The 70,100-nt window shown below is 31.7% G+C and overlaps 3 protein-coding genes across 20 annotated transcripts; 2 read left to right on the forward strand and 1 right to left on the reverse strand.

Moving 5' to 3' along the window:
- Nucleotides 1–14,874: 14,874 nt before the first annotated feature.
- On the reverse strand, nucleotides 14,875–18,444 carry LOC107624497 (F-box protein CPR1-like). Of its 6 annotated transcripts, XM_088505524.1 has the most exons (5): nucleotides 17,246–18,444; nucleotides 16,855–16,988; nucleotides 15,778–15,894; nucleotides 15,137–15,704; nucleotides 14,875–15,046 (listed from the first exon to the last, which is right to left on the reverse strand). In XM_088505524.1, exons 1-2 carry the CDS (start codon nucleotides 18,417–18,419, stop codon nucleotides 16,972–16,974), a joined length of 1,191 nt encoding a protein of 396 aa, XP_088361650.1. In that variant the 5' UTR covers nucleotides 18,420–18,444; the 3' UTR covers nucleotides 14,875–15,046; nucleotides 15,137–15,704; nucleotides 15,778–15,894; nucleotides 16,855–16,971. The 6 variants fall into 6 exon arrangements, with proteins under 6 accessions (XP_088361650.1, XP_016182477.1, XP_088361648.1 ...); XM_016326991.3 differs by having other exon boundaries at nucleotides 15,137–15,894; nucleotides 16,868–16,988; XM_088505522.1 differs by having other exon boundaries at nucleotides 15,137–15,894.
- A 22,911-nt stretch (nucleotides 18,445–41,355) lies between these two features.
- LOC107624511 (protein FAR1-RELATED SEQUENCE 11-like) lies at nucleotides 41,356–42,165 on the forward strand. The gene has a single exon (XM_016327031.3). The coding sequence runs from the start codon at nucleotides 41,356–41,358 to the stop codon at nucleotides 42,163–42,165; it is 810 nt and encodes a 269-aa protein (XP_016182517.2).
- An 11,849-nt stretch (nucleotides 42,166–54,014) lies between these two features.
- On the forward strand, nucleotides 54,015–60,694 carry LOC107624537 (protein LATE ELONGATED HYPOCOTYL). Of its 13 annotated transcripts, none has more exons than XM_016327063.3 (9): nucleotides 54,026–54,333; nucleotides 54,469–54,603; nucleotides 54,746–54,771; nucleotides 55,013–55,216; nucleotides 55,413–55,524; nucleotides 55,735–55,796; nucleotides 58,101–58,322; nucleotides 58,432–59,889; nucleotides 59,979–60,694. In XM_016327063.3, the coding sequence occupies exons 4-9, from the start codon at nucleotides 55,175–55,177 to the stop codon at nucleotides 60,369–60,371; spliced, it is 2,289 nt and encodes a 762-aa protein (XP_016182549.1). In that variant the 5' UTR covers nucleotides 54,026–54,333; nucleotides 54,469–54,603; nucleotides 54,746–54,771; nucleotides 55,013–55,174; the 3' UTR covers nucleotides 60,372–60,694. The 13 variants fall into 13 exon arrangements, with proteins under 13 accessions (XP_016182548.1, XP_020970965.1, XP_016182525.1 ...); XM_088504902.1 differs by having other exon boundaries at nucleotides 58,510–59,889; XM_016327066.3 differs by having other exon boundaries at nucleotides 55,016–55,216.
- Nucleotides 60,695–70,100: the final 9,406 nt, after the last annotated feature.

Genomic DNA, 70,100 nt, shown 5'->3' on the forward strand with positions numbered 1-70,100 from the left:
TCCAAAATAGCAGTAATAATATTTAAAATATTACTTATCTCATCCAAATCATATAAAATCTTTATTATTTCATAACTATCAATCTTATATTTTAAATATAGAAAATAATCCAATAATTATAAAATTGGATAATAACCATAACTTATCTCAAATTCAATAAATCAAAACTTGTCTTAATTACCTTTAATAAAATAATTTCTAAAATTAAGGCTATAAATAACTATATGATTTGAGACTTGATCATAATAAGACTTTTCAAAAGTTCTGGGTCTTACATCCCGAGACGCGGCAGGCATCTTCCTCGCCAACCTCGATGCACGCCAAGACTAAAGTCCACGCAGAACCATGGGAGGAAATGACAAAGAAGCAGAGTGGGACCTTGTAGACAAGGTCAGGAGCATAGCACACCTATGGGAGCTAGCCCTAAAACAGATAATAAGCCTAAGGTACAATGACAGCACGGTACGACGAGACTTTAGACCAGGAGACCTCGTCTTACGACAAAATGACATCGGTCCACCCACTCCCGGAGAAGGGAAGCTCACGCCCAACTGGGAGGGTCCCTACCAAATCAAGACGACAATCGAAAAAGGAGCCTACAGGCTCGAAAGACTAGATGGGACCAAACTCCCAATATCCTGAAATTCCACCAACTTACGACGCTACTATATGTAGAAACATCCTTCCAAAACAACAGGATCGAGGTCGTTTAAGATTATCTCTTTACCCTTTATATTTTGCCTTTTTTACTTGCATTTATTGCTTAAGTTGTTTAATCGTATATTTTCTTACTGGGCACTCTTTTCTACCCACATCGGGAGATTTTAACGAGGCCCAAACTACAAATGAAATTCATTTTCTCAAAAGCATTGCCCCGTCCGACGACACGAACCAAATGTGGCTACCCCCGAGGATCGATCACCCCGAGGCCAACAAAACGGATATCCAAATAATAAAACGGATATCCAAATAAGTAAACGGCTACCCGGGAATCGATCACCTCGAAGTCAATAAAACGGATATCCGAATAACAAAACGGATATCCAAATAAGTAAACGGCTACACGGGAATCGATTACCCCGAGGCCAACAAAACGGATATCCAAATAAGTAAACGGCTATCCAGGAATCGATCACATCGAAGCCAATAAAACGGATATCCAAATAACAAAACGGATATCCAAATAAGAAAACAGCTATACGGGAATCGATTATCCCGAGGCCAACAAAACGAATATCCAAATAACTAAACGGTTACCCAAATAATAAAATGGATATCCAAATAAGTGAACGGCTACCCGGGAATCGATCACCTCGAAGCCAATAAAATGGATATCCAAATAACAAAACGGATATCCAAATAAGTAAACGACTACACGGAAATCGATCACCCCAAGGCCAACAAAACGGATATCCAAATAACAAAACGGATATCCAAATAGGTAAACGGCTATCCAGAAATCGATCACCTCGAAGCCAATAAAGCGGATATCCAAATAACAAAATGAATATCCAAATAAGTAAACGGCTACACGGGAATCGATTACCCCGAGGCCAACAAAACGGATATCCAAATAAGTGAACGGCTACCCGAAAATCGATCACCCCGAAGCCAATAAAAAGGATATCCAAATAACAAAACAAATATCCAAATAACAAAAATAGTGACTCGTGAATCGATCACCCGCAAAACCAACAAAACAGAAATTCAAATAAGCTAAATAAACAAAAGTCTTGAAATTGGCCCACCAAGAGGCCTAAAATAAGTTCACAATAACGGCCCAAAAAATACCACACAAAACAAGCATGAGCTGACGGTCTTCCAACTCGCGAAAAGCCAGACTGACCAACATCCTACCAATTGATGCAGGATGATGTCACGCCCTTTCCAGTTCCTCACAATCTCCCAAACTACAGAAAATCGGACTCCCCAACGACTTAGCATTGAGACCAAGAAAGCATACTCTCATGCTCCGGGGGCAACTGTTCCAGACCCGATCTCCGGGCCCTTCTTCGGAACGGTCATCAAACCCGGCATGTGATGAGACGCCCAAACAACGTGCTCCTTGCCTGACCATGAAACGGCCAGGAACTCCCCAAATCCTCGACCTCGACCGGAAAAACCAAATAACGATCTCCTTTTCAAACCACAAACGGCGAGGAAAAGGTTCCTCCAGCGATGAGACCGAGCACCCTCACTCTCTCGCTCCAGGGGAAACTGTTACGGATCCGGCCCACGGATCCTACGCTCGGAATGGTCCCCGAACCCGGTTACCCAGGTCCAACCCGCTTCGCCCTTCTAGAAGGCCCGGAACCGGTCCACTAGAGTTCCTAACAAATTTTCGAATTCAAACGTCTCTCTTATCTTAGCCAAACAAGATAAGATAAGATAGCTACCATCACATATAAATAGAGGACCCAGGTCCCTCCAGGTATTTATTCATTCCTCACACCTTCTACCTCTTAGATCCATTCTGACTTGAGCGTCGGAGTGTCTTTGCAAGTACCACCCCCATTGCTCCAGTCAAATAATCTGGCATCTGCCTCGACCTGCAAATTCCCGATCCATCTCTCAACCCGTACCGGAGGCATCACGTTGGAATGTAGAATTAGGGAAAATTTTCCTCTCTCGAAATAATCTAAGATTACATAAAGTATTGTACCATTATCACTTGATTTCATTTTTAGAAAAAAATAAAAAATAATTTTTTGTCTTTTACTGCAAAAATGATTGAATTTTTTTTTAAATGGTTTCTAATGCTATTATCATTTTGTTCACATCCTTAACGTTTTTAAATTTTCAATAATGTATTTCTATCCAAACTCAATTTTTTTTCAATATATAATACCCCTCTCCTCATCATCTTCCTTAATCACTTGAAGACCTGAACCACTCTCTTCATTCTTCTCTCTTTTTTTTGTTTTTTTTTTGTTTTTGGTCGATGAATTGGACAACCCCTAATCCTAGGTACACAATACACACCCACATACTCCTTACATACTTACCATTTTTTTTTTCTCGGTTGCAGCTGGTAAGACTCGAACCCCAGACCTTTGAGATGAGGAAGGGGCGGAATGCCGTGTGAGTTATGACTCATTGGCATTTTTTTTTTGTTTTAAATATCGAAACAGGACTAAAAATTCTAAAGGAGAAAACAAAAACGGTTAACTTCATATATGATATTTTTTCCTTTGGGTTAGAATGTATGAAATCTTTTCTTTTTAGGTGAACAGAAAGTATGATATCTAATATGGTCCCATATATTATATATGCAAAGATAATTCAGGTCCAAAAATAATTGGGCTATCTGCTCTTATATCCGCTTCTCTTTTTGTCCAAGCTCTTTTGTCTTGCAGGCCCTTTTTTTGCTACTAAAACTTGTTAAAACATCATAACATGGCATTACCGTTCAAAAATAAAAAATCGTTACAATTTAACCAGTATTGGTCGAATTAAGTAAGTATCGGTTTTCGAATCTTACCTACTACATGTAACAACAATTCATTAGCCAATAACAGACTCTTAAATAGAGTTCAGATCCGTTAATAACAAAAAAATATCATAATTTCATTAAAATAAGTAATTGATTAATTATAAAAAAAATTGAAGTTTATGAGTCTTCACTCTTCAGAGTTTTAATTACTTTTATTAAAGTGAACATTGAAGCTTATTTTAATTACAGAAAAGGTTAGGGGTGAACACGGATCGGTTTGGTTTGGGTTCATCATAAAATTAGAATCAAACCGATCAAAATATAATTAGTTCGGTTTGATTTGGAATTATATTTTTTTGTATATGTATTCGAACCAAACCAAACCGATTAAGAACGGATTGGTTCGGTTCAGGTAATTGGATATCTGATGACTTTGAAATTGATAAAAAAATCAAATTTTTATCTTAAAAATTCATCAAGTACAATAAATATGTAACATCAATAAAAATAATCCAAACATGTTAAACACCAAATACATTAAAAATAAAACTCATTAAAATCCAAACATATTAATAGTGAATAATCTTTGTCTAATAAAAAAGCCATATATATTTTTTATTTTTTTATTTAATTAATATATGATCAGGTTCGCGGCGGGTTGGTTCGGGTTTCGTACCCCTAGAACCGATACCCGAACCAATCACTAACAAAGATCATCGATTTGGTTCGGATTGAACCTAATTACCTATTAGTTCCAGAACCAATTTAATTAATTCGGTTCGGATTCAGATGGATAATCGGATACCCGCTATCTGTGCTCACCCTAAAAAGATAAAGGTGAAATTCTAACATGAAAACTCTAATAAAAAGTAAAAATACTAACTTCAACAGACTATTCATCTATTATTATTAACCATGTGGTGAAATAAACAATAAATTTTAAAGTGCACTCTTTTAGAGAAAATACACTTCTTGGTATGTACAATTATTTTGGAAAATAATGGGGTTTTTGATAAAACAAAAGTGACAAATTTATTTAACTAATTACGTTTGTGAGACACATTGATAGCATACATATATATGTTTAATTTACAATTAATATTATTTTGTAATGCTTTTAAGAGATATTTCTGAATATACTAATATTTAAGAGATAATAAAAAATTAGTCTAAATGGTTCAAAATACTTTATTTAATATTTATTAATTATTATTAAAATAATTATGTAATTTTAAATATAATAAATATATAATTATAGATATTGTTATTTTAGCATTACCATTGTGAATATTAACCTTGTGTCTAAAATCTTTTGTTCTATGATATATTTACATGAAGTTTAACATACATCAAGTTGGTGTTTGGTTTAATTAGTTTAACATTTAATTTTTTAATCAAAATTTCAAGTTTATTTGAGCTATTATTCTTATGATAGATTAATAGATTAGTTAAATTGATTAAATTTTATTAAGAGACACTGAATGTAAATGGTTTGACAAAAGTACTAGCGTGTATCAAACTAAAAGAGTGGGGTTTTGATTACGATATCACCTTAGGAAAAGTATACAGCTCTAAAAAAGAAAAAGTTCTTGTTTTTACTTTTTGAAGGCAAATTGCCAATCTTATTGTGCCAAACACACAAGGATAGAAAGTGGAACGTTGAAGGTAAAAGCATTTTTTTAGAATTTTAAAAACAAAAAAAATCTATCCCTCGTTATATATCTATTATTTATTATATATTATTAAAATTAAAACTTTATACTTAATAATAAAATTGATGTGAAATATTTTTAAGAATATTTTTTTAATTTTTTATTTATTAAATTCAATCAATTATAATAAATTAATTATATCAATTAATTGTTAAATATTTTGTATCTAACCAATTTTATTTTTGTTATTAAACTTAAAAAAAAAAAGAATAAATTATTAATCAATTCAGAATTTAAATTTAAATTTTAGTAAAAAATTAAAAAAATATATTTTTAATTTTATCTCACTCACTAGAATTAATTTTAAAATAAAAAATTACCTTGCACATTATACTATAGCATAATGTGGTTATTTATTTTTTTAACAATTATTAGCAAAATCGTCAAAATCATCCATGAAAGATACCCCAATTCCCATTTTCGTCTCCGAAAGATAAATTTAGTCCCTCCGTCTATTCTGCCACTAACAACGTTAATTTTGCTAACGTGGCACGTTAGTTTTTTTTTTTTTTTTTTGTCAAGATTCAAACCATTAGAAAATTGGAGCTCTAACCCAACGACCCGACCCGGAGATTACAGACTCTCCTTCTCCTCTACGCGTCTCAACCTCCATGCCAGTTCCAACAGTTGCTGGCTCCTCGTCGATGTCGTTTTTCCCGCTGTCACCTACATCGACACCTTCACATCAGCTCCCATCAGTATCTATTTCCATACCCCCAACCAACCCACCCAAACCCAAACCCCAAACTGACCCTCTCTCTCTCTCTCTCTCTCTCTCTCTCTCTCTCTCTCTCTCTAAGTGTTCAGGTTGGGTCAGCATCTAAAATTAGAGCAATCTCTAGCCTAGCAGCAAAGATAGAAGCAATTAGAAACGCCATGATACTTTCAAACAATTTGGGGTTATAGAAAGTGCTTATTGAGTCAGATAGCTTACCTCTAGTGCAGAATTTGAAATCGAAGAGCAGGGTTGGGGACATTGATCCAATATTGTTGGACATTCTACAGTTGGCAGGGGAGTATAATAGGTTCGGGTTCACTTGGACACCAAGGGAGGAAAATAGATTGGCGCACGAAATTGCAGCCACGGAACTCGGTAGAGCACTGAAGCAATCCTGGATGATTAACCCGCCCCCTGAACTCAGGGTAGTGATCCGACGTGATGTCGAGAGTCGCCGAGGAGCAAGGATCGAGTGGCGTCAACAGAACCAGCAGCAGGGGCAGCAACAGATGACGTCAGGAGCCACGGACAGAGGAGCATACGTCCGAGGAAGCTCAGATTAGGGCGGAGACTGAACGGGCATATCGTTCAGAAGACGATGACGACGGAGGAAGTTCAAATTTTTCCTCCTTGGCGCAACAACGACTACGTTCCGCAAGTAGTGCTCTGTGATGCGGCTAACCGAATTAGATTGGGGGTGAAAAACGAGTACTATACCATTGATGCGGCGGTGGCAGCAACTGTGGAGTAGGGGCTCTAAGACGCTTGATAGGTGGCGGAAGTTGACATTCAGGCAAGGTGTGGTATCTCTGCAACATCCGGCGATGACGGCGGTGGTTACTGGAGACAGTGCCCGGCGTGAAGCTTGAAGAACCACCATTGCGGGGGTTGTGTTGCAGCGGGACGGGAATGGAGGCTCGAAGCTACTCAGATGGGTTGAGGGGGGATTTTCGGGGCGGGTACGGGTGGGTCGGGGTTCTGGGTAGTTAGGGTTCTGTTTCTGTATTTTTGGGCTTAACAGCCCATGACCAAAAAGACAAAAAAAAAAAAAAAAACTAACGTCCCACGTCAGCAAAATTAACGTTGTTAGTGACAGAATAGACGGAAGGACTAATGTGATTAATTTTAAATCTTTCGAAGACGATTTTGATTAAATTTATCTTTTGGTGACGAAAATAGAGATTGGGGTATCTTTTAGGGACGATTTTGACTATTAACTCAAATAAAATGGTGTAAAAAATTGAAAGAAAATGTATTTATCAATCTAGAGGATAATAATACATTTTTTAATGGAATAAATTATTGAATAACAAAAATTGTTATGGTTTTGATCTCTTCACACAAACTAATACTCAACGATAGTGTTCTAGTTAGGGCTGAAACTAGAAGTGAGCCGAGACGAGCCAAACTGAGCCGAGCTAGATCAAGCTCAAGCTCGACACAAAAATTAAGCTTGACTCACGGTTTGACTCATTAACAATCGAGTCTATTTCTTAAACTCAAATTCGGCTTATTGAAAGCATACGAGCTGGCTCAAATAATAGGAACATAATCTATAATTTTATATCAATAAATTATAGGTTTAATTACTCTGTTGGTCCCTATAGTTTCGCAAAATTTTTAATTAGGTCCTTATACTTTTTTCCTTTTAATTGAGTCCTTGCACCAAAATTTTTTTTAAGACAAATACTATTTTTATGGTATTTTCTAACTTGGCAGACTTTAAAAACCAATACTATTTTTTTACGGTATTTTTCAACTTGACAAGTTGAAAATTAATCTACCGTGGATTGAAACTCTATTTAAGAGTCTGCTATTAACTAATAGATTATTACATACACAAGATAAAATTTAAATCCTAATACTTACTTAAACGAACGAGTAAAAAGACGGATCAACCAACCAAAAATTACTTGAGACAGATATTAATTATTTTAAATATTTTTTAACATTAAAAATTGTTAAACTTTGGTTATAATTATAACTTTATAAAATATTTATAGTGATAATTATTATATATTTTTTGTTTAATTTTTTAATAAAAAAATTATATATTTTTCTGTATTATCCCGTAAAAGAAAAGGAACGATTTACCTGTGATTTGAATTGTGTGTCTTTCTGAATAAAATTGTTCTGTTTTATTATTTAATGTAAATTTAATACTTCTGATTTTAGCAACGTTCTAAAAACCGGTTCGAATCAATCAATCGAATCATGAACCGACAATAATATGATTTGACTTAATAGAAAAATCGGTCTATTAAAGAATCGGATAGAAATCGAAAAACCGGTCGAAAACCGGTGAGTTAGACCGACCCAAAAATCGACCGATTTTCAAACGAGCATAGAGAAACAAAAGACGAAGAGGAGAAAAGTAAAAAAAGAAGGACAAATCGGGAACGACGACGGCGGAAAGACGGCAGATCTGGAAGGCCGACCCAACGGTGGCAAAACCAGGACGCCGGCGCAGCAATGGCAAATCCAGGACGCTGGTGCGACATAGAACGTTAGCGCGACAACAGAACGACAGCACAGGGAAAGTGCGGTGGATTTCGAACTACGTGAAGCGAGGAAGCGCAATGGATTTGTAACGATGACGGCGGATCCTGATAAGAACAACGAGATGTAATATATATACTAATATGTGTTTACTGCGTTACTTTTCTCTTTCTTTGAGAATGTCGTTTCAGTCTTGGGTACGGATTCAGTACGCCGAAGACGTTTGTGCACCAAAACGCCAAAATTTTGTTTGTCTTATTGGTGCGCATTTTTATTGAGGAGTCATTAGATCTTTTATGTTTTTTTAGTCCAATAGTCAAGATCATCTTAAATGTAATTTAATATAATTAGTTAGTTAGTATTTTTTGCAGCTTTTGTGTCAATGGAGTTACTTTAAAAATATTATTTTTTTCATAGTTATTGTTGTTATATCAGAAATATATGTGGATTTATATCAAAAGATTAGAAATATGTAAATTTAAATTAATTAGAATTAAGTATTTCCTGCTATGTTAAATGCCACCTTCAACTTCCTCTTCACCCTCAACTCCTCCCTCTTTTCTCTAACTCCGCCACAACCTCGCGCACCCTAGCATCAACCATCTGGTCGGAGATGAGCTTGAGGACCCCAGCATCAACTAGATCTGCGCTACGGCCGTCATCGTAGTGCCCCCATCGTCAACTACTAGGCGACCTTTTCATTTTCCAAGATCTGCACCGTCTAAATCCGTGCGGCACCTTCCCTGCCTTACTCTCACGTAACTATATATAAAGCATTCATTAAATATTTTCATGTGAAAATAATACAACCACTTCGAATGACAGACTATTTACTGGCACTGACTCATCTAACAATGGCGGCACAACCGTGGAAGAGTGCCAGGGCATGATTCAAAGAGAACCTCAAAAGTTAAAGACCTCAATTTCTTTTCATTTAGGATCTTAAATCTTATTTTCAGATTGGGAAAAACAAAAATAGAGATGAAAAGCATAAAGTTCAGCTATTAGGACTTTATCATCTAATGAGTAAACTGTAAAATTAAAACTAAAGGTGTAAGTTAATAAATTATAATATGACCCCTCTTTTTTAATATAATTACCAAATAAATTTTAATAAAAAACAAAATTTTTATTTATAGGTGTCTAGACTCTAGACACACCAATAAACCAAACAAATTTTTAACATTTCAGTGTCCAAAAAAAGGCCGACGTACTGAATGCCTGCCCTTCAGTCTTTCACATGCTTTTTTTTTTTAATCTTCCAACCTTTAGATAAGAAGTTAAGAACTGTGTCAGCTCTTGACCAAAAAAAAAAAAAAAAGAACTGTGTCAGCTACAGTGCTACTAGACAAATTCATAAAATACTAAAGGAAAGGGGAATATAAGGGTTTCCTATATGGACATATGGGCTATCTTATTTGAGCCTAATCCCTTTTTTTTTTTTTTTATCTTTTCGGTAAGAAATTATAATTTAGCCCATCTTACCGTCTTTTATTTTCTGTCATAAGGCCTTTTTTTAATGTTTTTTATTGTACCATTAATTATGCTTATTTTTAATATATTAAGTATTAACATAATATATTCAATCTAAATTAAATATATACCAAAAATTAAAAAAATATATACACTTTTATACATAAAAAATAAAAATTAAAACGTAATTAAATTGTTCGATATTTTTATATTTATTCTTTATCATTTTATAACATAAAATAGAGCTTAATTTTGATACATTAATAATTAAAATGTTTTATATAGTCACTCAATCATATTTATCCTTTTAGATGATCATTCATATAGTTAATATAAGCACGTATAAATTTTTATCAGTTATTTTTGATGATTTAATGTTATTTATTTTACACTATCAGTTTATTAATATTAAATTTTATATAATATTATAAATTTTATACGTATATAAATTTTGGCCTTTGATATTTGTTTTTTAATATTTGGGTATTTGACTCCTATTATTGTATTTAATATGATTATGAGATTTTAATTAGAATTATACTTTTAATTTTTATATATTTATTTATAATTTGATATGTTATTTTATTATAATTCAGTTATTTCGATTCAACCACAGTTGAATTGATTGAACTTTTAAATCGATAATTTGATTTTCAAAACTTTAAATTTTAATCACATTTTTTTATACATGGTTCATTCAGCGGTATCTATCTGTACATGTCAAGTTATAACAAAAATATGGAATAAAATATTTAAACCCGTAAATTTAGGAAATAAATTAAACTATTTGTATTTTATATATGAGTGTCCATTACATTCAAATAGTAGAAAAAATAAATTTTATCATATTACCACTTTAACTACTCATACATTCATATCACCACTTTAACTACTCATACATACATATATAAGTAATGACATTATAATATATATATAAAGTATAATAAAGATTTTTAGTCAATCATTTTTCTATTAACCATTATGTTCTTTTATTTTTCTTAGTAATTTTTAATTTTTAATTTTTAAAGTTTCATTGATTTAAAAGTTCTTTTTAAAAATGCTTAAATTTTTTAACATAATTCTTAATTCTTATTTATATTTATTTTAAAAAGTTCATTATTGAAAAATTTTACTCTCTTCTTTAAGGGTTTTTTTATTTAAGTAAATTAAATATATTCAATAATTACTAAAATAAATAATTTTAAAAATTATTACAAAAATACGTCAGTTTTTCATATCTCGTTTACACTGTAAACGAGATTATTTTACATATATCCATATTTATATTTTTTTAATTTTTATATATCTTATTTATAGTATAAATAAAATATATGTATTTATAAATATAAAATTATATTTTTTTAAAATAATAAAAAATATTAATAATTTAAATTGAACCAAACTCTTAAAAATAGAACATTTTAAATAATAAAAAAGATGGACGGTTTTATGTAATAGAGAAGATGGACGTTTTAAAAATGGAACACTATTAATACGATTAAAATACTATTATTAAAATACCATTATTAATAAATACGGTGTGCTAACTCATACAAATTAAAAGATGGAAAGCATGAAGTTGATGCACCATAAATAAAACAATTGACAATATCCCCATCAACCTCTTCTAACAATTGGCGAACGGTTATCTCCTATTTATCTCCTTAACACACCATTAAAACGGTTATCTCCCGATTCTTTCTTTAATTTATTCTTTCCATCTTTCAATTTTTAGGAATGGGTACAATTATCGTATTTATTCTCGTCATGGAACTTGACTCATATGTTTATACTATAAATACATATATTTAATAATATATGTACAATTTTTATTTATACTATAAATACATATATTTCGTTTACATTATAAATGACATATAAAAGGCCGACGTATTTTCATAATAATTTTTAAAATAATTTATTTCATTAATTATTGAATATATTTAATTTATTTAAATAAAAAATCCCTTCTTTAATTGTGTCAATACTTATAAATTTTGTAATATAATCCTATAATATACATAGCACACGAGAGGACCCTTAAACAAGCACCACACTCGTGCATCACATAAAAGCAGGACCCCTTCCACATGCTCAATTCTTCAGAACCCCAACTTCACCAAGTAATGCAACTTAACCTGCACAATTATTTACAAATCATGAAAGCACTAGCGATTTTACAAATCAACGGTCGTGATAGTAAGCTTATCCATGTACTGTTTCATAGATGAAGGATTTTGGATTTTGCCAAACTGCAATGCAAAATATTTGGATTTTGCCTGCATAAGTAATTATGAAATGCATAAAAATACAAAAATAAGATAAATATAAATGGAGAGTAATCAATAGAATCATGTAGCCAGTCACGGGCCCTCAGGAGGTGCAATTCTAAGTCCTTGGCTAAGAATACTCACAAAATTTATCATTCTGAACCAGAAAAAAACGGTTATAGGTGCCTTAACTCCAACTTTATACATCTTATTGTTCATAATGTAGTATGCATTTAATTAAGGTTATATATTAAGTACTCTTTAAGTACTCCTAAGATACTTTAGTGTATATAAATAGTTATATAGAATATATTTATTTGGGTTAAGGTGTCTAATATTCTTGTGAAATAATAATCAAAACCTACCGTACCATAGTAGCATTCTATTACCAAGTTTCTCCCTTAACGGAACATACTTATCAGATTCTCCTTACCTTTCAAGTGAAAAAACTTCTTCGAGTTCAAGACTCCATTCCTTTATAGAAGGATTACAAATATGGAAGTTATATAGTAAAAAAATGAAAGAGCTCACACTTGAAATTAAAAACACAGATACATACCGTATGTGTGGGAGTATTAGTAGTATGAAAATACTTTCAATCAATAGATAATCTTCACATGTGCTAATGCATTGATATTTTATCCATTAAGGTCTAGATATCAAAAATCATAATTGAACTTTAAGAAACCAAGCAAATAAAAATGATATATCATTTTTTACTATATTCAGATGTAACTTCATCAACATCCTCTGAATAGATAGAATGATGAGTCAGAATTCTTAGTTTCTAGGAGATTTTGTATATCTGTCAACACTTCAAACACTGAAAAGAAGAACCAAAACAACATAAAATCAAAAATTTATTACTTTGACACAGCATGATTGCTTCTGCCACTAAAAGAAAATAGTTAATAAAATGGAAAGAGTACATAAACAGTACGCAAAGATAATAAAACTGTGAAAGAATAATGAAAAAAAAAAAAGATGAAAAAATTTTATTGATTGTTAATTGATTGAAAATTATAAACTATGAATGTAAAACTAAGTATATATAGAGTATTGGCCTATGAAAGATATAAATTCCTAATTTAATTGTGATACAATTTAAACAAGCATTTCAACTTAGAACTCATACTTCATTGAAAAATAGACCAACCAATCATGAACCTTACTTGAGAAGTGTTATACACAATATACTCATTGTACATGAGCTCAGAAGTCTTGATATTTGATGGCATAGGAGTCACGTCGCCCCTCCACTTAACATGTTCTGATTCGTTAGGCTCGTTCTTGCCAAGGCCTTTAGTAGAGTGCTTTCCTTCGTGAGGCTTATCCATGTACTGTTTGATAGATGAAGGAGCCGTTCAATATAAAATGAATATTTTTGCAAATCAATTTGGCAAAAATTTAGTGTTTAATGTGCATGAACTCATTAAAAAGCCAATACACACAAACTTGAATCAAACCAAACTGACCTTAGCTTTCTAAAGTTCATAAACATTTTCAAGGGCAACTTCACTCAAAAACATTAGACCAACAGGATCTTTCTTATCAGTGTAACAATACTGAGTACTCTGGCTGTCAGCAAAGTAAAAATACCTTTGCCGAATTACAATGCAAAATATTCGGATATTGAAATTCCAAGTTAATAAATTGATTTGAAAATAATATTGTGTAAATTTTAAGCTGTGCAAACGGTTAATATTTTTAAAGATTTCATTATATTTTAAGGAGTAGGAGTTCATTAATTTTCTATATAGTTGATTTTGTAAGAATCTTATTTTAGCAATAATAATCTCAACTTGAATTTATACAAAATATTTAATATTTGTCAGAGTGACGGGTCCATTATGTGTTCATAGTTGTTAAATTTTAAAATAAGATATGAGATAAATTTTATACACACTTTTAAGAGGGCTATTGGTTCCCCTTCATTGGAGAGGGGCAACAAATCCTTGACCTATAGTCCTATACTTCATGATATACTTCAAATCATATAGTGGTGCATTTTAACATATTTTAAATTTAACTAAAGCAATTTTTTATCTGCAGAAACACTTTTAAAATTGAACATAGTACATTTATGAAAAAGGATATTTTTGTAATGTCTGAAGAAACAAAAGAAAAAAAAAACTAGAAAGAGAAAAAGCAAAAACAACTAAGGAGAAGAGGGCATCTCCCCTAAAACAATCTCATCTAAAGAAGACCAAGGTTGTAGCCATTCTGGATACGGATTTCTTATTGCATGCTTGACCATGTGGTTAGCAACAACATATTTATTGTCTAGTCCCTATTCAGAACCTCATAATATAAATCTTCACAAAGAGATAGGTATTGAGACAGTCAGTTTCATAGATGATTTCTTTATCCAACCACACTCCAAGCTAAAATTAAATCACAGAGAATCCTAAACAATTCACATCGCACAAGCCGAAACAAGCCGCATGTTGGTTCTCCAAATTGCTAGCATCACAATTGAGCTTGATTACCACCGAAGGAGGAGGCGTCCAGGAAAAAAGCAGGGTGGTTGGATTAAAGGTCATTTGAGTATAGAGAATTAATTCAAAATCTCGTGCAACATGTTTAATCATCACAAAGACTTTTACATTGATCAAAGGGTCATCACCATTGAGCACATCATTGTTTCAGTCATGCCAAATCCACCATAGGGCAGTTGAGAAAGTGAATTCATTGAGTATTATGTTTTTTCGAACCCAGTATTTGAAATCAATATTCCTTTCTGGCGTTGTTCTTTGGAAGGTACTTAAATACAGACGTAAAGAAATGTTTTATTGATGATTCAGATGAGTAATTACAAGGAATTTGGAACCATATGAGTTTGTAGTATTACTTGAAGAAAAATTAAACTAATGAAACAGTGGTATGAATTAAGAAAAGAAAGTGAAGTAGAAACGCAGCGATGCACGTAGTGCATGAGGACCTGAACGAAGAGGAAAATTAATTAGAATAGATACAAGGGATTTCATGTAACTAGAAAAGGGAAAAACAAAATGATAAAATGGCACCATACCAGGCTCAAACTACCCTGCATAATCCTTCCATTTAGTATTTATGATGCGCCCTCTCATGCTTCTACGCACGTTCGAAGAGTGGAATTACTTGCATTAGAGTGCTCACTCCTATCCAATTTTGTTATTCTCTTTCTTACAGTATCCTTTCCATTTAGATCAATCTTATCCTCAAGGTTGAGAGCAGGGTATAGTCGAGTGTTGGCAACTGGTTCCCATGATGTTTCTGCAGTGTCTCTAATTTCCCACTGCACATGGACCTAGTGTTCTGGTTTTCCATATAGAGCCATGTACAGGGACATTTTGATGCTTCTGTGATGAGAAGTGTTATACCAATACTGGGCCCAAGGTAGCATATCGAACCATAACCTGGGATTCTCGAAACAGAAGCAACGAAGATACATCTCCAATGTCTTATTCACTACTTTACTTTGCCCGTCCGTTTGTGGGTGGTATGCCGAGCTCAATGATAAAGTAGTGCCTTGCAACTTAAATAATCTCCACCAAAAGTGACTCATAAAGATGGGGTCCCTATCCAAGACAATGGAGCTAGGAAAGCCGTGGAGCTAGCTGTTTATACTGATTAACTCCTTGCACCATGTAACACCAAACCAAAAACAAACTAACAATGAGATTAACTTACCTCTTCCAAAGGAGATTTAATACCAGCAGGTGGTTTAGAATGTTCTTCACTCTGTACTGCTGCTTGGCCTAATGCAGCTAAGAGAGTTTGCTCAGCCACACCAATCCGCAACTTTCCCTGGAAAACAAACCCACCCACGGTGTAATTGATATTCAATATGGAGAAGTAAGCCTTCTGTAATTTTCAATAAAGCAAAAGTTTCAACATGTAGAAAACGGCAGTCAGTTGCAGCAAACATTCAGCTCTCAACCAAATAAATAATAATAATAATGAAAAGAATTTTAATTGGTAGAAATCAAAACATCCAAAAAGACGTTTTAGACGTATATGAGTGGCTCCCTAATAGTTATACATCTAAATATCCAAATCAAACAAGAAAAGAATTCTTTTAACAAATTTTCAACCACTCAAAAGTTAACACAATTGGGTAATGTTACCAACATTATTGCAGGTTATGGCATATCTTAGTGTCCACACACCAGCTTAAAAATATATCTAAAAGCTAATCCTAAAACTAGGAAATACTTGAATAAAATCAAGTTGAAAGACCTACATAAAGATGTAAAATTTACACCACTATAGCAATTGTATCAACATGCTACAGGTTTCATTACCAGATACAACAAAAAAACAAGTAGAAAACTTATGGTTTACTTAACCTACCATGAAAGAAAGACTTGCGAGCACATGCTACATGAACAATGAAGAATTCAAGTGGCAAACACAAATATCCCAATTGTAATCCCAACAAACAAAATAATGAAATACTTACTACTAAAGACCAAATTGAACTCACAAATTAACAATTAGTTTACATGTTAAATCTCATACTGATGTGTGATATTCTGTGTAGACATGATAACGCAACCAATGAAATATTGAATATAGATAAAGCAGATAATATAAGAGATTTTAGTATTATATTTAATACAAAAAAGACATTTGATTTAACTAGAGGAAACTCTATTTGCATTTTTAAATGTTCCAGTTTTTCACATTCATAGTTGGAAGGGAAATCATACTCTAAAGCAAAAGAAAAATAAAATAAAATTCTCTAAAAGCTTCTTCCAGCTCAACTTGTCAATCCTACACTTTATTTAGAGTAGAATTAAGTGTCTCTGTTGGTCAGTCATTCTCTCTAAATTCTCTTTCCTTGTTTGACATCTTTCTGATTCTGATGGCCTACAGAAAAAATCACCATTGCATGACACCTGAGAAAATAAATAAAAAAAAGAAATAACTTAAAAGTTAAAACCCCTTACCACAAGACTAGGCTTTAGGAAGCAAAACAGTGATCAATGATTCCCTAAGCATTGATAAATTCAAATTTCACCAACCATAGACAAAAGTTACATTTGATTGGAATTTGATGCAAAACACATATTACTCATCACTTATTCATTAATCACAATGCAACGAAAACTAACAAGAATAACTTGGTGCAAAGCATAGAAGAATAGTTACATACTGTTTTCCTTCCTCTTCTTTTTCATCTTCTTCTTCTTATCCTTATCCTTAATGTCACTAGGAAATGGCAAGAGACTCTCTGTATACACAGTATCCGTTATTCGGAATGAATAAAAAAGATCTTCAAAATGTGTGAGCAGGTCTCTTCTGACATTATATATGAAGTAACCTACTTCTACTTCTACTTCATCATAACCTCTTACAATAATATCACCATCACTGGATAAGCAGAATAGCTGATAGACTTTGCAAGGAATCTCATGGAGAGTCCAAGATGAGTGCACTTTATATTCTTTCATCACCCATATGTGAGTGTTATGGCTAAAATCATTGCGATAATACAAGGCTAGGCAGCCTCCTAGTAGGGCGAGATTTGAATAGGAGAATGCACTCATTACAGGTTGTTCCGGCCCAGATATCCTTGAAAAAGTCCTCTCCTTCAGATCAAAGATAAGAATAGCATCCCTAAAAGTTTTAGGAGAGTGAGGCAGCCAATGAATAGCACCATTCAAGAACAACCCACAAGAATTGATGTCAAAAACACCCGAGGGTTTGGAGAATGCAGCATCGAGATTAATCCATGAATTGGTTCTCAAGGACAAGTAATCCAAGTGATAATGGTAATCCTTATCCTGCCAAGCTACAACAACTACGTAGTCATCCTGTGAAGCATCATAACCAAATCCATACAGATAGAACTTGCAGGGAAGGCTAATATCCTTGTACACACAACGAGAAGCAATACGAGAGTAGGATATTCTTTTGCTGTATCCAGTCAGTGGGTTCCATACCACAAGAAAATGTGGGTCTCGATGTAAAAGAACAAAGCCTCTGCAGGATCCCAGGAACTCAAAATCAGTAGGTGGCTTTTTCTTCTTGAAAGGGGGAGGCACCACTTTTACGGGTGATGTATCAATGTCGTCACTAAATAGTGCTTCTAAGTAAACGAAGTAAGCCACAGTGCGGTTTATGTGGTCTATGAAGATGGTTGCGTTGGTGGCTGCGGGAGAGTTGTGAAAATGCAATTCCGCAAATTGTGGATCGGAAATTAGAGAGTACCAGAGCTTCGAAACGCACCTGAGACGAGCGAGATGCTTGGCCGGCACTCTCAGTAAGATTCTGTGAATCAGGTCAAGAGGGAGGATGTCGTCAATGCTCTTCTGCTTCTTCTCCATGCTGGATGCCTCTTTCTCATTGTTCTTCTATTTAGGCTTGGTTTGGGAAATAAAAAAGATAATTTCAGCTTTTAAAAAATGGGATATTTTTGAAAGTGCTTAAAATAAAATTTTTAAAAATTAACTTATATTTTTTAAAATTTAGAAATTTAATAAAATCTCATGTTAACTAATTTTTAAATTTAATATTTATATTTATGTTTATTATATTATTTTTAAATTTTAAAAATTATTTTACCAAACATAATTATTATTACTTGTATTTATTAAAAGTTATTTTAATTTAATTTATTAAACATAAATACTATCATTTTTTAAAATTTATCTTTTAAAAGTTAATTTTTATAAACTTTTTTAAAAATTAAAAGTTTTATCAAACTAAATTTTATGATTAAAACCCAAGGGATTATCTATACCGCATTACCGCTAGGCGCTAGGAATTTCTTTTTTTTTTTTCTGAATGGTCTATTTTTTTTTTTAATAGTCTTTTTTTTTTTACAAATTTGTTTTTATTTTTTATTTTTTTGCAAAGAACATAAATTTAAATTAAGGGTGTACGCATATCAGATCGAATATGATTAAAAATTTGATCTGATTTGCATAATTGAACATTCTCTTTTTAATCATATTTCTATGTAAAAAATTCAATAAAAAAGTTTCTTTTACACTTTTAAATTTATTTATTCTTAAAATATTTTTAATCAAACTTTTTTTAAATAACAAAAATAAAATAATACAATATATGAATAATAACTACTAACTAAAACATACAAACAAGTAAATATAATACCAAATATTCCAACAAACACTTCCAATAATAAGTGAAAACAACAAGCACTAAAATACTAAGAGTCCAGCTACACATCCAAGTATTTTTGGCAACCAAGTCCAAACAAGTTGGCCAAAACTCAATAAAAACTACTTTCATCACACCAGTATGTACATACGCGCGTTTCAATAATGCAAATCCTTCTTTATCTTTGTTTTGGTATTTGCGTTCTTCCTTCTTCTTGACTTTCCTCGTTCTTCGTCTTCGCATTCCTTCTTCGTCTTCGTCTTTCTTCTTCTTCGCATTCCTTCTTCTTCTTCGCGTATTTTTTCTCAATCGTCATTCTTTTATTGCTACTGTTGTTGCTGTGTTTTTTTTCTTCCTTTTAATTGAGGTTCATTTGGATTCAGAAATGAATTCAATGTGTTTTTGTTGATGATTGAGTCTTTTTACTGCTTGTTCAAAATTGAACTAATTTCGGTTCATTTGTAAATTAATTGAGGTTCACTTGATGTTGCTCATAAGTATTGACCAAAATCTTTATTCCTTAAGTAATTTCGGTTCATTTCTTAGTTTAATTGAGATTCATATGGATCCATAAATAAATTGTATGTATTTTTGTTGATGATTGAGTCTTTTTGACTGCTTGTTCAAAACTAAACTAATTTCGGTTCATTTGTGTATTAATTGAGGTTCACCTGATGCTGCTGATAAGTATTGACCAAATTTTTCATTTCTTAGTTTATGTGAGGTTCATTTGGATCTAGAAATGAATTCAATGTATTTTTATTGATGATGGATTCTTTTTGACTGCTTGTTCAAAACTAAACTAATTGAATAGAATGGAGTGAAATCTAATGCAATTGAATAAAGTGATAATGAATAATTTCATTCTTTTTTGCTAAATAATTTGGTCAATACTTATTAGCAGCATCAAGTGAACCTCAATTAGCACACAAATGAACTGAAATTAGTTCAGATTTGAACAAACAGTTAAAAAGACACAATCATTAACAAAAACATATCGAATTCATTTTTGGATCCAAATGAACCTCAATTAAACTAAGAAATGAACCGATATTACTTAAAGAATAAAAAATTTGATCAATACTTATAGACAGCGTCAAATGAACCTCAATTAACACACAAATGAACCGAAATAAACTAAGAAGTGAACCGAAATTATTTAATGATGGCATCAAAGAAAATCAGAACTAATAATAAAGATATTAGCAAAATGTTAGTATTGTTGGTGATAACGATAACGAAAAAGAAAAAAAAAAAAAGAAGACGCAACATTGGGGGAGGAAAAAAGAAGAAGAAGAAGAACCTGCGTGCGCGAATTTAGAAGAGGAGGAGGAGGAAGAGGAGAAGGAGAATGAGGCGCATGATTTGAAAAGTTGTTATAATAACTTGGTTAGACTTGATTAAGTCTTTTACTTGAATGTAAAGTTTTATTGAAATACGAAATGTTTCATTTAAAATGAAACAATAACACTATAACATACTAAAAATCTAAACAATTTGCAAATGCTTAAAACAAACACATTTTATATATATTATTTTTAATTATTATTGTGCGGATCCGCGGATCAGATACGCAGATGCAGAATAGATATTAAAAAAGATCGAACGGTGATTATTAAGATGGTGCTAAATCTAAGACTCAGATTTAAACCCCTTCCAATCCCACAGACAGGGGCAAAGCAATGAAGATCGAAGGACGAGGGAGTGGTCCGCAAATCTGACCTTCAGATTTATGATTACCCCCACGTGTCGCACACGCACCCAGAAGAAGGGTTGAGGACTAGAGCCACGCTCCTCTCTGTCTTCTCTCCTTGTTCATTCTTCTAAACATTATTTTCTTCCCTTTCTGCAACCCAACTTCAGAATTCATATACTTTACTAATCCAAAATATCAATCACAATGCCCAAAAAAAAAAAAGAATTAAAGAAATCGGTCATCCTAAACTTTACATTATTAATTATTTTAGTTAAGCTAATTATGTAAGTATTTTTTTAATTTTTGTTAATATAAATATAAAATTAATAATATTTGTGAGTTAATGTTATTTATAGTAAATAAATGATAATATTAACATTATGTAGATGATTGTTAATTGTACATGCATATATATGTTTATAATGGTAGCTAGTTTACGTTAATAATAATAATAATAATAATAATAATAATAATAATAATAATAATAATAATAATAATAATCTGTTGCGAATAATAATTAGTATTATATTTGTTATGATATAATTAGATTTATTTTATAGATTTATTAATTGTATTTGTTAGTAGAATGCATAACTAAAATTTAGCTTGTTGGTTAAAATTTTTTATAACACTCGATTTTGGGTTTGTTAGTAGTTTTTATTTAGTGGTAATGTCATAATGAATTAATTAAGTAATGTTAAAGAAATTAATGGAGCTTAGTTCGTGGATAATTTGATTAATTATTTTAAATTATATGCGAATACAAATTAAATATTTTGGATTAATGTATAAACTATACTTGTAATAGAATAGCTATCAATTTGAACTAATTACCAGGGTCGTCAAAATAGGTTAAATTTATCAGGTCAGTCCATTTACCCATTTAAATGGGTAGATTTTGCCTCCAAAATTAATCCTGTTTAAATTTTGGGCTAAACGTGCTGAGTCCGATTCACCCGAAAAAAATGACGGGTTAAACGGGCTAACCCGCAGGTAAAATGGGTGGCTCGTTTAAATTTTTTTTACATTTTTAAAAAAAAAAAAAGTAGCACTTTCAGTATATATTTTTCTCGACCCGATCTGAAAATCCAACCCATCAACTAAAAAAATATTATTTTTTAAAGGTTTTTGACCTAAAAGTAATATTTTTTGTCGAAATATTTTTTAAAAAATAAAATAAAAGAATAAACGGGCTGGCCCGTTTAACCCACAGGCTAACCATAAAATGGTTCGGGTTGAAAATTTATGACCCGCGAATAAAGCGGGCTTAAATGGTCCAGCCCATTTAACCTGCAGGTTTAACGGATCAGTTCTAAATAGGTCTGGTTAGCCCGTTTAACAGCCCTACTAATTATTGTCATAATTTAAATAATTAATTTATTAGAGATAATTATTAATTAGGTTCTGTGTTAAAATATAATTAATTATGGTCGTTTTGTTTATGCATCTGTATATGGTAAAGACTCATTCGTTAATTATATTTGTAAGTGAGTGTTGTTGTAAATAAGATGAATATATTTGTCTGGATATTGTTGATAAACAACTTAGTTATAATGACAATTAAGTAAAAATTGATTTAGTGGATAATTTTATTACTTATAAATGCAAGTTTAGTAGGGAGGTTAAATTATTTTTTGTTAACTTTCGAATAAATTTAATGTTAATTAAACGTGTTTTAGCTTATGTATGATTAATTAAGTAAGATAACTTGAATTATTATTTGTCTATATTTTGTAGGGTACAGAAACTTTGAGGTATGTCCACATGAATCCACATGATGCATATAATCTGATTATCGAGCCTCTTGTGCGGGCAACTGAGTTTTATCATGTATCCCAAGTTGGAGTGATCTAATGTCAGAAGGCTTTGGTAACAATTCTAGTAGAGAGATGGCACCCAGATATACACACATTCCATCTTTCGATAGGCGAGTGTGCTGTTATGTTGGAAGATATAGCTCTGATCCCAGATATTCCGATAAATGGTCTTCCCGTGATAGGAACAACCATGACTAGTCAGGAGGCCATGGAAAGTGAATGCTTACACCAATTTGGAGTTGCACCTAGGACTAGTAATTGCAGAAAAAGTTACATCAAGATGACTTGGATTAAAAATGTGAAAGACGGAATAATTTTGAATGATCGAGTTGCCATGGAGAAGTATGTGAAATGCCGTATACTATTGTTGTTTGGGTCAATCTTGTTTGCTGATAAGTCTAGGTCAGCGGTTCACTGGAAATTTCTGCCATTACTTCGTGACTTCTCTCGGATTCACAAAATCAGCTGGGGATCGACATCCCTAGCATACTTGTACAGAGTATTGTGTAGAGCAACTCGCTTTGACTATAAAGAGATTGACGGTCTACTAACATTGTTGTATATCTGGGCTTGGATTTATATGCTATTTCTTGCCCCGATTCCTAGTGCCCTACGGCACTTCCCGCTAGCTAACCAGTAATATGAATTGTTATATGCCTTCGAGTAATATTTTACTTTGCATTTCAATATTTAGATAGAATGTTTAGTAATGAAAAAATGTGTAAATAGATGGTGTAACTGGGAGTGTGTTAATCAACCGTATAGATATCATATTGTTGCATCTTTTAGGAGATTGTTAGATAAGATTTGGGAAGGCCAAGTGTGTTATCATCCATTGATATAGAAACTTCTCGATGTAGAAGTATGTTGATGTCTTCGTATTATGCAGTGTTTAATTTTCTCTTTTTTGTCTTTATCTATTTTTTTTTTTTGGGAAGCTTACAATATTGATCAGATAGAGGCAAATGTCATCCCAGAAGATATCCGTAGTCATTCAGAAATTTGGAGTACAACGGTACCATTGTTATTATTTGATACTCTTGAGTGGTGTAACACTCTATCACCCTAAGCCTTATCTCTAGCCGTAAAGCAAATTCCGATAAAACATCATGACAATTCTAATGATCATAAAATAATGTTTAGTTCAAAGAATATTATAACTAGAAACTCGATAAAGGAATAAATCTCAAAGACGCAGAAAACAGAGATACAAAAGTATAAAGCATTCACATACGATAATTATTATTTTGACCCAAATAATTTTATATAATTATTATTTTATCCCTGATAATACTAGTTTCATAATTTTACTGTTCTATTAATTAAATCGTATTTTTAACTCTCTTTTTATTTGAAAATGACCATAACACCCGTTTTATTTTTACCTACTTGTTCTATAAGATTAAAACTATTTTTCAAACTTCTTTTTAACTCTTTTTCACCATAATTTTCGTGCTTTTAGTGGCTAAAATTTTTAGAAGTGCAGTTTTTATATTTTTTTCTCTACTTTTAGTGACTTTTAAGGTTTGAAATTTATCCTCAAGTGCTTCTATACTTTGGCTGTTACCACACAAAATCCAGAGAAAAATATATTACATATTACCAAGGTTCTAAAAATTAAACCGGTCAATGAACCGCTCTAATCACTGGTTCACTAATTTATTAGTCTAACCAATTCAACCGTGGTCTAACCGAAAAAATTGTTTTATAATAAAATAATAAATAAATTATAAATAAACATTCTAAAACATCATTATAAATAAAACACTCTAAAGAATCATTGTCCAAGATTTTCCAATTTTGATTGCAAATAACTAAATGCTGTTAGAAAGCTTCTCTCGCCGGGATGCTTCTCTTTCTTCATTTACAGTCAAAAGCAATGATAGTTTCGTTGAGTTGAAAGTTGCTTCCCTACTTCCAACTAGATCAAATTACAACCGAAATTGAGAACAAACAACAAGATATAAAAACAGCAATTAAGAGAAAGGCTTCAATTTTATTTTTGGTCTATTTTTATTTTGTGTTAGAAACTTGAAATTGTATTCCCCTACTTCTGGCTAAAAAAATCATATCTTTTTAATTTAATCTGAAAATGCTATTGTGGGACAAAATCTAAGTAAAACAATACATTCAAAATCAATAATTAGCAAATTATTGACTTAATAAAACAGTAATCAATAATCAATAATCATAAAATAGTAAAATAAACACAACAAAGTTCAAACTCAGCAACTCAGCAATAAAACAGTCACAATCTAAGTAAAAATTAAATCACAAAACAGTAAAACAAACACAGCAAAGTTCAAACTTAGCAATAAAACAGTCACAATCTAAGTAAAAATTAAATCACAAAACAGTAAAATAAACACTAACTTAGCAACACATCCCTAATCAATAATCACAATATATTTAAAATTAATAATCAGTAAATTAAAATCACAAGTTCAAACTTTATAATGTGAAATTAACAACATTTTAACTTTATATACAGTAACTTTCAAGTTGACATAATAGTAGTTAATCAAATAATAGCTTAAGTGGATCTATACCTTATTTTTCTGATACAGCTACAATCACTAAAATTTTTATAAGTTAATCCCCTGTTTAAATGATAAGTAAAGTTTAATTGATTATAAAAGAGAAAAGGGTGTCATAGTTATTTCTATTTTAGCATAAATTTGGAAAGTTTCCAGTGAACTTCTGGATAGATCAAAGAAATTAAAGGTTCACTATCATTGAGGCATGCATGCTTAGTTAATAGCAAATAGTCCAAAATTCAAAGTCTAAAGTTTCTAATGACTAGTAATCAAAGATATTCTTAATTCTTGATCTAATTTTAATTATTTTATTTTAATCTAAAAATGTTATTGTGGGACAAAATCTGTACCTATGCAATTTGTAAACTCCAAATAATTAGTAAATAATTAACTGATAAATTAATTATTATTTAAAAAATAAAAAATTAAATTTTATAGTTTCATGAAATAGAAATAATTAAAATATAAATTTTGACACTAATTTTAAATATTTTGGCCCAAAAGTGAATAAATGGGCCGAACCAATTAAATTGGACCCAAACCGAACCCAAAGCCCAACCAATATAATGCCCATTAGCCACTCTTCTTCCCCATTCTTCATGAAACCCGTTGAGAAGAGAGATTGATGCCAAAAACCCTACACCCCCCCCTTCCAATTTCAAATCCTTGTATCTTTCAATCCAGAACTCTGGTTGACGAGTCGTCAGCAGCCACACGTTCGTCTTAGAATTCTCTACAAAATCCACTGAACAATTTGGTAAGAATCTAGTGATTTCTCACTCAGCCACTCTTCCCTAATTTCAAAATTTAAGGTTTTGATTTTGAGAGATTATGTGGTTTTGATGTTCTAGGGCCGAATTAGCTCGTGGATAGTGTAGGGCTTTGTCCATTTGACTTGTGCGTAACAGTAAGAAAACTCTAATCCTTGTGAATTGGTGATTTAGTGAGCTCAATATTGATTATTTTGATATTGTATGAATTAGATCGTGTATCATGTTGAATTGAAGTTAAATTGGTGGATATTGGAAGCTTGGAATTGAATCCTGGGAGCTGAAAATTCAATTGATGAGGAGTTGGAGCTTTGGAGCTTGAGGAACGGTAGATATATAATTGAGGTATTCTAGGCTTAGCGAGAAATCGGCCAAGGTATGATTTTGGTTTTTCGTAGATAATATATAATGTTTTGTGAAAACATAGGCTAGATGACCAGATGATAGGTTGGAAATGTGAAAATATGTTAATTCTAGTAACCTTGATGGAAATGTGGAATTATATTGTGAATGAGTTAATGAATGATGATTTTGTTGAGTTGGTTGTAAGAATTATGTTAATTAATATTGTTGATGAGAATTGATTTTTAAGTCTAATTGTTGAAATGATTAAGTTTTGAGTTTTATCAAGAAAAGTATTATGTTTGAATTTGATTTATCAAGTTAATGAGACATGTGTGACTGGGTAAGAGGCAGTGGCATTGTCCACTTGCTCTGGGTGTTCAAAAAAGTGATGATGATGGTTAGACAATTTGAGAAGGAAGAGGTTGGCTATGAAAATGAAGAATGATAAGAGTTGATTTAATTATGATTTATGAATGAATTGTATTGATATTGATTTTATTTATGTTTGAGATGTTCCACCAGATGTTAAAGAAAATTATTTTGTGGGATCATGGTTATTTACCGCCCACTAGATTGGATATGGAATTATTTTGTGAGGATCGTGGTTATTTACTACCCACGTGTGTGCTGTTTTTCAATTGAAAATGTTTGTGGGGATCGACGTGGTTTACCGCCCGCAGATAGCGGAAATCGAGGTGGTTTACCACTCACCAGGTGATAATTGTACCGCTCACTAGTTTTCAAGAGGACGATGCCAGGGTTGGCTATCGGACATGTCGGGTTGACTTTATAACCGACAGATGAGACTCATCAGCCATAGGGTAGATATACATCATATGCATATGCGTGTTTTGTTTGATTGTGCATTAATTGGGCTTGCCTATGTGATTATTATGCTTACCTGCTATATTTGCTATTTGATGTATCTGTACCCTACTTGTGTTTGCTTTGTCTGTATTGCTTGTCTGTGTATCGAAATTTTGGAGGATTGGAGGAAGGCGGAAATTAGGGCTCAAGTTAGAAAGGAATTAGAAATAAGAACCTTAGATAACCCACCTTGTTCATGGTTTTCCATTTATAAACTTTAAGGTTTAGATCTGAGTATCAGAGTTCTAGGATTGCCTCTGGCTTTCCCGGGACCTTTTATATTAACTATGTGGGCACCTTAGCTTTACCATGCTGAGAACCTCCAGTTCTCATTCTATACATAATGTTGCTTTTCAGATGCAGGTCAGGAGGTACCTCACTGAACATTCTGGAGACTCTATGGAAGCGAAGAACTCTGGGGACTTGGAGTTGTACTTTATTTATGTTTATATATGTATATAGATTCTCCATCTTGTATTTTATGCTTGTCCCTCTTAGAGGTTAACTTGGAGAAACAGGTTGTCAGTTTTTACTTCGCAGGTCGAGTTCGGAGCTTGATATTTGTATTTTGAAATTCTAATCTATGTTTATGGTCTTTTAGCTTTTTTCTTTCGATCTTGCTTATTCGTCCACGCTTATCTTTCATGAGCGACGCAATTTCTGTTTCGATTTTGCTTAACTTCTTTTTTAAGGCTTATAGTTATAACTTCTTTCAACTATATCCATGTACGCAGGGACAGATCCAGAAATGATATTATGGGAGGGCCAATAACACATATAATATTAAAAATTATGTAAAAAAATTATATAATATAAGATGTATTATAAAAATATACGGATAGAAAATATATTTTAAAGTAAAAGAAATATGTGTATACTTTTTACTGATGAAGTGGTCGATTTTTTGTATCATAAAATTCACCGATAATAGAATTTGTGTCAAAATTTTCAACAATTTTCTTTTCAATATAATTAAAAGACAATTAGCAAAAAATTCATCTTTTATTTTGTTTCTAAGTTATTTTTCACAATATTCATAGTTGGAAAAAATATCTTAATTGTAGCAGTTGAAACAGAGAGAATTAATACCAAACGAATAAAAAAACGGCCACAAAAAGAAAAAGAATCCACTTTATGAGATTTAAAATTTTTTATTTAATTAAAAAATATTAGTAATAATATCTTTTTCATATTTTTTTAATATTGTTACTTATTTTTTAGATATTAAAAATTATTAATATTTAAATTAGACTGAACTTTTATTTATATTAGACTAAATACTAAATATTTTTAAAAAAAATTAAATTATACATAATAACTTATTCCTATTAAAAAAAGTTGGGGGGGCCGAGACCGCCACTCGCCCCCCTTATGTCCGTCCCTGCATGTACGTATTTTTATTTTAGAGGTCATAGTGCCTCACCATCTTAGATTTACGTCCTAAGCGTAAAGCTCTGTATAGTAGAGTGTTACATAATTCTGTATCATGATGCAACCAACATATCGAAACAATCGAGAAGAAGAAAAACAATGTAGCTATTCCTATAGTAGCAACATAGCATTAGTTGTTGGGATTTTGGTGCTTCTAATAATTTCTACAACAGCTATAATCTTCTTAGTTACCATAGTCTACGGAGCCACCACAGGCAGCCATATGAAGTGGGGCTGAGCAGAAGAAAACAACGACGGACACCGAGCTCAAGGAAGAAGCTGTGATTGGTGAGACCGTGAGAGTGACAGGGGAAGACTTGGAACACGACGACAACGCAGCAAACGAGGGCAGTTTCTCACTCCCTGTGGCGGTGGCCCCTGAGCACAATGGACGGTGACGTCGCTAAGTCTCTCCTTACGGCAGTGGCGGAGGCTGTAACCTAGGGTTGAGAGTTGAGAGAGGAAAGAGTTTGAGGAATGGGGGAATCAAAAATGGCTCGAGGAGGAGGAGGATTTTTGGATCCCTAGGCATAGAAACTTAAAACGGCGACATTTCATTAGAGTCGGTCGGGTTCTGGTTCACTTTGACCGGCCAGTTCTCGACTGGTTCAACTATTCAAAAGCGATTTTCAATTGAGCAGTTCTCGGTAGTGAATCGAATCGTATTAGTGTTCGATTCACGGTTGGACCTGTTCAACTGGCAATCCGATCCGGTTTTTAAAACATTACATTTTACACATATATAGCAAGCCAAGAGATAACTCAAAATTTTGAGATTTACAAAACAAGCACAAATTCACCACAAAGTGGCTCATATGAACACCAAAAACAAGCACAAACATATTCTAAATAATCCTAACCCTTATTTCTTATTTAATTCAGTTACTAGACCTCTCAAACACTAAAAAATGCTCTCACAAAAGCTGGAATACGTTTGGCTATGGTGCAGGTTTTATTTGGCCAAAAGGGTGGCAAAAGTGTTAGAATTTGATCACTCTGAGTTTAAATTTTGTATAGCTCCTTAGGTATGCTCCATATGGGCTTCAAAAGAGGTTTTATATACATGAAAAAGAGTAGAAATTTATCATGGTTACTGCTGAAAAAACTGAAAAGAATAGAGAAGAAATGAGCTCACCTTCTGAATTTTTGGTAAAAACGCGAGAATTAATGAAAACGGATAAGGAATTGTGTTTATATGGCTTGAATTCTTGAAGAAAATATGAAGAGCAATATAAGAGCTTTTGGAATTAAGGCTGAAACGTAGAGGAAAAGTGCATTATTTTTCTCTCTTTTTGTCTCAAGAATTTGGTCAAAAAGGTTGTAAAAATGTATAAGTATTTTTAAAATTTGTAAGCAAGGTTTCTTTAAATAAAAATTTAGAGTCTTGGCTGAATTTATGACGGTAAAAGAGACTGAGAATTTCGTGGTCAAGGTCTGAAGATTAATGAAGAAGAGGCATGAAAATGAGAAAGCTTGGTCAGCACTTGCGTACCGAGCTTATCTATAGTTAGTTATTCGGAATTAAAACACAGCAGAGAAGGGTGAGAGACTGAGATAATCTCGACCCAGAGGCCAAGAGGGAGGGATGAGTTGCTTGGATGACAAGTAAGAGGATTCGGGATCTCTAGGAGTCGTTTGCAGAATACTAGTCAGAAATTCAGTTTGGAATAACTTTTACCGTGTGGTAAAATAATCAATAACTAAGATTTATTCTTAAAGAAATAAATCATAAATGGATGGCTAATATTAATCTTGGGACACAATTACTAACGTAGAAATTATTTTTATCATTGATTTCGAATTTTTCAGCACAAACAAAACCATCACTAAATTTTAGCTCAAAAAGTTTCTAGTGAGAAAAATAAATCAATAACAAACAAGTGTTTATTTTTTACTAGTCAAATTTAACTTAAAAAAATTAATTACCTTTATAAAATCAAGTTTAACCGATTAATTAACGTTTTTTATTTTTTATTTCATTGGACTTATCTCACTAATTCTTATTGAGCCATGGTTTAACATTTTATAGAATAAGTTATAAAATAGTCCAAAAAACAGTTTATCGAAAACCGAAATCTTACATAAGGTATGAAACTCATAATATCTCATGAGTAATATTTAATTTGAATCTAATTGCAACTTTATGAAATAAGAAGAACAGCTACATTTGATATATTATATATAAATTTAATATTTATATTTTAAGAAAATATTATATATTTGTAAAGTATTGAATTATTATCAAATCACTTATTCTAAAAGTTTACATGATTAAGTAGAAATATATAAATAATTATACATCTAACGTTATTATTCTTCGCATAAAAAACTTTTTGTAGAGAGTTTAAAAGATAAATTTTGTATGTCTCTTTTTTTTTGTATTATATTGATTTTTTTTAAGATAACAACTATCGAATTTTAAACATTTTGATCATAAAAATTTAAATTATTAAGTAAAGACATATAAATAATTATATATTTAATATAAATAAAAAATTTATTTATTCTATCGGTTTTTATATTTTTATTAAATTTTTAATTAAATTTTTATTTTTTTGTTTCAGTTAGATCTTTGAACTATATTAAATTTTGTAGTTAAGTCTCCTTTATAATAAAATATTGTTTAATAAAATAATATTCTATTAATTCCAATCTCATATTTTTGTCATAGTAAAAATTTAATTACAAAATTTGATCTTATATAAAAATTCAATTAAATTTTTTATAACAATTTAATTAAAAATTTAATAAAATTATAGAAACCAATAAAATAATTAAATCTAAATAAAACTATGTATATTCGGTCTTGAAATATGTCGTTTAATAAATTTGGGTTGGATCAGATAATCATGATCATTTGTATTCATAAACTAAGGCTACATAAACTATAAGATTTTGGTAATGAGTGTTCTTCTTGTTAAAAATCTAAAGGAGATTTTAACAGGATAATATTTCAAAATTTTTAATGATATTAAATGTATAATAAAATTACTTTTTCTATAAAACCATTTTACTTTTAGATTTATTATATATTATTAATTTTATAATTAAAATGTGTTACATATCATTTTTTTATTATAATTAAAATTAATTTTTTTCTCTAAAATTAAATAATTTTTTCCTCATCTCTCTCTTTTTATCTATCTCTCCTATTTTTTTATTCACTCTATCTTTCTTATATATTATTATCAATTACTAATTATAAATTTGACAATTAAAATATACAATATAATATTTTTTAATTGCATTCAAATTAAATTAAAATTTAAATTTAAATATAACTATATTATATATTATTAACTAATTTAATAACTAAAATGTGTCACATGACACTCTCTTATTAAAATTGAGAGGAAATATTTTTTTTCCAAAATTAGTAGACTTTCTTCTTACATTCTCTTATTTACATCTATCTCTTTTTCTATTTCTCTCTATCCGTCTCACTCTATATATAATTTATAATTTATATTTTATATTAATAATTTGACAAATCAAAATGTGTCATCAAATATTTTTTATTACAATTAAAATAAAAAATTTTCAACCCAAATTAGCAAACTTTCTCTCTCTCAATTTTCTTCTTTATTTTTCTCTCTCTTCTCTCTCATTCTCTATTTTTCTCTACCATTCTGTTCTATAAAAAATTAAATTAAAAACATAATATAATTCAAATAAAAAATATTATTATATATATTTTTATTTAATTTTAAATTTTTACTACTTACTTTTTTAATCTATATTTTCACTTATCTTCTTTCAAATATTTATTACATATAATTTAGAGAGAATACTAATGTTGTAATTAATAGTTAGAATTAAGATTCAATTATTTTATTTTTAAAAAAATAATTTTGAGTTAATTTTATGTCAATCAATATAAATTTTTTATACTAATATCTAATTATATTCTTATATACATAGAGAGAAATATTATTTTTAAATAGCAAACATAAAAATAATTATTTCTATTTGTGAACCAGACTTAACACCTAATCAAATATAAAAGTATATACGTTAAATTCTTTCAAATTTTAGATAACAAATGTTAAAATTAATTATTAGTAAAAAATTAAACTCTTTCATATGAAAATAATAACTAAAAATTTTATTATTTGATTTTTTTTTATTTATGAAGATTCTGGTCTTCTTAATCTACGATGACTCTAGTCTCCTACAATCTTTTTATAAAAATAGTTTAATTATATAAATTTTTTTGTGTCACAATTTCTAATCTCAGGATAAAACTGACATAATTTTTAGGGTAAAAAACCCAAATAAACCAAATTGAAAAGTTTATTACCCAAATCAGCCAAAACAAAAATTATTTCAGCAATCCACCAATGGCCATTTATATATAATTCGAATCAATATGATTCGAATTACAAATACATGTAATTCGAAACAACTTGCTTCGAATTACGTTTGAATGAATATGCATGTAATTCGAATAAAGTAGATTCGAATTAGAGAAGGGTAAATCGAATTGACTCGATTCGAATTAGTAGGCTCATGTGACTCTATGGAGTTCGAATCATATTGATTCGAATTATTCAATGTTGGTGACACTAGGTAGTTCGAATCAAGTTGATTCGAATTACTAGTGAGTTGCCTATATGTTTTTTTTTTTTTTTTTTGTGACTAGTGAGTTGCCTATAGAATGCTACTTTAGTTGGATATATATCAATTTTTTTTTCACATTCTTATTTGGATAGTTGGATATATATCTTATAGTTGATACAAAAGATATTTACTGTATAATTTTATTTTTCTAAAAATATTATATATATATATTTTTTTATGATTACACAATTTTAAGAAATATTTAAAAAGTATTATTAAAATTAAAATTATATTTTTTATTATTTGACAATAAAATTAAAAATTAAAAATTAGGGATTAAAATTAAAAATTAAAATATTTATGAGCTATCAATTCGAATTCCATACAATACTCTTCTGCCCATTCTTGATAGCTCATGAATATTTTTTAATAAATTTATTTAAATTATACCACAAAAAAATATTTTATTCTATGCAAAACAATTTAAAAAAATGACTTAAAAAATATTAGGAGTACTATAAAAATTTGTAATGTTCTAATGACTTAGGTACTCAAATTTTAAATAAAGTACTCTACATAGTCAATAATAATTTAAAAATTAAAAAAATATTTTATTCCATACAAAACAATTAAAAATATATTTTATTTATTTTTTCACACATATTTCCTAGTCATTATATTGCTATTGGAATCCTCGTATATTTCTAATTTCTCAACCTAACCTTCACAAATTCTAACACAATCTTCATATAATTTTACTTGAGATATGTGTCTCATTTTTTGTGATTTGTATAAGTGAGTCAATATATATAAATGGGTAATAGACATATCAGTACAAGTTTTATTATTGACTAATGATAACTCTATTTATATTAATATAGAGAGTAAATCAAATAAATATTTAAATTATTGGTCTCTAAAATTTGAAAAAAAAAATATTATTCTTCGTTATAAATATGTTTATTATATTTTTTTTTAATTTTTAAAAGCTGTTTTACCAAACACAATTATAGTACTTGTGCTTATTAAAAACTATTTTTAATGTGATTTTACCAAACGCAAGTGCTGTAGCTTTTAAAAAGTCGTCTTTTAAAATACAGCTTTCATAAGCTACTCTTAAAAAGTAAAAGCTTTACCAAACAAAGCCTTGTTCAAATTATACGGTGAGCAATTCAAATTTTATACAATACTCTTCTGCCCATTCTTGATAGCTCATGAATATTTTTTAATAAATTTATTTAAATTATACCACAAAAAAATATTTTATTCTATACAAAATAATTTTAAAAAAATAGCTTAAAAATATTTTTAAAATTATTTTGCATAGAATAAAATATTTTTTTGTGGTATAATTTAAATAAATTTATTAAAAAATATTCATGAGTTATCAAGAATGGGCAGAAGAGTATTGTATGGAATTCGAATTGATAGTTCAAAAATATTTTAATTTTTAATTTTAATCCCTAATTTTTAATTTTTAATTTTATTGTCAAATAATAAAAAATATAATTTTAATTTTAATAATACTTTTTAAATATTTCTAAAATTGTGTAATCATCAGTATATATATATATAATATTTTTAGAAAAATAAAATTATACAGTAAATATCTTTTGTATCAACTATAAGATATATATCCAACTATCCAAATAAGAATGTGAAAAAAAATTTGATATATATCCAACTAACGTAGCATTATATAGGCAACTCACTAGTAATTCGAATCAACTTAATTCGAACTACCTAGTGTCACCAACATTGAATAATTCGAATCAATATGATTCGAACTCCATAGAATCACATGAGCCTACTAATTCGAATCGAGTTAATTCGATTTACCCTTCTCTAATTCGAATTTAGTTGATTCGAATTACATGCATATTCATTCAAACGTAATTCGAAGCAAGTTGTTTCGAATTACATGTATTTGTAGTTCGAATCATATTGATTCGAATTATATATAAATGGCCATTGGTGAATTGCTGAAATAATTTTTGTTTTAGCTGATTTGGGTAATAAACTTTTCAGCTTGGTTTATTTGGGTTTTTTACCCTAATTTTTATTTTCGTAATGTTATTATAAAAATACTAATTTCAAACTAAATTCACGTAGGAATGTAGAAATAGGGAAAATTTTCCTCTCTCGAAATAATGTAAGATTACATAAAGTATTGTACCATTATCACTTAATTTCCTTTTCAAAAAAATAAAAGAATAATTTGTTGTCTTTAACTGGAAAAATGATTGGATTTTTTTTTAAATTGTTTCTAATGCTATTATCATTTTGTTCACATCCTTAACGTTTTTAAATTTTCAATAATGTTTTTCTATCCAAACTCAAATTTTTTTCCAATAATACCCCTCTCCTCATCATCTTCCATAATCACTTGGAGACTCGAACCAGTCTCTTCATTCTTCTCTTTTTTTTTTTTTTTTTTTAATGTCGAAACGGGACTCAAAATTCTAAAGGAGAAAACAAAAACGATTATTTTCATATATGATATTTTTTCCTTTGGGTCAGAATGTATGATATCTTTTTTTAGGTGAATGTATGATATCTAATATGGTCCCTTATAGTGTATATGCAAAGATAATTCAGGTCCAAAAATATTTGGGCTATCTGTTTTTTGGCCCTCTTTCTTTTTGTCCAAGCTCTTTTGTCTTGCAGGTCCTTTTTTTTTTGTTACTAAAACTTGTTAAAACATCATAATAATTACCGTTAAAAAAATCATAACAATTTAAGTAATTTGGGTTGGTCCAGTTAAACTAAGTATAAGAAATTTAAATCCCACATGCTGCATGCAGTAATAATTTATTGACCAACAATAAACTTTTAAATAAAATTTAGATTCGTGAACAACCAAATAATAAAATCATAACAATTTCACTAAAATAAGTAACTGATTAATTATAAAAAAAAGTGGAAGTTCATGAGTCTTCAGAGTTTTAACTACTTTGATTAAAGTGAACATTGAAGCTTATTACGGAAAAGGAAAGGTGAAATTCTAACATTAAAACAAAAGTGACAAATTTATTTAACTAATTACGTTTGTGAGACACATTGATAGCATACATATATATATGTTTAATTTACAATTAATATTATTTTGTAATGCTTTTAAGTTATTAAGGGATCCCTTCATTCAATGAACTAAAGAACACGCACCGGCCAAACTAATCTTCTCAACAAATATTTCTGAATGTACTAATATTTAAGAGATAATAAAAAATTAGTCTAAATAGTTTAACATAATTTTATTTAATATTTATTAATTATTACTAAAATAATTATATAATTTTAAATATAATAAATATATAATTATAAATATTATGTATATAAATTATAAATGTTACATTATATAGAGTAATTTTATATATTGTTATTTTAGTATTATCATTGCGAATATTAACCTTGTGTCTAAAATCTTTTGTTCTATGATATATTTACATGAAGTTTAACATACATCAAGTTGTTTTTTGGTTTAATTAGTTTAACATTTAATTTTTTTAATCAAAATTTCAAGTTTATTTGATCTATTATTCTTTGATAGATTAATAGATTAGTTAAATTCTAGTTAAATTGATTAAATTTTATTAAGAGACACTGAATATAAATGATTTGACAAAAATATTAGCGCGTGTATCAAACTAAAAGAGTGCGGTTTTGATTACGATATCACCTCAGAAAAAGTATACAGCACTAAAAAAAAGAAAAAGTTCTTATTTTTACTTTTTGAAGGCAAATTCCCAATATTATTGTGCCAAACACACAAGGATAGAAAGTGGAACGTTGAAGGTAAAAGCATTTTTTAGAATTAAAAAATTTTTTTTTTATAACAATGGGTGGTGGTGCAGTTGGCTAGCACGTAGGTCCTTTAAAAAAAATTCTATCCCTCGTTATATATCTATTATTTATTATATATTATTAAAATTCAAATTTTATACTTATTATATTATTATATGATGTTATCTCTATAATAGAGTATTAAAAGTTTTTTATTTTTTTTATTTGTCCCATATATAAATAACTATATATTTTTTTCATTTTATGAATAAAATTATCTGACTTTAGAAAAAAAATATACAATTTACTTAAATAAATAAAGTGAAGGAAGAATTTACCTGATTGCACATTTTAAAAAACAAAGACGCAAATACATTTTTTTATGAATTTATAAAAATCGCTATTGGCACTCTAGCACGGATTAGAGGAGAACATAAGCGGTTTTCTGTAAAAGGAGGTCTGGGCATAAACCGCTACGTAGCGTAGCGGTTTATGTGTAATGTAAATGGTTGGAAGCAGTAGCGGTTTACGTGTAATGTATTGTATGAATATGGAGCTTGTCTATGTATATCCATTCAAGGCATAGTAGTGGAATGCCATTTTTCACAAATAGATGGTGAAGAGAGTTTTTTAACTCTAGTGTATTGCTCTGAGAAAATTAAGAAAAGCAAAAGACACTGGTGAAATTTATGAATAGAAAACTGTTTAGTCTTTTTATTTGGTAGTCGATTGGCAGATATAAAAAAAATAGAGTTGTGTGTATGTGGGATAAGGTGGGTAAAAAAATTGTTTTACAAGAATATTGAATAATTTATGTTGATAGTGAATTTTGTGTTCCATATTTATTGTGATATTATTTTTAAAGGTGAAAAAATTTTATTTCATTAAAAAGAAAATATAGAATTTAAAATTCAAAATATAAAAAAAACTCAAATTGTAAGAATAAAATAGAAATCGACGTTAGGAAGTAAAAATTGTAAAATAGCTTACATCAGTTAAAATCTATAAATTCTTACTTACAATTTTTACTTCTTAATGTCAATTTTTATTTTATTCTTACTCAGATTTTTTTTTGCATCCCAAAAAGTACGTACTCCCTATATTTTTGTATTGTGAAATTTGAGATTTTTTTATATTTTGAATTTAAAATTGTATATTTTTTTTTAATGAAATAAAATATTTTTTTGGCCATGGATTCCTTGCTCCTACATTTTTGTAGGTTTATCATTAACCATCATAAAAATAATTACAAAATATACCCCGTTTTTTTTTTTAAAAAAATTGACTAATTAGATTTTGACCCCTCAATTTATTTGTATTAGGTATTTGTTCTCCTTTTCCTTTTGATTCCAGATTCAAAGAAGAGAAATTCAAAGAAGGGAGAAAAAAAATCTAGCAAATCCTCTTTCAATCACCGTCGTCATTCTCTCTTTCTCTCCCTCCTTGGTTACTCGTTCAATCCTGCACCGTGCTTGCTCTACTAGGGTTTTTGTCCCTCTTTCACTCACTGATCCTCTCCATCCGCAGTCTCGCTCTTTCTCTGATCCTCGCTGCCGCAACACGGTTCCGCCACCTCCACCGCAACACGGTTCTGCTGCCGTATCCGCCGCACCGCAACACTCGGGTCCACCATTTCACTGATTTTTGTTGCCTCTCTGTCCCTGTTCTTCACCAGCGACTCTGATCTTTGTCCTTCTTCCTCAACCTCTGTCTTTGTGACCTATTCCTTTAAGGTTTCATTTTATATTTATTTGACTTATTTCCTTTTCTATGAAAATTTTAAGGAAAAACATAAAATTACTCCGTTCTTAAATGTGCCATTTATCTTAAATGCATGAAATTTTCAGTAAAATAAAAATTCAGGAGATAAATAAGTTATCCCTACATTAGGAAGATAGATGACTGTAAGACATTTACTATGTTCTGTTAAATAGTTGGAGCTTAAGAAAATAAAACAACTACTTTACTTCAATAGCAGATTAAGGATGGACAAGAAGTAGAAACCAGAACATGATCTTCACATACATGCATTTAAGAGGTAAAAGGGAGAGGACAATGAATCCAAGTTCGAGTAGCAGTGACTATACTAGATTTTCTTCAATATTTATCATCTTTGAAGTGAATTTTAATATTTTATTTTTTAATCTCTTTGTTTTAGAATAGAAAGGCTTGCCTTTTCATGAATAAAAGGGTCCTTCACTAAAACACCAGAAACACTAAAAAAAATGTGTTTGGTAATACATTTAGTATAATATGATGAAACAGAGATGGTTGAATAATCATCATTATGGTTAGCATTGGTTTTAGAAGTTTCTTGTTGCTTCTAGCAATATAGTTGCCTGTGCATGCCTTCTTGATGTGAACTATTTCTCCTTGAAGGTATATTTGAATAGAGGAACATAATTGATTAAAAAGCTCCTTCATGAGATCTTATTTGGTGATAGAGGCTCTAAAATTATGTCTCAAAAATTTAAACTGTTAGATAGAGATACATTCTTTAACTCCAATGATGGTAGTAATCTTTAAATGTTTATCATTGATTTTATGCAACCTTGCCATGGGTTAGGGTAACGCTTCTGGTTGTCTTTTATTATGGATATGTGAAGACATCAGGCAATCTTTGTTCTTCATTCTTGGCTTTTTCCTGCAATGTTTTATAGATGGATAATGTTATGTTTATATTTTTGTTGAGGTTTATTAATATTTATTAAAAATAATTGCTGCATACACATTTGGTTGATTTTATCCTTTTCAGGCATGTTAGAACTCCTTTCTCAAGACAAACTAATGCTTAGCCAGTGGCTATTAACTTATTATGACTAATGGCACAGTTTAGAAGATAATATTTTACCCTTTTATTGATTTGGATGCTTGTCTCAAAACAAATTTGATGTTATTTATTACTTATTTCTATAAATGTTGATGTTACTGTTCTTCTAGGCTGCCAACCATCCTTAAGTTACTTATCTTTTATTTCAATATCGATAACTTCCAATATCCTGTCATAGAGCAAAATCGTTGCATATTTGATAGGATAAATTATAGTTCTTTTTACTACTGAAACTATTTAGTCTTTAAGTTCAGTTGTCTGTCTGTGTGTGTAGGCAAATATAATACCCAGAAATTTGATATTGCTCCACTAGTTTTTCCTACCAGAGTTGTCTGCCTGTCATTACTATTGCTTTGATTCCTAAACCAATGTGCTGTTTTTTGACCTTGTGTGTGTGTGTGTGTGTGTGTGTGTGTGTGGCTATGCTTAGCCAAATATAACACCAAGAAATTTGATATTGCTCCACTAGTTTTTCCTACTGGAGTTTTCTACCTGTCATTACTATCGCTTTGATTCGTAAACCAATGTGCTGTTTTTGACCTTTTGGATGACTCTAGCTGAAAACTTGAACCACACTGCAGTATGATGTTAGCTTTTAATATCTCTACTTATGATATTTTCACTTTGCTAGATATTTGAAGCAGCAAGCATCTTTGGCAAATAGATCGTTATCCAAGTATAATTTTTTTAATACATATTTCTACAAGAAGCTTCAGGAGGCTATTTCGGTTAAGGTAATATATTACCTTTATGCATATGCATAGCTGTATTTATGTCATTATGTGCATGTATGGCAATAATTTTCTAATTATTTGCAAGTAGAGTTTAGATATTTAAGATCATCACATTCTTAATTGTTCTATTCTAAAAATAATATGTCCTTTACTGGCTGCTGGTTTGACTGATAGCTGATAACGTATTAATGATGTTTAACTTCTGTTATTAAATATGTTTTTAGTTGATAGTTTTGAAGGAAACATTCAATTGATCACCATACAAGTGCAAATGACTGATCGAAGAACTATTTCTCGGATAGCATAAACTATTAGTTTATCACTTGTATCATGACCCTTTTGCAATGTTTTTTTTTTTTTTTGCACTGGTTCTTTCTAGATGACATGTGAAGTTACTATGGGGAAAACATATCTAGAAATTGGAGTGGGATATTTGATAGTTCATTAGTTAGAATGCATGATAGAGAACAAGTGAATAATAGGTGTAATTATTATTCTTATTAATAGTTAAATTTCAGCTAGGTATTGTCTGCATTTCAAGCCTAAAGGCTTTTTTATGTGAGGGAGGGTATAAGAGACAAAGTGCATCCACGTGCCCTAACCTAGCAACTTAGGCATTTTGGAGTGTTAATTTTTAGTATGTTCTCTAATTCATTTTCCCATTAAATGATATAGCAAAGTGACAGAGGAACATTCTTTGTCAAATTCAGAAGGTGGTGGAAGGGTGTAAATATATTTCAGAAGGCCTATGTTTTGGTGTTTAGGAAGTTATGGGTCAAGAATTTTCTCACGAAGGGGTTAATAGCGAGCATACATCATATGATCAATATGAGCAGGAGGAAGAAAAACATGAGGAAATTGACGTGGATTATATGGATGAGGACGACACAAATGTGGAACCAATGTTCGATTATCACGGCTTCGATGAAGGGTATAACATTGACTCACTTGAAGACATTGGGATGATTGAATTTTGGAACATCAGAGATGAAGATGTATGTCATTTTCACTTTTCTGATGTCGACATTGCATTTGAGTTCTACAATAGATATGCAAGGACAAGAGGCTTTAGTGCTCGGAAGAACAGGACTAGGAAGAGTCGTGCGGGCGCACTTAAGTTGAAGAATTTTGTATGTCATCGTGAAGGATTTAGACCGCCAAATAATTACGGCATCGGAAACCTTAAGAGAAAACCTACACCCGAGACAAGGTGTGGCTGCAGTGCAATGATGGAGATTCGTGTAGATGCACCTAGCGGTCGTTGGTTTATTTCTTATTTTTCTGATGAACACAATCATCCGCTTCTGGATCCTCGGTTGACTGGATTGCTCCCTGGGCATAGATTCATGTCCGAGGCTGATATTGGCCACATGGTTAACATGAAAAAGGGTGGGATTAGTGTTGGGCAGATATATCGGGCATTAGCAAATCAGGCAGGTGGCTACGAGTATCTCTCTTTCACGCAAAGGGACATGTATAATAAAATAGCAAAGCAGAGGCGCCAATTACCCGGTGATGCATATGCAGCTTTGAAGGCCTTGGAAATGACACATTTGATAATAACTTGGATGACCACATGAACATTGAAGATGACTCATTAGTAAGTATCTTTACGAATGAGGTATGACAAAGTTTTATTTGCTGCTTATTAGCTAGTACTAATGATATTATATTGCTGATATTATATGTATATGATGAGAGTGCTTCCTACAGTAGCAATGAAGTGCTGTAATAAGGTATGGTTAATGCTTTAAGTTTCTGGTATCCTCTAATTTTTAGTTGATTTGGGATTGGTGTAATTTTTAATTTATTTTTGTAATATTTAATCTTATTCGAATTCAGCTTTTGTGATGGTTGATGTTGTTCGTGTTTATAACTAAAGGTTGAGGTTTGTACTCTTGTTATGGCATCATAGAAATGTGAAGCATTTGCTTTTTTATTCCATCATAGAAATGAAAAAAGAAAAAGGTATCTTGGTTGATATATGTGGAGATCATATCCCCGATGATCTGTCAAAATAAATGGAACTTGATTTTGATTTGCTTTCTAGTGTGTGTATATATATGTGCAACAATGTTAACCGATTCTTTGCCTTCTGGCTAAGGTACATGGGGTACTTTTTGCTGTTACTGATTTTCTTTGAATTTTAGATTGAGTAGCTGAAATGATGTTTTCTTGGATCAAAACTTTATCATCTTGTAAGCAGATGACTTAAAAGTAACAGGCGTTGGGTGGTTTGCTGCTGGATTTTGTGTTTTCTAGTAAATGAATGAGCTATTATTTGATAGATTAAATCAGACAGCTAGGGATGTTGCCTATGTACAATGGCCAAGTGCTGCAATGATGAATGCACATTCATATGACCAATTTAGGCATGCTGTTTTCCAGGTAAGCCACAGTTTAATTTACTCAATTCAATTACTTGGTTTACACAAATGTTTCTGTACTAGCTTTAAAATACCGATACATGTTAGAAATAAATTGAATCTTCTTTAAAAAAGGAGGGAAAAAGTAAAGATCATAGGTTTAATTGGCTCTTGGTTGTTTAAATTAGCTTGTTGGGTTTGCAATTTGCAATGTTCTCATGCATGGTAATTGTGTCGTTTTTGGATAGACTTCTTTGATAACATACCACTCAAAGATTTGGACTTCAGGCCATTTTGATTATCCAACTTCTTGTGTCGTTTATTCAAATTGTGTGATGTATTGACATCTTTCCATCCCAAACAGTTGTGCTTATCTTCAAAATCTGTGATTTTCATGATAATGCACTACTTCACTTTGATTGAATCCTGCTTCCCTGCCAAGTGTTAAGGAATCTTGTTTTCTCTTTTATATTTTCACAATATATACTTTTATTAATTTTGTATCATGATTCATCTCATAAGGATTTGTATCTGTATTGCAGGCTTCGTTTGGTCAACAGCCGTTGAGCTTTGACTATTCACAAAACTACTAGATGACATTTTAGGGGGGGGGGGAGTTATGGAATTGGATGCAGAAGTTGTTACCTTAGTATGTTTAGTTATTTCATGTTAGGTTTGTTCTTGAGTATTCTATCATAGACATTTGTTGCTGTTGTAGTATGTCTTTGACTTTCAGTTTTGATGGGTTATACTAGCATATATGATATCATATCTGGTACTTCTAGTTTGACAGTCTATATAAAATAGTAAATTTATTTCTAGACTTAAATTTGTGATAAGGTTTCGGTGCTGTTTTTAAACACCTTGTTAAAGTTGTGGAGGCTAATAGAATAAACTAAAATTTAGCTAAAACAAAATTTCATTATTTTATGCTTTTTATTCACAAAAATATTAGAGGGATGAGAATATTCAATTTAAATATTATAGTAATTTATCCCTTAAGGTTTAAACCTTTTCCCCATTTCTTTTAGATTAATTTTTCAATAACAAAAGAGCTTGGAAAAAGCTATTATATAAAAATTAAAAAACTTACTAGTAAACTTTAATGGAACATGACTCTATTCTATAACACTAGTATTTTTAGCAGTGTATCAATGCAACCTTGTTTTTGAAGTAGTTGTGCTGGAATCTTGGGTTGCAGATCATGATGTCAGAAAAATGGAAAGCCCAAGTCTAAGACCTAGGCTTTGTAATAAATTTTTATTTCAATGACAAGTCAAAAGTGGCAATATTTACCCCCTGGTTAATCACATATTGCAGGATGCTGCATTGTTTTGGGGTCAGCAACCATTAACTGCTAACGAGTATGCTGCAAGCACTATAATTCCAGCGTGTGCTGCTGTTGTTGAGACTTCATATACAATTTTTATTGTGATAAACTTGTTAGTTCCAGAATCCGAACTACTTGTGATTGTGATGTTAATTTTTATATTTTTGCCCCTACGTTTCTTGCATTATAAGTACAATCGCGCACTTGAAAGCAATCGCATCATTCTCTTAATATAACCGAATTCGCTATATATTCATCTTAAGGGGTTATATGGTACCGTACAAGACAAAATACTATCTGAGTGAGTAGTAGAAGATGGCTCCAATAAAAAATACGCAATTCAAGAGTATGTTTAACGATATAACAAAAAGAATAAAAAATTTAGAATCGGTCATTCATGTTCTACACCAAAAAATTGATTTGATCATGGCACAACAGAAAACTTCCACAAATAGTAGTTCGATGTTGGATCCTACTGTAGTTATGCATTCTTCGGAAAGTACAAAAACTAGTGATCTTACTGGTATCATGCCAATTCAACCCAAGAAGTTATTCCACTTGGATATTACTCGTGAAGCTTCAACTTTACCTAATGGACAACCACATGTTAGAGTAGGAGCTGTATTGCCAAAGGTAACCCTAATTTTTTTCTTCTTTCGTTTCTTTTTTTCTTTTTTCCTTATTTTTTATTGTTACCTTGAAACTATTTTTTTTATGAGCAGTGGTGGACACTTATTGCATTTGAACCTACTGCTTCGATGATGTTAACCGATTCTCAAGCCGCTGTTGCAGCCTATATTTTTTCGGAAACGTTAGATCCGTACGTGTGGTTAATGATTATGTGTATAATGTAATGGTGTAGAAATTCTATGATTCTTCCAACTAATCACTTTATGATTTTGGCAGTTCTGAAGAGTTGGTAATCTCAGATGAAAAAGGTTATAGAAGTATATTTAGATGTCTTGTGCCGGAGAGATGTGTCGAATCATGAGTAAGTATAGAGGTCAATGCATGTTATACAATTTCTTGTAATTATATTTTTAAGCCTCTATTTACATATAAACATGTTTTACATATAATTTTAATATATTGTAGGTTATAAATCTGGTGGCACTTATGATGACACATGTATTTCGACGTAGGAATGAAGATCCAATTTGCTGGTTCATGCCTGAACATTTTGCAGTAAAGTTATCCCTATAATATCTTTAAATTATTAGTTAATTTTTTCTGTCTAATAGTTTGAGTGGATATACTAATTTATAAGAAAGTTCTTTTTTCTAGACTAAACCATGTTATGTACTCACACGAGTAAAGTGTATAATTAAATTATCAATTCAAAAATAGTTGTTAAATTGAAGACATATTTTCATTTAACAAATTTTTTTGTATGCAGCGATATGCTTTAAGCAACAAATACACACCGGCTGAGGTTATCTCTGATTTCCTTGGAGCATATATTTCACTCAAAATTAGCCACGTCGCTAGGGTACAAGTGACCAATTTGTTTCCCATTAATATGACTAAAATTTTTTTTAGTGTTTATAATGGTTTAATGTTTATCGCAGGTTTTTATCCCTATCTGTGAGGAACAACATTGGTATTTGGTCATTGTCGACTTTACGAGTCGTCGTCTAATCATATTGGATTCACTGCCTTGTGTCGAAAAACATCAGCAACGCAAAAAGAACGCAATTAAAGTGGTAATTATTTGTTCTAAACCAGTACTCAATCATCTAGAATCACTTAACAAATTAAATAACCATTTGTTGTAACTAGTACTCTTAGTCAATTTAAATTAATTACAATTCACTCTTCTTCTTTTTTTGTCATGAATTCACTCTTGTACAGGCAACTTATTTAGAAGCGATGTTAGATGATCATATTTTTGCCGATGATAAGTCTAAAGTTGTAGATTGCTCCACTTTTTGGCCTATGACACCTTTTGGCCTACCCACTCAAAAAAATAGATCGTAAGTCTAATATTATATATATATTTTTTAAATATCATAAATCGTTCAATAGATTATATCTTATATGTATATAATAACTATTTGTTGAATGCTTTTTATCATAGGAATGATAGCGGAGTTTGGGTGACCGGTTGGATGAGAGAATGTACTTTACAAGATGACTTCAATATTCAGGTCATATTTATAAGAAAGTATTTTTAAAATAATTTTTCCAACAAACTTCTAATTAGAATTATATCGTTGGTGCTTTAAGCAGATTAACGACTCCACACAAATGAGACTTGCCGTGGATCTGGTTTTAGAGGAGTACAACGATTTGTGTCTCGTAATACAAGAAAATGCTTGGCAATATAAGACCAAGGTGGAAGCAGAGCATGAAGACATTTTTGGGAATGAAAAGTTATCTTTTTAGATATTTTTAATATTTTCTTGAAAGACAAAATACTAAGCTATGTTTCACAAGTTATTTACACTAATTTATCCTTCTATGTTTTACAATTCTATATTACTAGTTCCCTTTACATTATCGGTTACAAAACATTAATTATTCACTCAACCACTATATATTTATATATTAATTGATAATTATTTTTATATATATTAATTTATACAATTTTTTTAACTAAATAATTGATTACCAGTATACCTTGGCTTGATTTAAAAAAAATGGAAATTCAAATCGCCAAGACTTGATGGTAGACATGCTAAACAATTATTGATATTTTATAAATTTAATTGTGGTAAAGTCAGATTATATCTTGGGAGAATAAATAAGAATGTTCACGTTACATGCAATTATGCAAAGATGACCTACATTGTTCAAAAGTCAAAACTAACATGCTATAAAATTACAAGTAAAATGTTCTTATTTCTTCTTCCAAGACACTAACCCCAACCCTGAAAGACGCTTCACCATTACTTAACATCTTTTGTAGAAGGTTGGGGGTAAGGAACAATGTGATAAAGGTTTTTTTAAACCTATACCAAAATTGTGCTTTTTGGCAATATTAATAACAATCATCAACACGCACAATGAAACACAGAATTTTCAAAACATTTTGTTTTATTTGTAATTTTTCTTACACCTGTTTCATTATGGGGGAATCCTCCATTAAGAGGAGATAGGTGGATTCTGTCCATGATGTTAATTTTAGGGGCATCAAAAATTGCCTTGGGCAATTATCTGAATGAATTTAAATGGACTCTACAAAAAATATATTTCATGAAAACGGACATATGAAAACAAGATTTACAACTCTAAATCTCTAATGCTTTAAGATGAGGATACAAAATAGATGAGAAAAAAAATCAAAAGTTAATGGACTTTCTTACTAAACTATATTTCCTGAAGAGTCAGGAAGTGAGTGTGACAACAGACATAAACACAATGAAGCCCTCAAAATCTAAACATATGGATTCCATTTCACTAACATAAATAACAAGATAAGAAAACAAATCAGAACTTGAGCTGGATTGGACCTTTATTTAAAAAAAAGAAATATCAATATTTACATGAATCAAAACCCCCAAAAAAATATATTTACATGACATCATGAAATACAAAACATGACTAAACCCCACCCAAAAAATAAAAAATTTACAAGACAATATTATATACAACTTCTACAGCTTTGAGTGATTACCTTAATAGAATGGTTAGCTCTCTACATCATACACAATATTTGCATGCTTAACTAGTATATTAACAATATGTTAGGGAAACAAAACACCCAAAACAAAAAAGTGGAAAAAAAAATGATACAACAGCGAGCCAATCAAAAACGGGGCACAATAGCAACATCCTGTGCTAAATTCTAATTACATCAATCAAACATAAGTTCTAAGTAGTCTTCTACATTACAGACTTCAGCAAGTTAAACCCATTACATCAACAACTTCGGTTTTTCTTTTCATGTGCTAATAACTAAAACATAAACTCAAATCAAAAGCTAAAAAGTTCATAGTAAATGTTCCACTTCTCTTTGTAATAAAAAGGAGCAATATTAAAGGCTTGACTGTTAATCCCCCACAGCAATCCAGAGTTTGAATGACCAGTTTCCTTTCTCAACACATTTGTTCCTACATAACATAGGATAATAAAAAATAATCGAAATTCAGAAGGCATTAACATGAAGCAGCAAAATACAAGTTTAATTCTTATCAAGTGACTAAAAACCACAACAAAACAAAAAAAAAGTAGGCAGTGCAATTCCACCAAAAAAAAGTAGGCAGTGCAATTTCCCCTTCTGCTTCGTTCCACCCGTTCCTCTTCGCTGCAGTTGAGCTCGAAGATCCCATCGTTGCCGGAGTGAAAGCTTCGTCGTTGCTGGGTTATCGTTGCCTTGTCCAAAGCCGCCAGGTTACCGTCGCTGATGTCGCGCTTTGGTGCCTCCGTTCCTCTTCGTTGACGGTGAAGTAGCAGACCCAACCCACAGGCTCCTCTGGATCCTCATATTTGCCATAGGAATCTATTGAAATTCTCAGGTAATCCCAGTAACATAACATTCTAAACTGAATTGTCTTTTTCATTTCTCTATTCTCAATTTCTCATCTTAAAGTTGTTTCTTAATTGCACCTTAACTGTTTGATAGAATGCCTTGGTGTGTTTGGATATATATAAATTTTAAGCTGTATTGCCTTATTCCAATTGTCGATTAACTATGATAGAAGACTGCAAGTTTAAGAGCACTTTGATGCCAATAGAAAGCAATAGTGGTTAGTAAGGGTGCAACTTGGAACAAGCACTTTGGAATGAGTTATTACCACTAGTTCTAAAGTTATAGCTGTTACCAAGGTGCAACTTTATTTCCGTATAGTTTCTCTGATTCGCATCTAGCCGCTGAAATTCGTGACACAAAAAAGAAAGAAACAACAGCCTCTAATAGCAATACCATAGAGTAACCCACTTGAAACATAAGACGGTGGTAACCCACTTGAATATTCATAAAAAAATTTCACAGGAATACCATAGAGTAAAATCACATATCAACATAAAAATAAATATACTGGTCAACTGTGAATTGAAAAGGCATAATGATTAACTAACCTCCAAGCGTTTAGGCAGAGTCCTGCGTGGCGGCGGCAGAAGCAGGGAGTGGCGGCGGACGCAGGGATGAAACCTAAACGAACAGGAAGCAACATCAAACATGCGAAAACAAAAAGGATACAGTGAAATTGAGAATAGTACGGTGAATGTGAGAGCTCACTGAGTGATGCGGCAAGAGAATTTTGCGTCCGGGCTACTGCAGCGAACTGAGATTGGAGGGCATAGCGATAGGGTTTGGTGAGAAAGGGGAGGGCAGAGTTAGGTTTTCCAATCTATAAACCCTAGCAGACCTCTCTTTTCTTTTGAATATGAAACTAAAAGAAAAAAGAAAAAAATATAAATAACAAAAGTTAAAGGGGTCAAAATCTAATTAGTCAATTTTTCAAAAAAAAAAAAAAAAACGGGGTACATTTTGTAATTATTTTTATGATGGTTAATGATAAACCTACAAAAATGTAGGAGCAAGGAATCCATAGCCTATTTTTTTTGTCTTTAAAAATAATATCACAATAAACATGGAACACAAAATTTATTATCAACATAATTATTCAATATTCTTGTAAAACAATTTCTTTACCCATCTTATCCCACACACACTTAATTCTATTTTTTATCTCTGCCAATCGACGACTAGATAAAAAGACTAAGCGGTTTTCTATTTGTGTCTTTTACTTTTTTTAATTTTTTCAGAGCAATGCACTAGAGTTAAAAAACTCTATTCACCATCTATTTGTGAAAAAATGGCATTTATACATAGCCAAACACCATATGCATACAATACATTACACGGAAACCGCTCCAGTGGTTTACGTTCACGCTGCATTACACATAAACCGCTACTCATGTAGCGGTTTATGCTCATAACTCCTTCTACAGAAACCGCTGCTGCCTATAGCGGTTTCTGTTCACCACCCAATACACGTAAACCTGGCTGCCAGTAGCGGTTTATGATCTCCTCTAATCTGCTACTGTCAGCAGCGGTTTCTATAAATTCATGAAAAAAATGTATTTGCGTCTTCATTTTTAGAGATGTGCAATCAGGTAAATTCTTCCTTCACTTTATTTATTGAAAAAGTCTAGGAGGCCAGCAACTTTATTAAATTCTGACCAGTATGTAACCATCAAAGAAAAATGAGCCATTGGATGAAATTTCAAACCAATCTCACACCATTAAAACCATCATTGATGGCTATTTGATGGTTACAAATCATAAAAGTTGATGGCCCCCTAACATTACTCTTATTGATTTAAGTAAATTGCCCAAAAAAATACACTTAATAATAAAACTGACGTGACATACTTTTAAAAATATTTTTTAATTTTTTAATTTATTAAATCCAATCGATTATAATGAATTAATTATATAAACTAATTACTAAATATTTTATACTTAACTAATTTTGTTTTTATTATTAAAATTACAAAAAAGAGTAAATTGTTAATCAATTCAGAATTTAAATTTAAATTTGAGTAAGAAATTAAAAAATTTACTTTTAATTTTATCTCATTAGCTAGAATTAATTTTAAAATAAAAAATTACTTTACACATTATATTGTAGGATAATATGATCAACGATAGTCTTCTAGTTAAGGTTGGAATTAGAAGTGAGCCGAGCCGAGCTAGACCAAGCTCAAACTCGACCAATCGACTCACAAAAATTGAGCTTAGCTCGCGGTTCGGCTCGTTAATAATCGAGTCTATTTTTTAAACTCAAACTCGGTTCATCAAAAGCTCACGAGCTGTCTCAAATAACAGGAACATAATCTATAATTCTATATCAATAAATTATAACTTATATATTTTAAATATTAAAAAAGATCAATTTTATGTATTGTCTATCTATCAATTATAAATTTTTTATTTATGTTCTACATCAAAATTATATATAAAAAATAAATATAAAATTTTAAATAACTATATATATATCATCAAACCAGTTTACGAGCTAAGCAATTGAGTTTATCTAAACTCAAGTTTGGCTTATTTAATTTATGAGCTCAATCTTAGGTTCAAGTCCGGCTCACCAGTTTACAAGTTCAGCTTATCGTGCTATTAACGAGTCGAGCTCCTGGCTCATGAGCTAACTTAACTCACTTCCAATCCTAGTTCCAGTAATATTATCAAAGAATATTAACCAATTCAATAGCTTTTGTGATAGCAAAAGTTTATAAGTTTGGAGGCCTATAAATCAAGTCATAAAATGTGAAGTTTTAATAAGTAACAACATTGATCATATTATTTTAATTTTAAGAATTAATATGATACCAACAAATAAAAATGTCTCAGGTAAATTTCAACAAAGACAAATATTTATAAGTATTGCTATCGATGAGAAATTGATCTGCTTTAAAGATAAATACTATTTTTTATGGTATTTTCCAACTCAACAAACTTTAAAAATAAATACTATTTTTTTTACGGTATTTTTCAACTTGACAGGTTGAGAATCAATCTACCGTGAATTAAAACTCTATTTATGGATCTGTTACTAATCAATAGATTACTACACACAAAAGATGAAATTCGAATCCTAATACTTACTTAAATGAACGAGTGAAAAGCCTGATCAACCAATCAAAAATTACCTAAGACAAATATTAATTATTTGGGATAAGTATTGTTTTGGTCCCTAACGTTGAGGGTCAGAATCGAAACCGTCCCCAATGTAATTTTTGATTTAAAATCATCCTTAACATTTTCTTCGTATTAAAATCGTCCTTTTAATTTTTTTCAGACAAAAATACCCTCCACCACCACCAGCACCTTTGCCTCCACCACCAGCACCACCACCATCAAGAATAACAACATCAATGAAATCAACACAAATTCAACAAATCAACACACAACAACAATAAAATCAGAAAACAACAAATCAAAATCAAAATTAAAAGTAGAAGCAGAAGCAGAAAGCAGAGACCAAAACAAGGAGCAAAAGCCGAAGCAAGAAGAAGAAGAAGCAGATGCAGAAGAAGAAGCAGATGCAGAAGTCGAAGCAGAAGAAGAAGCATATTCAGAAGAAGAAGCAGATGCAGAAGTCGAAGCAGAACCACCGGCGCTTCCCCAACGGCAGCTCGTGGTCGAATCGGCGGCGACGGCTCAGCGGTGTAGTCTCCTGATGACGACGTGATGGCGGCGACGAGCCCTAGCAGCGCTGGCGCATCTCCTTTCCCTTTTCTCTTCTCCCCCGTCGCAGCTCCTCTTTCCTTTCTTCTTTCTTTTGGTGACAGCGACGGCAGCTCCAAGTTTCGCCCGTGCCGTCCCCCCTCCCCCTTCCCCTTCCCCTTCCCCTTCCCTTTTACCCTTTTCCTCCCCTCTTCGTGTACCCTTTTCGATCCTTCCCCTCCTCCCCCCCCCCAACGCGTTCTTTTCTTTTATTTTTTTTAAAATTTTATAATTTTTTTTATTAAAATTGGGGTATTTTAGGAATAAAATAAAAAATTTTATTAAAAAGAACGATCTTAATACAAAAAAAAATGTTAAGGATAATTCTAAATAAAAAATTACGTTGGGACGGTTTCAATTCTGACTCTCAACATTAGGGATCAAAATAATACTTATCCCTAATTATTTTTAATATTTTTAACATTAAAATCGTTAAACTTTGTTTTTAATTATAACTTTATAAAATATTTATAGTAATAATTATTATATATTTTTTGTTTAATTTTTTAATAAAAAATTTTATATATTTTTATGTTTTATCTAGTGAAAAAAAAAAAGAACATACACTAATTTTATTATAAAAACGTGACGTATTAATCCTTTAGAACAAATATATATGAAAATATTAATATGGTAGCTTTCTTCCAAAGGGAAATTATTGGACAAGTCATGAATCTTTTTATTTTCAAAATTAAAAAGAAACTTACTTTTTATCTCATCTGCTATTGTTCAAAAAATAATAAAAAGAAGTATTTGGCTAATATTGTCTTAAATGTATTGGTTATGATTCTAGTAATAAGAAGTTCAATAATGTTGATAAATCTTTAAATTTTTTTTAGAGTTTAATTTTGATCCATATTTAATATAGAATATAATTAATTTTTATTAATATAATATTATTTTATTAGATGTATCTGTAAAACTGTTTTATATATAATTTTTTTTCATACTTTTAAACAAGGGTTTACTGAAGAATACTTATTCAATATTTCAAACCAGCACTTTTTCAATTTTTTATTTTTTATTTTTTATATATAAATTAGTAAGTCTATTAATTATTAAGAACTCAAGGACAGGAAGAACCGTACAGGTTCGCATCGCATTTTACATTCCAAGCGTGCACGTGTCCACCCCAAGCACCCATCGAACGTGCACCAATAAAAGCACAAACAAACCGCCACGTGTCTGTTTACAAAGTGCATCACTCCACGCTGGCAGAATATAATACCACAAACGCCACACGGTAACTTGCTACATCCGGTCAATACCGCCACGTAATCAGTAGACCCCATCGTCACAGCTGGCTACACTTTTACGGACCCGAAGCCTCAGCAACGAAATTTGTGGATGAGAAAAAGGCTCGAAATTAAATTATTAAAAAAAAAAACAAAGTGAAAAAAATTGGGAAAAAGTGCAAAGGTAAGCATCAGTGAGAAGCGCCAGTAAGTTTTCGCCACGTGTAACGTTCCTATAAGCTGACGCGTTGCAGCCTCAAATAATAACGAAGAAAAAATGGAAATAAAATTAAAAAAAATAAATCCACAAGAAATTATAGTGGCTGAGATTGCAAGTTGCGGTTAAACACTCTGTTGCAAGCTTCAGCTTCAGCTTCACTTTCAGTTTTTCTGTTTTGCATTTTCTGATACAGTTTCTGTTTTCAGTTGAAGAGAAACCTCTCTTTCCTTCTCGGATTTTCGAATTTCGCAAAATATTTTTTTTTTTTGCGATTTTTTTTGGTTTCGTTTTGGACTTTTCCGATCTCCGATTCGTTATAGCCAGAAATGAGTCCTCCGGCGAGTGTCCGGTGACGGTGAGCTAGCTCGAGTTGCATGATCGATGTGCTGTTTCGTTGCTATGGCTTTTTTAAGAGGTAAATTAATATTCGATTTTCCTTTGTTTTTTGTTTGAGAAATCTTGTGATTAGTTTCTGTTTGGTTACCGAGAAAATTCAAAATTCAATCACCGAACTTCGATTCAAGTTTACCTTTGGATTTGGATGTGGCAGGGTGCTCTCACTTCACTCAACTCAGCTCGTTTCTGTTGAGCTGAATTTCGAGTTGCTTTGGGATTAAGATTTTTTCCAATTTTTTTCTCGGCAACCAAACAGGAGGTGTTGGAAAATTTTGCAGTGGATAGTGAAGTATTCATCTATTATATATTTATAGTGATTTATATGAAGTGAAAGATGGATTATAGATTTTGTTGCTGTTGCCGTGAGTTGAATTTATCGGTTGCTGTACTAATAGTAGTTTCCCTTTCTTGTTTCCGCATTCTTTTGAAAGGTTTTGGCGCTCTCAAGTTCGTTTTGGTGAGGATTCTGATTAAGGAAATTTACTTTTATTCATTGGGAGAAGCGTCTCTCTGTTGCGGTTGATTCTTGAAATTTTGATTAACTGTTGTTTTCCTCTGTTGGTTCTGGTTTGGCTGTGTATTATTATTATTTTTAATTTGAGAACTTGTAATGAATTGAATGAATGGTTTATTGGTGCTGATACATATAGAGAGATGGATCCCTTCCTACTACTGTTCTCGCTTTGTTTCTTTTGCAGCAGAGATAGAGTCATCTTGTCATCATATCCTCATTAGTTTCACTACCACCACGGCTTTACTATTCACTGTGTTGTTTCGTCTCACCAATAATGGAAGGAGGTTTTCCTATTATCCGCTACTCGTCAGGGAGGATCTGAAGCAGCGCTAGCTGCTCACGTCCTATGATGGACGCGTACTCCTCTGGAGAGGAAGTGGTTATTAAGGTTAGGTTATTGATTGATTGATAGATTTCCTTGTTAGAGGAATGATAAAGATATTGAATGTTAGTATTTTAGAAGTGACTTTAATTCTCAAATCATGGTTGGAACAGAAGTGGGGAAAAAACTATGTTTTTCTGTTAGGCCTAATGAGGGGAACTGTAAATCAAACACACCCTGAGTAGTTTACTGGCAATTGCAGACTAGGAAACCTTATACAATCACCAAGCAAAGAGAACGATGGACAGAGGAGGAGCATAACCGATTTCTAGAAGCTTTGAAGCTCCATGGGCGGGCATGGCAGCGAATAGAAGGTAAGAGTGTGTGTTTATGTCAATACTCAGATGTTTTCTCTTGTTCATTTATTCAGATTCATATGCAGATCTGAGATATGTATCTATGAGCTACCATATCAGAAAATGACATGAATTATATCTATATTTGATTAACTCTAATTTTGGATCCTCCTTTTTTGGTTTCTCCCATGGCCTGCCCCTTTTTGCTGCTTTATTTCTGCTGTGCAGAGCATATTGGAACAAAAACTGCCGTGCAGATCAGGAGCCATGCGCAGAAGTTCTTTACAAAGGTTGATGGGCACCTTCTCACCTTGGCTTAAAATATTTTATTACTTTATTTGAATTTATGTTTTATTTGAGATGTTGATTTATCTATGAGTTTTGATTTGCTTTAATCAATAAAAATTCTCTTGCAGAGTTCATGATAGTTCTGTAACTGAACTGGTACACTGCAAACTATATTAGGATCTCATAGTAGTTTCTAACTAAATTCTCTCTGGTTATAATATACTCAATGCGCTGGAAACCATAGTGCTTATTCAAAAATAAAACTTGTATTATATTTCTTGAAAACATTGGTAGCATCTGTCAAAGGGCTTACTGGGTTGATTTTAAATGATGAGACTTTAAGTAACAACAATGGACAAATTAAATTGGTCATTGGTTCATGAAAGGAGAATCATTTACGCAGCAGATATAAGCCTGCTTATGATAAAGAAATGTGTGTTATTTTTAACTTGGAATATTTTTCTTCAAATCCATATCTCAAACTCTCAGGTCGAATAGAACCGCTCAAACTCAATGAACTAATCCAAGACTACATGTGTTATGCAAGTGACTGCTTTGCATAGGAGATGATAGTAAAACTTTCATCTCAATTCCATGTAAACTTATTTCTTTATCAGGATGAAACTCCCTAAGTGAATATTTTTAGTAACTATGCATGAATGTCCAAGCTCCTGTCAAAAAGAAAAAGAGATCCAAAGCTGGTGTTCCTGGTAAAATGGAAAGTATGACAGTGAACCATGTCTAGTTGAGCTGCTTGGTTGCTTTGATACAGTAGAGTCTGGTAGTTTTCTTTTTCTGGAGTTCATTGTATCTGCTCTTTTCTAGAAATAGAAATATGAAGCTCAGCGCTTGGATGCGTGAGCAGTGTGAGAATTTGGAAGCTGCCAGCTTCCACAATGTGGTGGTGATTAGTGAGAGAACAATTGATTTCTATATGAGTACAGATAGTGAATGTTTGGAAAATAAATTATATGTTAATAACAATAACAAGTAGTTTACTCAAGAATTGCAGAATGCAGAAAGATTGAAAGCATTCAAGTTTTACCTCTTCTTGAAAAGAGTGCCAAAAGAGCCAAAGATACTAGAGTTCTGCTCCGTTCCATGCTTCATAATGATTGATCCTCACGCAAATATATTTGGAGAACTCAAATGTATGTATCTTGGTAGTGAGTTCTGTAAGTTAAATGGAAATGCTTATTGGTAGTTCAAAACTCGACAGTACATAGCTAAATGGTCTCTCTGTATCCTCTCTTTTTGGAAAAAGTATTTGCTCAGATCAATGAGGGGGATGGTTTGGCTATGATTATTTGGCCAAACCATCCCCCTTTTTTCATTTATTATGATAGCATATACGCTATCTTTTTTGCTCCAAGACTAGGATATTTACCGTCGTCGCACACGGTGACTAATCCCGCATTGGCTTTTAGGCACCTCAATGGATGGGATAACTAGCCTGGAGTGTTAAAACATTTCCATGCCCAAAGTAAGAATTGAACTCCAAACAGTTGGTTAGGGAGGATGAATCCCTTTTGATCAATCACACTTCCCGGATACATGTATGATATTTTAATGCATAGAATAAATGGAATCCTTTACAGAAGATGCCCTATCTAACATGGAATTCAAACAGATCTTGATATCAAACTTGCCCAGTAGAAATTCTTGCAATGAGCAGAACTTGAGAACTGAAATTTGAGGGCATGGTTAATCTGATCACCTTACTTGTTGGATCCAAGTAAATAGTTTATGCTAATGGCTAGAATCATCAATGTCTTTGATGTTGATCCATATCAGAATCTGTGCCGTGGTTGTGCACATGTTAAGAGTTGAATGCTGTAAATTTGTGTTAAATGTTGATGGACAATTCTTGTTTCATAGAACTACTGCCATCATTGCAATTTCTGTCTTTGTTACCTAATGCCAATATCTTCCTACATCTTTCTAGTCTAGAATCAATAATAAAAGTTATAGAAGCTTTTTATTAAACCATAACCAGTTCCAATTCCAAAAATCCATATAAATAATCGTTGGTAATTTTCCCCCATTGAATTGGTGAATATTTCTGGATGTTTTCTTTTGTTAGCTTTAATGAAAGCAGTACTTGATTTACCGTGTATATAGTTGATTCTGCTTTATAATTGAATACAACTGAAATTATCTGCTTTTGAGATATTAATATTTTCCAAAAAGTGCTTTGGAAATTCTACATACAAGAACCAAGTAAATGCACTAGTACATCATAGTGCTTTAAATGATTTTAGTTTGACTTCACTTGCTGAGAATACCGTTAACATTTTCTTTTTCAGTTGGAGAAAGAGGCCCAGGCAAAGGGTGTTCCAATTGGACAAGCTCTTGACATAGAAATCCCCCCTCCACGACCCAAAAGAAAACCGAGCAATCCTTATCCTCGGAAGACCAGTGCTGGTGTCGCATCATTGCATAGTGGAGCAAAGGATGGAAAACTCAGTTCTCTTGAATCTTCACATGCTAAACAAGCACTGGACTTGGAAAAGGAACCTGTCCCAGAGGTAAATATTTACTTCCTGTTTTATATATTCCACTATTCACAGAGTTTATTTATTCACTTATTTTCAGTTTTGTCAATTAGCGAAATAATCTTGTTCCTTGTTTTAATAGAAACATAATGGAGACAAAGTGTCACATGTAAAAGAAAATAAGGATGAGAACTGCTCTAAAGTATTTACTCTTCTCCAGGAGTTACCATGTTCTTCGGTTTCTTCAGCAAACAAGAGTTCAATATCGTGGTCAGTGCCACTGCAAAATTCATGCGGCTTAAGGGAGATTATACCTTCAGTGAAAGAGGTAATAGCGAAAGATGGAACAAATAAATCTTTTGTTACTATTGAACTTGAAAATCGGAAGTTGGAGATAGATGATGGGAAGCAGACTAATGGAAACTCCAGTTTGGAGAATTCTGATACAGTGAAATTGGTTCAAAATGAAAAAACAGATGGTCTTAACTGTGAACTAACCATAGATGGGATACAAGGCAATCAGAATTATCCGAGACATGTTACTGTGCACGTTGTTGATGGGAAACTCAGAACAAGTACTGCAAATCCATCCCAAGATATGGTGTTTCAAGATTCTATGTTTCAGCCACTAGGAGGGATTAATGGGCAACCTAATCTTTTCACCAATTCAACCGTATCAAACACGAGCGAGAGCCAAAACAACACAGAGAGATCTTCTGTTCATCAATCATTTCTTCCTTACCCTCCCTTCATACAAAATAATCAAGGCGATTACCAATCATTTCTTCAAATGTCTTCCACATTTTCAAGTCTTGTTGTGTCTACCTTGCTGCAAAACCCAGCAGCACATGCTGCCGCAAGTTTTGCAGCTACTTTCTGGCCCTGTGCAAATTCAGAAGCTTCAGCAGATTCTCCTACGTGCTCTCAAGGAGGTTTTCCACCCAGACAGAATGGCTCTCCTCCAAGTGTGGCGGCTATTGCAGCCGCCACTGTAGCTGCTGCAACTGCATGGTGGGCTGCCCATGGACTGCTTCCTATGTGTGCTCCACTCCATACTGCTTTTGCTTGTCCTCCAACATCAATGCCTGCAGTTCCATCAATGAATACTGGTGAAGCACCAGCACCAGCACCGGTACAAGAACCGGCACCAATACCAACATCAGAGACAGAACAAGAGAAGAATAGTCTGCAAAATCCTCCTCAGCAGGACCAGACACTTGATCCTGTATGCTCGGAAGCTCAACAAGCACAACAGTCACCTTCTAAGTCCCCAGTTGATATCTCATCAGATTCTGAGGAGAGTGGAGATGCCAAGTTACATGCTTCGCCGTCCAAGGCTACTGATCAAGAGTTGAACAAAGAAATATCCGAGCACATTGATTCCAACAAAGCAAAAGGTAGAAAACCAGTTGACCGATCCTCATGTGGTTCCAACACAACCTCTAGCAGCGAATTGGAGACTGATGCATTAGAGAAGGATGAGCAAGGGAAGGAAGAGCCTGAAACAGCTGATGCTAACAATTTAGCCATTGACTCTAGTAATCGTCGTAGTAGAAGTGTTAGCAACCTTACTGATTCTTGGAAAGAGGTCTCCGAGGAGGTAACATTGTATCACAGTTTCTTTTCATGAAATTCTTTTAATACAATGCATGCATACGTTGCTTTTTCTTATGAAACCTTAATTACCAGGGGCGACTGGCCTTTCGGGCTCTCTTTGCCAGAGAGGTGTTGCCACAAAGCTTTTCGCCTCCGCCCGATTTGCTAAACAAGGATCAGGAAATGGACAGCATCAAGGATAACAAGCAAACCACAGATATCAAGGATGAAGGCCAAGACAGCAAGAAATGCAGTTCTATTTTCGAGGGTATTCAGAAAATGATGCCATGTATAGAGAATAATGAGGAAGAGGGACTGCTAACCATAGGACTTGGACAAGGAAAGCTCAAGACTCGTCGGACCGGCTTCAAACCTTACAAAAGATGTTCAATGGAGGCCAAGGAGAACAGGGTTGGGAGCACGGGGAACCAAGGTGAAGAGCAAGGGTCAAAGAGAATACGCTTAGAAGGGGAGGCTTCAACTTGATGAGGTTTGATTATGATCCTATGCATGCTATGCAATAGAACGTAAGAGGCTCTACACCTTTGGTTATTGCATGATCATAATTTCTTAATCCTCCTCAGTTATGGTGTACCTATTGTTTGTTTTCTAATTCTGCATCTTCACGAAACTTATCGTGTAGATGTGTGTACCATATTAAATTACTACATGCTTTCTTTTACTACCTTGGACAGATGATGATGATGATGTTACTGCTGTTAAAATCTCCCCTAAATAGACTTCGACAAGATACATTAAGTATTACTTGAGCATTGATGAACATTAAGTAATTTATGATCCTTCATTCAGCCGTTTTTCTTGATTTTACCTTATAGTTTTCTTGATTCTTTTCTTTTTTTATTTTATTTTATTTCCAAACTCTGCTTGGAATTGGAATAAATTTTCTCAAACAGGGTATGCTTTTGCGTTGATGTCGTTACCAAATACATATATAGATAAAAGTGGTTTTCTTTTGGTTTTAAGTTTGACTTCTTTTTGGAAAGGGTAAGGTTCATAATCCCAATCTTAAATCTTGTTTTCATGGGGTTTATAGTCCGAAGATTTTCTTGAAAATAAAAGGAATTCGGTATTAAATAGAGGCACGTAATTAAGTGAAACCAAGCATTGAAACATAGTTCACTTTGCCTAGGAATAAGAACTCTAAACAGAAGATAAATATAGGTTGTGTGTAAAGCAAGAAGAGAAAACATATTATAAGAGAAATTTGGTATAATTTGATTATCATTGTACTAGAAAAAGGTGTGTGTTCATCTTCAAGATAGATGTGCGAAGTAAAGTATAAATGAGAATTGAATAGCTTTTTGGTATGTCTTCCTTCCTCATAATCGAAAGAGGTGTGTATATGTTGTTATTGTTTATTTATTTGGAGCAATCATATTCAAACTTAAGAGGTGTGTATATGTTGTTATTGTTTATTTATTTGGAGCAATCATATTCAAGCTTTGAAGAGCCGATAGGAGGCATGACTTTTTCACCTTATTACAGTAAAGCTAGGCGTTCAATCATTTTTTTTAACCAAATTTTCAACTAACTCATAGTTGCCCTTTTTATCTTTGGTACATATGCGGACACAGTTGCTGCTGCTTCTTCTATTTCTTGTTGCTACTACTTCTTCCTCTTCTTCCTCCTTTGTTATTGTCATCATTGTTTTTTTCTTTTATTTTTGGAGGACTACATACTCAAAATATTGATCACTCAACTAACAAAATATATTTGTAGCAAAAATTTATGTATTATATGTAAAATTTTTTATTATGTGCAAAAATTTTTGTACTATGTATAAATATTTGTGTTATGTGTAAAAAATTTCTATACTATATTAATAAATTTATATTATGTACAAAATTTTTTATGCTGTAAAAGTACAAAAAAAAAAAAGTGATAACATATGTGTGTCTTTTTTTTTTTCACTAGACTTGTGTCAACTTAATTAAACTTAGCTGAAAAATGTTTGTAAATATAACATTACCGTTTAATAAGTAATTCAATACTTAAAACTCCAATCTAACACAATAATTGATTAAGGAAAAAGAACATCTGTCTCTGCAGCTAATTATGTATCTATACATATTAATATCGTAAGATGGCTTAATGAACTCTTATGTTTCAATAGTTGTTATAAATAATCTAGATTATGATTGTATAAAAGTCATAGGCAAAACAAAAACTATAAAAGAAAAATTTATAAACTAAATGTCTATTCTGTTATAAAAGAACTAAATAAATAAATAAGGAAGAGGTAATATAAAATAAAATGTAAATAGAAGACTCTAATATTAATATAAGTAACTTGATAAAATACTTTATATATTTATATGCAGTAACATAAAGATAGATAAAGAGAAATTATTAATAATGTATAAAGAGAGAAGATAATTTTATTGTTGTAAAGAGAAAGAGAAAGAGAAGTATTTGTAACGGTGTAAAATTCATTTGCCTCGTTCATATTTTTATAGGCAAATAAATTCAACTATTCAAACTTTATTAATTGTACTTTTCCATGAGAATTTGCTCCTTACATAGGAAATTAGATCCACCCTTAAATGAGCATTCATCCTTATCTATCCATGCTGTAACACTCCCCCTTGGATGCTCATTTAGGATTATTGCCTCATTAAAACCTTACTAAAGGAAAACCCTGTGGGAAAAATCTTAGTGAAGGAAAAAGAGTACAATATCCTTTGTGATGGGGACTGCCTCATTAAAAATCTTGTCAAGAAAAATCCAATGGGAAAAAAAACTTGACCAAGGAAAAAAGAGTACAGTCTCCCCCTCTTGCTGACATTATTTAATGTCTCGAAATCGGCGCATCCCAATCTCATGTACCATTCTTTCAAAGGAGGATTTCGGGAGTGACTTTGTGAATAAATCTGCCAGATTGTCACTTGAACGGATCTGTTGGACATCAATTGTCCCTTGATTTTGAAGGTTATGAGTGAAGAAGAATTTGGGAGAAATATGCTTTGTTCTATCGCATTTGATGTATCCGCCTTTAAGTTGAGCAATACATGCTGCATTATCTTCAAACAGGATAGTTGGAGCTATCTTATGATCAATCAGTCCACATGATTACAGAATGTATTGGATCAGACTCCTCAGCCAAAAACACTTGCGACTAGCTTCATGAATTGCCAGTATTTCGGCATGATTAGAGGATGTTGCAGCAATCGTCTGTTTCGTGGACGTCCATGATATAACTGTTCCACCATATGTAAACAGGTATCCTATTTGAGATCTCCCTTTATGTGGATCAGACAAGTATCCGGCATCTGCATAGCCAACTAGTTGTGACTTGGATCCATAGGGATAAAACAATCTCATATCAGCCGTCCCATGAAGATATCGAAAGATTTGTTTGATTCCACTCCAATGTCTTCTGGTTGGAGAGGAACTATATCTTGCTAGTAAATTCACAGCAAATGATATATCGGGTCGTGAATTATTAGCAAGATACATTAGTACTCCAATGGTACTAAGATATGGTACTTCAGGACCAAGGATATCTTCATTCTCTTCTTTGGGACGGAATTGATCCTTTTCCACATCCAAAGATCTTACGATCATTTGTGTACTTAATGGATGTGACTTATCCATATAAAATCTTTTCAAGATCCTTTTTGTGTATGTTGTTTGATGAATAAAGATCCCACCTTTTATATGCTCGATCTGCAGGCCGAGACAAAACTTAGTCTTTCCAAGATCTTTCATCTCAAACTCTTCTTTTAGAGTTTTTATAATTGTTGGAATCTCTTCAGGAGTCCCAATGATATTTAAATCATCAACGTACACAGCAATTATAATGAACCCAGATGTAGTTTTCTTTATGAAAATACATGGGCAGATATCATCATTCTTGAATCCGTTTTTGGCTAGATACTCAGTAAGACGATTATACCACATTCGTCCAGATTGCTTTAGACCATATAAAGATCTTTGCAATTTGACTGAGTATAACCCTTGCGAATATTCACTAGATGGTTTAGATATCTTTAGTCCTTCAGGGACTTTCATATAGATATCCCGATCTAATGAGCCGTATAAATAGGTTGTTACCACATCCATTAAATGCATATGCAGTTTATGATATGCAGATAAACTGACCAAATAACGCAATGTTATCGCATCCACTACAGGGGAATACGTTTCTTCATAATCTATACCGGGCCTTTGTGAAAAACCTTGTGCCACAAGTCGGGCTTTATAGCGCACAACTTCATTTTTCTCATTTCGTTTTCTCACAAATACCCACTTATATCCAACAGGTTTTACATCTTCAGGTGTACGGACTACAGGTCCAAAGACTTCACGTTTTGCAAGTGAGTCTAATTCAGCCTTCATGGCTGCTTCCCATTTTGGCCAATCATTTCTTTGTCGACATTCTTCAACTGATCTTGGCTCAAGATCCTTACTTTCATGCATGATATCTAATGCCACATTATATGCAAATATTTCATTGACAATTGTCTTATTTCGGTCCCATTTCTCTCCTGTAAAGACATAATTTATCGAGATCTCGTCATTTTCACAATTTTCAGGTACCTGAACGTCTTCTGGCGTTATATCAGAATTTTGGACAACTGCCGGTATCTTTACTATGTCTTTTTTAACAGGAATCGTATTTACCTCTTTTCTCTTTCGAGGATTTTTATCTTTGGAACCGACAGGCCTGCCACGCTTCTGGCGTGTATTTGCTTCCGTGGCTATTTGTCCTACTGGGACATCAATTCGAATTGGGGCATTTTCCGCCCTGCCACGCTTCTGGCGTGAATTTGCTTCAGTGGCTACTTGTCCTACTGGGACGTCAATTCGAATTGAGGCATTTTCCGCTGGTATGTAAGATTTGGTTATCCTCTTTGTATCGGAAAATGCATCAGGCAATTCATTTGCTATTCTTTGCAAATGTATAATCTTTTGAACTTCTAGTTCACATTACCCCGATCGAGGATCTAAATGCATCAACGATGATGCATTCCAATTAAGTTCCTTTTCAGGAAGCTTATTCTCTCCCCCTAATGTTGGAAATTTTGATTCATCAAAATGACAATCCGCAAACCGGGCTTTAAACACATCACCAGTTTGTATCTCAAGATACCTCACTATAGAGGGAGAATCATATCCAACATATATCCCCAATTTTCTTTGGGGTCCCATTTTGGTGCGATTAGGTGGTGCAATGGGAACATATATCGCACACCCAAATATTCTTAAATGGGAAACATTTGGCTGCTGGCCAAAAGCTAATTGTATAGGAGAGAATTGATGATAACTCGTTGGCCTCAAACGAATAAGTGTTGCGGCATGTAAAATAGCATGCCCCCAAACCGAGGTTGGGAGATTTGTTCTCATAAGTAAGGGTCTAGCAATTAATTGGAGGCGCTTAATAAGTGATTCTGCTAACCCATTTTGTGTGTGAACATAAGCTACTGGATGTTCAACACTTATTCCATTAGCCATACAATAAGTATCAAAAGCTTGGGAAGTAAATTCACCAGCATTATCAAGACGAATTGCTTTGATTGGATTTTCTGGAAATTGTGCTTTTAATCGAATAATTTGAGCCAGTAATCTCGCAAACGCCAGGTTGCGAGAAGATAATAAGCACACATGTGACCATCTCGAAGATGCGTCTATCAGGACCATAAAATATCTAAAAGATCCACATGGTGGATGAATAGGTCCACATATATCACCTTGAATCCTTTCTAGGAATTCAGGGGACTCAAATCCAATCTTTACTGGTGATGGCCTTAAAATTAACTTTCCCTGAGAACACACATCACAACAAAATTCACTAGTTTTAAGAATCTTCTGGTTCTTTAGTGAATGTCCATGAGAGTTTTCAATAATTCTCCTCATCATGGTTGTTCCCGGATGACCCAATCTATCATGCCAAGTTATGAATTCATTTAGGCTAGTAAACTTCTGGTTTACAATGGCATGTGATTCAATTGCACTAATATTGGTATAATACAACCCAGATGAAAGTGAGGATAATTTTTCTAATATAACTTTCTTATTTGAATCATGAGTTGTGATACATAAATACTCATGATTTCCCTCATTCATCGTCTCAACATGATATCCATTTCGGCGAATATCTTTGAAACTCAACAAGTTCCTCAGAGACTTGGTAGATAATAGTGCATTATTTATTATAAATTTTGTTCCTTCAGGAAATAAAATTATAGCTCTTCCGGAGCCTTCTATCACATTACCCGAGCCAATAATAGTATTAACATACTCTTCTTTTTGCATAAGATTGGTAAAATATATATATCACTTTTAAGAATAGTGTGCGAACTTGCACTATCCGCAAGGCAAATATCTTCGGAATATATCCTTGCCATTTCTCTTCAAAGACAAATAATAATAATAATAAAATAAGCAAAAGTACATGCACAGTAAAAATTATTCACATGAATACTTAACAAACACATATTAAATTATTCCATCATTAATTAAATAGCCAATATTTCCTTCAAGATCCTCAAAGAAATCAGATACATCATAATGAGTGGTGGAGTTCTCAGCATCATCGACTAGGTGCCTTGGGGTACGACAGGTACGTGACCAATGGCCCTTTCCACCACAGCGGAAACACTTCTCCTCGGTTGATTTATTCTGCCCGATATTCTTTTCTTTGTCCCACTTCTGGTGAGATCCTCTCTTTTGAACATAATTCTTTTTTCTTCCATAATTTTTCTTGTTATTAAAAGCTTGCCATTTACCTCTTCTGGGGTAATGATTTGCCGCATTTACTTCAGGAAATGGGGCGGCGCCAGCTGGGCGCGCTTCATGATTTTTCAATAACAACTCATTGTTGCGTTCGGCAACAAGAAGGCAAGAAATTAACTCACAATATTTTTTTAAACCCTTTCTCTCGATACTGCTGCTGCAGGAGCACATTCGAGGCATGGAAGGTTGAGAAAGTTTTCTCCAACATATCATGATCAGTTATTTTTTCCCCACACAATTTCATTCGTGAGGTGATTCGAAACATTGCAGAATTATATTCATTTATAGATTTAAAATCTTGTAAACGCAAATGCGTCCATTCATATCGGGCCTGAGGAAGTATCACCGTTTTCTGATGATTATACCTTTCTTCAAGGTCTTTCCAAAGATCTGCAGGATCTTTTAATGTGAGATATTCATTTTTCAATCCCTCGTCAAGGTGACGACGGAGAAAAATCATGGCTTTAGCTTTATCCTTCTGGGATGCATTATTTTCAGCTTTAATGGTATCTCCAAGATCCATTGAATCAAGATGGATTTCAGCATCTAGTATCCATGATAAATAATTGTTTCCAAATATATCAAGAGCATTGAATTCAAGATGAGAGAGTTTCGACATAATGAAAATTTGTTACTTGAGTCTTCCTAAAAATTTGATCAGAGTCTCGTGCTGATAACGTGTTATAAAAGAACTAAATAAATAAATAAGGAAGAGGTAATATAAAATAAAATGTAAATAGAAGACTCTAATATTAATATAAGTAACTTGATAAAATACTTTATATATTTATATGCAGTAACATAAAGATAGATAAAGAGAAATTATTAATAATGTATAAAGAGAGAAGATAATTTTATTGTTGTAAAGAGAAAGAGAAAGAGAAGTATTTGTAATGGTGTAAAATTCATTTGCCTCGTTCATATTTTTATAGGCAAATAAATTCAACTATTCAAACTTTATTAATTGTACTTTTCCATGAGAATTTGCTCCTTATATAGGAAATTAGATCCACCCTTAAATGAGTATTCATCCTTATCTATCCATACTGTAACATATTCTAGCTTAGCTTAACGATTATGGTTTTAGGAATTGATTGATGAATATCTAAATATTGTTAAAGTTCAAATTTCACTACACCAATATGCCAAATAATTTTAGAGCAACACCAACCTTAGCTTTGTGGCTAATAATCCTAGGTTTTCACCCTCGGATTCAATTAATTTAGAGATTAGCTTTAATATGAAACCTTAACCGTGTCTATTTCAAAATTTAATATTTTTCTTAAGTTGCCATCAAACATCCATAAAACATAATGTAATAAGAAAGAAACCAGTACTTCACACCTACCTAATACATCAAATATAACCTGAACAGAGAACATAATATTGTTAGTATTATTTTTTCTTTGTTGGAAATCGGATTTCACAGCACAATCAAAATGCTGATTTAGCGGACTATACTTTCTTGTAACTCAATTATACGGCACTTATGTTATACTTAATTGGACCAGCTTTCAGGATTCCTTATACATACGCACGTAGGAGTATCGTTAATAATAAAGAGGGAGAAAAAAAACACTCTGATTTAGGGTACACATGACTTGGTCCAACCCAAGATTCGACCCGGCCTCGAATATTTTAGGGGCTAATTTAGTGTGCTTTTACCGGATTTAAAATCGAGTAAGAGTCTAAAAAATAGACACGGTCATTATTTTGGGTCGGGTTCGGATCAAGGCGAACCCGGCTTCACCTGGTCCATATGCACTCTAAAAAAACTAAAAAAAATATATATGTTTTAAATTAATTTTAATATTATGTTATATTAATTATAAGCTTATTATTTTATTTTTAGTCACACTTGTTAAATTAGAAAATAGATCAAAGAAGCATCAAATTAGAATTTATGGACAAATTCAAGTTTAAATATGGATATCAACTTTTTGGTAACAAGTTTTTTCTTTATAAATAAATGCATCATAATAAATTTCTTTATAAATAAGTTTCTTTATAAATTATTGTTAAAGCTTTAAAGACCCGATTTTTACTCGGTTTGGATCTAGTATAGTTGTGGCCCAAAAATATTTAGGTTTCATCGGGTTTAGGGCCAGATTATAGTCTAAAAAATAGACCCAGTGTATATTTAGAGTCGAATCTGAGTTATGACAAATTCAGTTTCACCCGCCCATGAACACTCTTACTCTGATTCCTCTTATTTAATATTTATTAATTAATAGATATTAAATAAGATAAATTTTAATATTTTTTATTATTAAATATTTTGGTAAGAATATTATACTAGCCAATTGTTGAAGTATAAAACATTTAACTAAACCACTAACAATTATATATAAAAAAATACATATAAAAAAATCTGTCACTAATTAAGCTCTTATGTGTTTTTATACAGACAAAAAATCTTTAATAAAGAGAAGAATATAATGGATGTTGATGGATTTTGGACTAATATATAATTTAAAGAAAATCAATGTTATGTTTTTAAAATTTTTGATCTTCTAAAATAAATAAATTGATAAAATAATAAAATAAGAGATTAATTATTATTAAATTTGTAATTTTTATTATATGTAAATTTTACTATCTTGCTTGACTTGTGAATAATTAATTTTTTATTTTATAATTTTACTAATTCTCTTTAAAAAATTTTAATTTTTTTATTAAGAATATCTTATTAATTAAGTGACTAATAATGAATTTTTTTTAAGGAATTCAAGTTCAATATGGTTAATACTTTAACAGATCCTAAATTAATCAATTCCAACGTCAATTATTCATGGGTTAAACATGTAATTTTCAAAATCTAAATTTTAAATAAAAACTAATGGTGTGAAATGATAATAATATGTCAAATTTTAAAAATAGATTTAATGACTAATTCCTTTATATACATTAAATAATTATATACTCTAACATTTTCTCATGCATTTTCTAAAAGTGTCATGACTAGCCAGCTAGTATTAAAGTTCAGTTTGGATAAATAGTTTAATTAATTTTTTTAAAAAAAAAAGTTAAACAGTAAATATTTATATTAAAAATAATTTATATATAAATTATTTTGTATTTAATTTTTTAATTCTAAAAGTATTTATTTTAAAAAAATAATAATAAAAAATTTTTTACTATAAAAAAATTATTTTTTAATTTTTTTATAAATACTTAAATAACTTTTTAAAAAATTATAATTTAATTTTAAAAATTGTACTAAATATTAATATTATAATTTTTCATAAATTAAAATAAAAAAATTACTTATAAAACTATTCAAATTAGCCCTAAATGTGGTTACCAAACTTGGTATTCTCATATAGTCACCCAAAAAAGAACTTGGTATTCTCATATAGAATTAGCCGCTATTTTGGGCTTTCAGACCTTCCATCATTTTCTGCAGCAGAAATAGCACCGCATCACTGCATACGATTTTGATTTTGATTTTCAAAGACT

The sequence above is a fragment of the Arachis ipaensis genome, chromosome B2, assembly GCF_059453495.1.
Source record: "Arachis ipaensis isolate K30076 ecotype BB chromosome B2, ASM5945349v1, whole genome shotgun sequence".
NCBI classification, from domain to species: Eukaryota; Viridiplantae; Streptophyta; class Magnoliopsida; order Fabales; family Fabaceae; genus Arachis; species Arachis ipaensis.

Excerpts from the sequence above, each read along its gene's own strand:
- LOC107624537 (XM_016327039.3), top strand. The coding sequence starts at position 55,175 with ATGATGGACGCGTACTCCTCTGGAGAGGAAGTGGTTATTAAG. Across the intron at positions 55,525-55,734 it reads GGCATGGCAGCGAATAGAAG|AGCATATTGGAACAAAAACT; the intron begins GTAAGAGTGTGT and ends TCTGCTGTGCAG. Across the intron at positions 59,890-59,978 it reads GGAAAGAGGTCTCCGAGGAG|GGGCGACTGGCCTTTCGGGC; the intron begins GTAACATTGTAT and ends CTTAATTACCAG.
- LOC107624511 (XM_016327031.3), top strand. The coding sequence starts at position 41,356 with ATGGGTCAAGAATTTTCTCACGAAGGGGTTAATAGCGAGCATACATCA.
- LOC107624497 (XM_016326991.3), bottom strand. The coding sequence starts at position 18,419 with ATGGAGAAGAAGCAGAAGAGCATTGACGACATCCTCCCTCTTGACCTG.